At 36.7% G+C, this 71041-nt stretch overlaps 7 protein-coding genes, 1 long non-coding RNA gene and 2 pseudogenes across 11 annotated transcripts; 7 read left to right on the top strand and 3 right to left on the bottom strand.

The window, feature by feature from the left end:
* The first annotated feature begins 3538 nt into the window (after positions 1-3538).
* On the top strand, positions 3539-5965 carry LOC137720414 (uncharacterized). The gene is made up of 5 exons (XM_068459484.2): positions 3539-4173; positions 4285-4596; positions 4692-5043; positions 5169-5282; positions 5396-5965. The coding sequence occupies exons 1-5, from the start codon at positions 3829-3831 to the stop codon at positions 5509-5511; spliced, it is 1239 nt and encodes a 412-aa protein (XP_068315585.2). The 5' UTR covers positions 3539-3828; the 3' UTR covers positions 5512-5965.
* A 4773-nt stretch (positions 5966-10738) lies between these two features.
* On the bottom strand, positions 10739-12714 carry LOC137720480 (uncharacterized). Its single transcript, XM_068459554.2, has 2 exons — positions 12104-12714; positions 10739-11236 (listed from the first exon to the last, which is right to left on the bottom strand). The coding sequence occupies exons 1-2, from the start codon at positions 12441-12443 to the stop codon at positions 10956-10958; spliced, it is 621 nt and encodes a 206-aa protein (XP_068315655.2). The 5' UTR covers positions 12444-12714; the 3' UTR covers positions 10739-10955.
* Positions 12715-13468: 754 nt separating this feature from the next.
* On the bottom strand, positions 13469-28935 carry LOC137721497 (protein DETOXIFICATION 35). Of its 2 annotated transcripts, none has more exons than XM_068460593.2 (8): positions 28572-28935; positions 18918-19543; positions 18622-18678; positions 18262-18500; positions 18055-18173; positions 17851-17937; positions 17665-17766; positions 13469-13812 (listed from the first exon to the last, which is right to left on the bottom strand). In XM_068460593.2, the coding sequence occupies exons 1-7, from the start codon at positions 28872-28874 to the stop codon at positions 17689-17691; spliced, it is 1509 nt and encodes a 502-aa protein (XP_068316694.2). In that variant the 5' UTR covers positions 28875-28935; the 3' UTR covers positions 13469-13812; positions 17665-17688. The 2 variants fall into 2 exon arrangements, with proteins under 2 accessions (XP_068316694.2, XP_088550593.1); XM_088694467.1 differs by having other exon boundaries at positions 13673-13812; positions 18055-18164; positions 28572-28916.
* Positions 28936-36428: 7493 nt separating this feature from the next.
* LOC137721370 (UDP-glycosyltransferase 76F1-like) lies at positions 36429-38321 on the top strand. The gene is made up of 2 exons (XM_068460463.2): positions 36429-37029; positions 37363-38321. Exons 1-2 carry the CDS (start codon positions 36531-36533, stop codon positions 38256-38258), a joined length of 1395 nt encoding a protein of 464 aa, XP_068316564.2. The 5' UTR covers positions 36429-36530; the 3' UTR covers positions 38259-38321.
* A 1560-nt stretch (positions 38322-39881) lies between these two features.
* LOC137719624 (UDP-glycosyltransferase 76B1-like) lies at positions 39882-41686 on the top strand (annotated as a pseudogene).
* Positions 41687-43253: 1567 nt separating this feature from the next.
* LOC137720654 (UDP-glycosyltransferase 76F1-like) lies at positions 43254-45233 on the top strand. The gene is made up of 2 exons (XM_068459742.2): positions 43254-43819; positions 44274-45233. The coding sequence occupies exons 1-2, from the start codon at positions 43339-43341 to the stop codon at positions 45167-45169; spliced, it is 1377 nt and encodes a 458-aa protein (XP_068315843.2). The 5' UTR covers positions 43254-43338; the 3' UTR covers positions 45170-45233.
* A 4866-nt stretch (positions 45234-50099) lies between these two features.
* Positions 50100-52212, top strand: LOC137720655 (UDP-glycosyltransferase 76F1-like). The gene is made up of 2 exons (XM_088694437.1): positions 50100-50770; positions 51253-52212. The coding sequence occupies exons 1-2, from the start codon at positions 50290-50292 to the stop codon at positions 52146-52148; spliced, it is 1377 nt and encodes a 458-aa protein (XP_088550563.1). The 5' UTR covers positions 50100-50289; the 3' UTR covers positions 52149-52212.
* A 3020-nt stretch (positions 52213-55232) lies between these two features.
* Positions 55233-61477, bottom strand: LOC137720682 (uncharacterized). Of its 2 annotated transcripts, none has more exons than XR_011066575.2 (4): positions 60243-61474; positions 59268-60102; positions 58503-58567; positions 55233-56108 (listed from the first exon to the last, which is right to left on the bottom strand). It is a non-coding gene; the product is annotated as an uncharacterized LOC137720682 (long non-coding RNA). The 2 variants fall into 2 exon arrangements; XR_015962750.1 differs by having other exon boundaries at positions 55330-58405; positions 60243-61477.
* On the top strand, positions 55641-57438 carry LOC137720681 (UDP-glycosyltransferase 76F1). Its single transcript, XM_068459777.2, has 2 exons — positions 55641-56121; positions 56462-57438. The coding sequence occupies exons 1-2, from the start codon at positions 55641-55643 to the stop codon at positions 57352-57354; spliced, it is 1374 nt and encodes a 457-aa protein (XP_068315878.2). The 3' UTR covers positions 57355-57438.
* A 5427-nt stretch (positions 61478-66904) lies between the features above and the next one.
* Positions 66905-70724, top strand: LOC137719407 (UDP-glycosyltransferase 76F1-like; annotated as a pseudogene). The gene is made up of 3 exons (XR_015962745.1): positions 66905-67531; positions 67688-68160; positions 70304-70724. The product of XR_015962745.1 is annotated as a UDP-glycosyltransferase 76F1-like (transcript).
* Positions 70725-71041: the final 317 nt, after the last annotated feature.

The raw sequence follows: 71041 nt of genomic DNA, 5'->3' as shown, positions 1-71041 counted from the left end.
TCATTTCGTGAAGAATTGTCAAATGTAGCGGTTGAAATTAGGAGAAGACATTTGCATGACCTATTAAGTTTCTATATCAATCTCTAGGCAGTCGTGCAGAAGTGGCAAGTGACTTGCTCTGAAATTGACATTAACGGACCTCGTTACTGGATCTAATTGAGCATACATAGCGCGAATGTTTTCCGAAACAGCCTTAGTTGACTTGATTTTCATGAATTGCATTGGTTTTCAATCACCACCAAATACTAAAAGCATATAGTAGCAGTGGCGGAGCCAACATTTCATATGTGGAAATGCCTCTTGCATATAGGTAATTTAAACCAAGAATTTCAGAGATTGGAGTACTATGCAGAAAAATTGAAAGACCCTAAATTCAACAGAGAGAACTAAAAACATTGCACAAATCCAGAAATCCGAATATGAAAAATTTTAGTTAAAGCCAAAGAAATATTGTTAGAATAAGGGGGGGGGGGGAATGAAGACTACACTGCAATAAGAAGAATAGAGAGAAAAATGAGGCCTGATCTGAAACGAAAAAGAATTTTGATTAAGAACATACTTGAATTTACATGCAGTATCAACATCTGTTATAGTAGTAAAGGAGATAAAAAAGACAAGATGGGAGAAAGACGATTCTGGTGCCACTGTATACTAGTCCAACATAAGAAGACTAGAATTCATTTGGTTCGTGGATTAGAGCATGTTTTGTGAAGTCGTTGTTGGAATCCAATAGTTGACTCGTGATTCTATTAAGTACTTATGAGCGAAGGAATTTTAGATTATTGACGTCTATTCTCAAGTTCTTTTATCCAACATATTTGAAGTGCTAATTTAATGCATTTAGTGCAAGAGTACCTACTGAAAATTTAACAAATTTAATTTCTACTAGTTAGTTGGTGAGCCAAACACGAAAATATGATAAATAGTATATTGTTCTGGTCACTGTTTGTCGGCCTTTTCAAATAGTGGTGGTAGATCTCTTCTGTTTAAATTTTCAAACATGAGCACAAGAGTTTAGTTCATAATATAAGTACAAGAGTTTTGTTTTTAACATGAGTACGAGAGTTGCGTTCTTAATATAAACACGATAATGTTATTCCTATTAGGAACACGAGAGTTTCGTTTCTGATACAAACACGAGAGTTTCGTTTCTAACATGAGCATAACAGTTTTGTTCAGGACGTGAATGCGATTGTTGCGTTCGTAACATAAGCACGATAATTTTATTCCTAACTTGAGCACGAGAGTTGCGTTTCTAAGATAAGCACGAGAGTTGTTTTCCTAACATAAGCACGAGAGTGATGTTACTGACATAAACACGAGTTTCGTTCTTAAGTAGCATGAGAGTTTTGTTTCTAACATAAGCATGAGAGTTGCTTTCCTAACATAAGCACAAGAGTTGCGTTACTAACATAAACACGAGAGTTTTGTTCTTAACATAAACACAAGAGTTTCAGTTTTAACATGAGCATGGCAGTTGTTCCTAACATGAACACGAGAGTTGCGTTCCTAACATAAGCATGAAGTTTCATTCCTGACATAAACACGAGAATTTCGATCCTAACTAAGTACGAGAGTTTCATTCCTAACATAACACGTGTAACTTAGATACATGATGTTATATTAATTGTGGAGCAAGTAGGGGGGAGGAGACTTAGTTAACCTACGCAATGAAGCTAATTTTAACTTGTCCAATTAATGTAGAGATCTCACATTCGTAGTGGTTGCTAGCTAGTAGCAATCATCACAAAAATAGTAACAAATTATGTGTAATAATATGTACTAATCGAATCAATATAATTAAGTAGCAAAACGACTCCAATCATTCCACATGCTAACTTGCCACCTTTGTTGTTGTTCTGTTTTGTTTTTCTTCCTGTCAAATGCCTATGTCTTGATTAAACGTCAAAACAAAGTATAAATCCAAAGCTACGTTCGACCGAATCAAAAAATACAACAATATGCTTAGGGCTGGTTTGATATTACTGTGCTGTCAGAATAAGCTCAGTTGTACTGCTTCATATTTTCAGCTTTTTTTCACCAAAAACTGTGAAAATAAGCTGTTTTTAAGTGTTTACCAAACACCTTTTTGAGCTCACTTTTTTTTTTATACCACTTTTTATAAAAATACCTCAGTACCAAACCAGCCCTTAGTTAAGTGACTTGAAGTAGGCAAAGTGACAAAAAGGAATGAGGATCCTCTCCGGATCATTTTTGTGATGATCCCTAGGATCTTTCAATCACGTTTGTTCATCGTACATCGTGCAATCAATTTTCGTCAGGTACTGTTTATATTTAATTTTAAGTATAAAAAATTATAATAATTTTTTATTGTACAATGTACGATAAACGAACGTGATTATTTATATTCAATTTTAAATATAAAAAATTACAATAATTTTTTAAATATAAAAAATCACAATGAGGATCCTTCGACAAAGAGTGAGGCGAATTGGAACAAGACAATGCCAATTGGACAAAATTTGAAAACCCAGTCGCTTAATTGCAAAGAATAAGAATCTCGACGGTGGGAATGCTTGAGAACATAAGCAGTAAAAGACACCCACAAATCTCTGCGGACTCTCCTCCGTTCCAACAAACAACCCATTATATAAGGACAACCTTATCCACTCTCACTGGCACTTTGTATTACTATTATGTGTGAACTTGACATGCCATGAACGTAGAGCTTTGAATTAGTTATCTAATTAAACAACTAACGTTACGTAAGTGTGTGATGTTCATACGAAAATTAAGAATCATTGTTAATTATGGTACAAATAATGAATTTGAATACAATACATATATGTATTTAATATAATCATCGTCTCGACGGTTAGACGGTAATTGCATTTTTAGATTTCATTTTCAATTTACATCCCTAAATCAATCACCAAAGTTGAGTGTCTCCGAAGAGACATATAATGATTGCATTGAAGACATGTAAACTGTTAGTAGCACTGAAAAAATCTCATTATACATTCCAAACTTTTTATATTAGGAAAAAAAATACATTTATGAGGAGTGTAAAATGAGATTTTTGGAATGCCAATAACATTTCACAAAGACATATATCAAAATGAATTAAATATGACTGTTAGATGATTGTTATATTAAATACATGTAAGTGTTTTTACTGGTTCCACAATAACATCACTCAAGTCAAAATAGTTTTTGCACTCTTTTTTCTTCCTCCTGGTTTTTCTAATCACTCAATTAATTAAATTGCAAAAATTATGACAGATTCAAGAAAAAAATAGTACAAAAAAAAAAAAAAAAAAAACGAAAGTTCAAAAATCACTATACGTATAGCTCGTGAGTTATTATTATTATTTTTTTTTGAAAACTTAGTGCGCGAGTTTGCATAGAAGGACAAACGTCTCCAACCAATGGCCCAGCCTTCCTGTTGTTTGCACAATCCCAGCCTGCCCCAACCTTCCCTCTCTCAATTTTCATAATTTCAAATTTATATAATTGTTTTTAATTTTTTGAATTGTCCCAAATAGACCCTGAAACCTTAATAAAGGCAGCTTGTCTTCCACATCGCCCTCAACCCCCCATCCCATTCCCTTCCCTTTACTCTCTCTCTCTCTCTCTCTCTCTTGTTTCTCTCTCTACACTTGTGTTTTTGGGGGTCCCAGACCCTCCCAGCCTGCAAACCCCAGCAAACTCAACTGGCCTCTCATTATTAAATCTTCTCCAAGCAGCAACACTCTCTCACTCCCAACTCAATCCATCTCCTCTCTCTCTTCATCCCTCTCTCTCTCTCTCTCTCTCTCTCTTCATCCTTTTCTCTCTAGCCTCATCCATTTATACGCTCCAGTCCGTATGACTCAGTCCCAGGACGATCCCGGGTTCTATCTCCCCTCCCACTTCCTCACGGACGACGTCGTGCTCCACAACAACATGGACGACAGCAACAGCTTCCGCGGAAACTGTCTCGAACCCCGCGCCAGATTCCCCACCGAGTTCCCATACGAGTCCGACTCGTCCGACTCCAACTGGGCCCTGAGTTCCCCTGTCGAGTCCGTGGTGGGCTCCTCCGAGACCGAGGGCGGCAGCAGCAGCGACGAGGAGGACTTCCTCGCCGGCCTGACTCGCCGCCTTGGCCAGTCCTCGCTGCAGCCGGCTCACCAGACCCAGAAGCTATCCGTCCCCGAAGAGAAACCCGAGGTAACGATTTCAGCTTGCATCATCAGATTTATTTTCTGTTATACTGTTACTGTTCCTGTTTAAGATATGGGAATTTCGAAACGCTGACCGAGTTTTACTGTATTGACTCAGTGGGTCATGTCCGGGTCTCCCCAGTCAATTCTGAGCGGAGTCGGGAGCTGGTCGAGCAACGGAAGCCCGACGGGCCCGTCTTCCCAGGTGCCGTCGCCACCGACGACGCCGTTTGGAGCTCAGGACGACACCTGGGAGCTGATTTACGCTGCAGCGGGGCAGGTTGCGCGGTTGAAGATGACTAACAGCCTTGGTGGAGCAACTGAGTTCAGCGGCAACCACGGCCGCCGCGGACTTATGGGTCCACCTCGGATCCCCAGTCCTCCCCAACACTCTGCTCCCGGTCTCTGCTCCAACCGGAGCTTCCCTCAGGTAGAAGTCGTAAAGCCCATTTCATGTCGAGCAAAACAGAGCTTTTTGATATGCTTGTGTTGTGGTCTGACAAGGGTGTTTTCGGTATTTTTCAGTTTCACCATGTGAGGCAGGAGAACCAAGTAAATCATCTTCCTTGGTCAGCTCAGCCACAGCAGCAACCTCAGCAGCAGCACCAGCAGATCCAAACCAGAGGAAGAAACACTGCAGGTTACGAGAGATGCGGGCATGGTGTTAATTTGCCCCAATCAGCATGGCCGCCGCTGCAAGTCCAACACCACCACCAGCACCACCATCAAAATCAACAGGGACAGCACCACAATAACGCCGCCGTGCGTCCCGTTTTGCCTAACGGTTCCAACATCAAGAGGGAATGCGCTGGCACCGGCGTTTTCTTGCCTCGCAGATATACAAACCCTGCCCCTCCTGAACCTCGCAAGAAACCAGGTACTAATTTGTAATTTTGGATTTCGACCATTTTGGTCTTTTTTTTTTTTTTTTTTTTTTTTTTAAATTAAAATTACTTCGGGTCTTTATTTTGACATATTATGTTTGATTTTGCTATCAAATAGGCAGTCCAACTGTTCTACTGCCGGCCAAGGTTGTTCACGCACTGAACCTGAGCTTCAAGGACATGAACCGCCACGCTCCGCCGCGTTTCAACGCCGCTTTGACGCCAGACCACGGTAATTAAGTTCACAGTTCAATCCTTCTACTTCTGAAAACTTTGTGTTTCAGATCTATAACTCTGTTTATGTTGGTTCCTTAAAATAACAATTTCTGCAATTGGATTCTGCAGAGGCACTGGCGGCACGAAGATACGCACTCCTGGCTCAGCAAAGACTTGAATTAAAGGCAGCGGCCGAGGGGCCGGTAAATCTTGAACTGCGCCTCCCCCAGGAGTGGACCTACTGATTTAGTTTCAACTCCAAAGGGGCAAAAAGGGAATAAAAAAGAAGAAGATTATATAGAAATTAGGGTTTTCCGATTAGGGTTTTATGAAGGTGGTATTTTGGGTTTTTAATTATTTAATTAAGGAGATTCAAGAATGTGAGATTAGATTAGGAGCAATAAGAAAGATATCCAGGTTTTATTTGGAAGGGTGCTGCTGCGGCTTCTTTGGGGAGCTAGCTTTTAGGTCAAGGAAGATGATAAATTACTAGGAAAGATGTGTTCTTTTGTGTTGTAATAATTTGGGTTTAATTAATTTAATTTGTTCCAAATCCAAAGTTTGATTAGGGGAGAATCAGTGTTTAATTCTGCATTAGGGTAATTTAATTTCTGGTTTGTAAGTGAAATTTCACTACCCCTTTCTCTTGGGATGTAAGATTCTACTAATAAGTAATAAAAATTAGTAGTTTTCTGTCAAGTTCTGTTTATTCTTCTGGATTCTGTAATGATTTGTTTAATTGTGTTTAAGGGATTTGTTTAGTGGTGTATTAGGTTAATTAATTTAGTCAAATCTAAAAGACTGTTCTTAACCGGATTCTTTTTACCAAGTTATTCTTATCAAATAATTCGGTTATTTGAAATTTAATTTAACGATAAAAATTATTATATTTTTAAAATTAGACTCAAATTTTAGAAGTTCGGACTAATTGATGAGAAGAACTTGACGGAAGGATCCTTTCCGAAAACCACTTCACAGATTGCAGTTGTTTTCCGAAAAGCAACACTCAGCTGAACATGGTTGGGGCCCTCCTAGAGCTGTACTATATGGTTGGTTACAGTTGGTAGCACATTACAATACTAATTCTTTACAACTCTATTTCAGTAAAAAAAAACTGCTCGGCGGGAAGTGATTTTTGCACGTTCATTCTTTTTTCAACATTAAGAACTGAAATGAATTTAAGTGTTTGTTTGAAATATCCATGAGCCTGTATAAAGAGAAAAACAAACGATGAAAAAAAGTGTTCGGAAAATATCTACCATATTTTCTCTCCTCGTTTCGATGATGCAGACTCATCGATCTAATTGTTATTGTTCGATTGTTATGGTAACCGACTATTATTCAATTTAATGGCAAAATGTAAATATAAAATAGATCAAGTGTTTTTCACTAACATTATCGGTTGTCGGGCGACTAAATCTGTGCGCGTTGGAGCTAAAGGTTGCACACTTTGGCATTGCCAAAATTTTTAAATAATGGAGTCATGATTTCGAAAAAACATAAATTCAGGGACCATTTCGTCGAGCACTTGACGTTCACTTGTCGATTCCTACCGACAAAAGCTTACACCAACGTATGTCGACAATTACTATGATCAATAGAGCCTTGTTAAAGACGGTTGTAGGAAACTGCCAACTAATGTTGAAGACTAACAAGCTTGTTAACTGAAGCATTTCATCAAGCACTCGGTTCACACAATAAAGGTAGTCGCACACAAGAAGAGAGAAACGGAAAATAAAGATGTTAAAATAAAACAGAATTAGGAGGAAGAAGTTATGACTTAATTCGCCGTAACCATTTACAGGGGTCAAAATATAAATACACAGTCAATTATACATGATAATTTTGGAGTTGTTGAGATCATAGACAACCAATGACTCTATATTGACTCCATTACAGTTGCACGCACGAGTGAAGGCCTAATGCGTGCCGGCCATTGGGAAGACACAATGGACGATATGTGCCTACCATTCTGCCATAAATATCTTTGGAATTTAAATCGCTATACACCAAGTCAAATATATTCACGGAGCTGTGTTTTTAGCTTCAGCGTGAAGGTTTGAACTTTTTGCCGTACGTTGCTATCCTCATTTTTTGATTTCCTTGGACCCACACGATTTCCCTGCGTCTCTCTCACTCTCCTCCTCCATCCTCCACCATTTTCCCCTCCATGTTTGTTGGTAAATTAACACAAGCCATGCCTTCACAAAGAAGAAAAACTAACATGTATTCGGGAAGTTCAACGGCATTTCAAGCTTATCACGTATTATTTAGTGTTTTAATTAGTCTATATAGTGATCATATAATTTGTTCAGAAATCATCTTGGTGCATGTGTTGCATGCTAATTCTTTATTTTATTTTTTTTTATTTATGAAGATTTAAATGGAGTAGATATTATTTCCTTGTCATATTTATGTTTTCGGACTTAAATTAGTGCCATACATTATGTCATATTCAACCAATAATAAAACCTGATCAATGATTTAAATTTTTGGTCTAACAACATAAATGTCTTATACTGCTATAGTTCATGATAAAACTAAACATAACAAATTGTACGACGAGATAACATTTTGCAGTACCATGAATTATGGAACATTATGGTTATATGTTTTCTTTAGTGAAAAGTGAAAGGTAAAGCCTGCCTCCAGGCGGTTCAAATTTAGACCCACTAGCTTCATATCATAAAGTGAATTAGCAGCTTGATTGGTTCATAAAATTTCACCCTTGCGTTTGCACAGTTTTGAACTGAAATGTCTCTGTGAATCTTTCCGGTCTCCGGAAAGGTGGACTGTCATGGCGAAGCCACCAGTTGGTCTTTTTTTTGAAAAAACAAAAAAATTTATAAACAAACTATTGTCATGCCCATACCTTGTATGACAAGATCCAATGCTCCCTTTTTCCTCTTAAACCTAATTTTGTTGATTAAAACAGTGAAAGGGCTTGGCTGTTTTTACTTTACCTTAACCTAACCTATCATTAAACAAAAACAAAAATATATAATTAACTTAACTAACCAACTCTTTTACATGTCACGACTGTCGTTAATGTAAGCAAATCAAAGGAGTCGCCAAGCTGGCTCAACTACTCACAAATCTCTACTTTTTTTTCTCCCTTTTTTAGCCCCCTCTTACTTGGTCGAATAGTTTTGTCGGCTCAAGTTTTCGGTAGTTAGGCGAGCGTGACAACAACATTTTCCAAAATACCTGATCTTTGAGACATATCTATCCCAACTCCGTGCCTTCCCAGTAGAGGTAGAGAATCTAGAGATGAATGTGTAAAAGAAGGCAATATAATGATAATGATTTTATTTTATTTTATTTTTTTTCAAATCAAAAGAGCGATTGAATTAATAAAAAATGAAGAACTTCTAACCATCTAGTTATCCTAGAATAAACATAAACCAATTAGATGGAAAAAAAGAGGCTAGAGAGTTATTTGATGAGTCAACTATTCCCTTGTATTATGATTTCATCTAATTTTATGAGCGTCTCACTCAGTGTGAAAGTTTATCTAATTAGACAACTTTATCAAATATTTTATATGGAGTAAGACAGTTTGTATTTGCATACTCAACCTTTGTGTTTCTACACAACCAAATGAAAATTAAGAAATTGTGAAACTTAAAAGAATTTTTTAAGTGTAACTGTAACACCGACTTACTCCGGCACATATTATAATGAGTTATATAGTAGCAATTATCAAATAAATGACTTAGGTTATCATAAGTAGGGGGAGGTCATAAGTCAGAGAGCACAATTGGACCTTGGTGTGCTTTAATTTAGTAGAGTCTTTTGATGAGAAAGCCTTGTTTGCTCTCTAAGAAAAAATAAAAATAAAAAGAAATTAATTTCGTGACTTTGCCCAGCAACCAACCAAGCCTATCAAGCGTCATGCGATTAGAAGGGACTGTCATGTCAGCACATGGTCTGGCCCATATCCAGCCGTCAATCACGTTGTGATGGGTCCAACTTTGGGCCCGATCAGCGCCCTGGATTTGTTTATACTTTAATTTCCGTTGATGACAGTTATTATTAACGGTTGCTTCAAAGACACACATACCTTGCTTTATCACAATCATTATAATTTTTTAAAGGGTGTGCTATCCGCACATCCCAAATTACTTCTCATATACCCCTTGTTAATTTTTGTCCGTTGATATTCTTCAACTTATCCGATCCGACGACCGAAAATTGAAAAGGTGTGTGAGAAGTAAAATTGAGTGTATGGATATCAAACCTTTTTTTAATACATACGTTTCTCTAATTCAATGATCGTTAAATCGAGAAATTTTTTAGTATGACAGTCTCATCGTCACGACGTAGACACTAAATTATCAAACAATGGCACGAGCGATGAGTGGCGCGTTACTTGCTAATCATGTTTGTCGATATTTGCTTTATCTTGAATAATGAACGTTTGGCATAAATATCCAAGGGTTTTTTTATTTTGGGGTAATTTGGGCACATAAAGATGATAACAAAGATACTTTTGGGTTTTATTGCATAGGCCCAATGGGCTATGACTTTGGGTTTGTTTTGTTGATCATAGGGCTTTTGAAAAAAAAAAAAAAAAAAAAGGAAAAACTTGATATAAGTTCAATTTTTTTAGCCCATAGTAGGAATAGTCCAATTTATTAAAATAATTCTAATTCTTTAAATTTAATTATTTAATTATCAATAATTATCTATTCAATGATAAGATTTATTATAAAAATCAAATTTCTTCCTAATTATCTCTTTGATTATTTCTTTTTCTTTTTTATTATTTCTTGTTCTTCCCCCTGCTTTAAACCCCATTTATAGATTTTATTTTTAATTTTTATAATCAACCTATATCACAGGTTAATTATTTTTATGTATCTATATGACAAATTTTTTTTTATAATCAACGTGTCACAAATTAATGTGTCTTGCTTGTAGGTATATTATGTTTTTTTCCTACTTTTTAGTTAGGTTTCATATCTCGCTTACATGTATAATATATATTCATATATTTGTTACTTGAGTTAAGGTAGAATGTTTTGTAGATAATTTATATTAGTATATTAGTTTTTGTTGTTGTAAGATATTAATTAGATTTTTTGGAATTGAAAAATGCATAATATTAGAAGATTTTTAATATTTAAAAAAAATATAAAATGAGTATAAAAGAAATAAAAACATGGAATTAGATAATTGAACTCACTCTTAAAACCATCTATGTTTTTAGACCCAGATCTAAAAGCCCCCATAAAAAAACTAGCAAGCGTCTGTTTGAACTTGTAAAACCATCCTGCTCATAAGCACTTGCTATAAGCGTTCTACGTGATCAAACAATTATAAAATTTGGATGACCAATTTTACGTGGATGATCTTTCAATGTGAACCTAAAATGTGTGAACAAGTTCTGATCGTTGAAATGCATTATAAACAATAAGGACCCAAAATGGATAACAGAAACAAAGCCAGAATTCCTAAGACAAAGCCGAATGTGTAAAACTCAGACATAAACAATCACATTTCTACAAGAAGAAATAATAACAATGCGGGTCAAATGGCCAAGGAGGCAACATATATAGAATCAAAGTCATAAGGAAAAAACAGATGGTTCAAATTCTGCAGAATTAAACACATAACGGACTTCCATCGAACCACATATCGTAATTGACAGCTTATTTATTTATCCATAAGATCAGTATGATACGCATCACTTCCATTTCTTGAACTTGCCTCCACCGTGCTTGCCGAACTTGCCTTTCTTATGCTTCCCGAATTTCCCCTGCTTGAACTTGCCATGCTTCCCGCCATGTGATGCAAAGCCGTGACCAACATTGTGAGCACCATAACCGCCAGGAAGCATACCATGAGAACCATAAGAACCGTGAGAACCTTGGCCATGCTGACCACCTTGAGTGAGATGGTGAACACCTGCAGCAGCTGCAGCAGCGGCTGCACCACCAGCCAGCAACGTCCCTACGCCATGGTGTCCTGCAGAGATAAAATAGCACAAGCACTCAGAATCAAACTGACACATGAAGACATGTAGAGAAATAAACTACGAAACTTTGAGAGTACAGAGAACAGCTCCACAAGCTAAGAAAACTTTAAATCCAAGTACAATTACAACCCTAATCAGCTGATAATCACAAGGCCTAAGTAATCGTAAGAGGAGACTAGACATACGACTGTGAGCACTTCATATGACTAGATGGACATTTATGCACTAAGATCATTCCGACATTATAGTTCCAAGGAACTTAAGACTCGATTGTTAAAAATGCACTATAAAAACGCTGCCAATGAACTAGTTAAGCACTGTAAAGCTACCAATCCAAGACACTAAACGAATCCCTTTCAAATGACACATTTCAAATTCTCATTTCAAAGTCTCTCCAACGTACTGCATATTTTTGTAGCGCATTCAACAAATTTAGCCCGAGTTCCATCGAAATTTAAAGTCCTTCGTCCAATCACACCATACAACAACAACAACAACAACAAAACCTTTTCCTACTAAGTAGGGTCGGCTGTATGAATCCTAAAACGCTATTGTGCTTAGTTCCACCATAAAGAAGAAAATTCTTTGATAACAAAAAATAGGGTGTTGTGTTTCTACTCGTGCCTCCCGGGTTGGGGTAATTTGAAACTTGATTCTCTTTTGCAGATCATAACATATTAAATTACAAATTAATAAAACATGCATACTAGGGTAACAAAATCATGTGTTATACGTCTCGCAATATATAAAGCACATCAGATCCAAAACTGTGGTAATTAATTTCCACCAATATTTCACCGATTAATCCATCAATTCACATAAAAATTCATACGAGATCGGGAAAAAAATAGAATTACCAGATGAGCCCTGATGGCCAGGCTGAGGATACCCAGACGGTGGGTACCCCTGTTGAGGCGGGTATCCTTGGGGAGGATATCCCTGCTGCGGCGGGTACCCTTGCGGTGGATATCCACCCTGCTGGGGCGGGTAACCTTGTGGAGGGTAGCCGCCCTGCTGGGGAGGATAGCCACCCTGCTGGGGCGGGTAGCCGCCTTGCTGGGGAGGGTAGCCGCCGTGCTGGGAAGGGTACCCATGCTGAGGCGGGTAAGAACCTCCTCCGAGTCCGTGTGCAAGTTGACTAAAAAGCCCCTTGTCTGCTGCTTCGTCTTCGTGCTGCTTGTCCTTCCCACCGCCCATTTTTTTGTTCAGTAGAAAACCAAATGAAGAGGAAGAAATAAAGATCTGAGATGCTGGGGAGATGGAGTAGCGTCCCCTCCAATTTTATATGGGTTATCGTTTTTGCTATATTGATGGGACGCGGTCTCTCCGCGCCTTCCTAAACTGGTCGTGATCGGACGCGGCAAATATCTTCTCCACGCGTCGGCTCCCTTTTACTTGGGCCATGCGGTCCATTATCCATACATACCCATCATCTTTTTGTCTTTCTCTACATAAGAATTGAGCTAAAAATTCAGGTGCTTGAAATTTCTCAAACAGCTAAAGTTATTAAAACTTTTAATAGAGTCTTATATTTTTAATTGCTGGATTAAATTTCAAAGGTTTGGATTTCGTGCTCAGTTAGCTCAGGTAAAAGGGATCCGAAGAGGATGCCCTTCCCTCTACATACGCAATAATTTTGTCAAGTCACCCACTTACAAAAATCACAATGAACTTGATTTTTACTAATTTTTATAGGTACTAAAACTGAAACGCAAATCACGTGATGTATTATTTTATGTATTGATATGTTAATTTTTAAATTTATTAATAAAATATTTATTATAATTTGAATGAAATAATAACTTCACGTGAACGTATTTCAAGTACACTAACAAATTAGTTACTTTCTTACCTTAAAGATTGAATCAAGAGAGAATCAAGAGAAAAAAGAAATAAGAAAATTAAAAAACGTGCAAAAAGAGAATATCGTTATCCAAAACACATATATCTCTCCACTTTTTTCTTATATATTTACTCATCAAACCTATAATTTGTCGGAAAAATGACTTCAATGCATAAGTGAGGAGAGTTGACAAATGACTCCAATCCACTTGTTCGGGAACGTTTTTCACTATTATTAACAGTTGTCAACAAATTATAATAAAAATGTATTTATATTATTTTTCTTGTAGATTTTTAAAGGACTAATGAATTGATGCTTGAATTTGGATTAACATACTGATTTTCTTTTTAGGTTGATACCAAATTCAACCCAAACAATTAGAACACAACAAAATGAATTCATATATTTAAGAAATGATGAAACTCAGGCAGCTCTTTAGTAATGAATTACAGTAAAAAAAATTCAGCGGCATGGAATTTATACATAATTTCGTGTTTTATTCAAATTCTTAAAAACTCAGTAAATATACTTTTTTGTTGTGAAAATACGAGAGCTGGATGATCACTTCCACTTCTTGAACTTGCCACCCCCTGCCGTGGTGCTTTCCATGGTGCTGCACCCCCATGTACTGATAATGACCCCCATGACCATGAGCCACATGGTGAGCTCCGTAAGCAGCCGCCGGACTCCCACTCACCATCGCCGGCCCTACGATGTAGTGCCCTGAACGAATAGAGAAACACCACGTACAATTGAATAAACACTTATTACATATAAATCCTCTCCACTAATTAACTCAAATCTTCTGAAATGATGGACTGCTGTGGCGAAACCACTAACTGGTCCAATTTTTTAAAGAAAAGAATAATTAACTCAAATCTGTTAGTCATGCTACATTTTTCTGTAATACATGAAAATAAAAATATGACTTTAACCTCTGAAACTCTTTTCTTTTTTTTTTTACTTAAAACTCCACATAATTTAATTTTCTAACTGAACTTAGTGATTAGGCTCCACCTAAACAAATTTCTTAATTAAGTTTTTTTATATATTTTTTTAATCAAATTTCTTAATTAAGTTTGACTTTACACAATTTGTATTTCTAGATGCCTAAATACACCCCCAATTACTTATTTGTTATCTACATTAATTATATGGATATTATGTAAATTAATGTCATGAAATATTTTTCAAACTAAACAAACTGAAATGGAGAATTAATGATTCTAAAAAATAAAAAATAAATGTATATACTACTGGTGTGACATCCCACATCGTTCAGGGGAGTGATCCTTATATGTATATTCTCATCTCTACCTAGCACGAGGCCTTTTGGGAGCTCACTGGCTTCAGGTTCTATGGGAACTCCGAAGTTAAGCGAGTAGCGCGCAAGAGCATTCTTAGGATGGGTGACCCATCGGGAAGTTCTCGTGTGAGTTCCCAAAAACAAAACCGTGAGGGCGTGGTTGGGGCCCAAAGTGGACAATATTGTGCTACGGTAGAGTCGGGCTCGAAAAGTGGTCTCGCCCGGGCCGGGATGTGACAATTTGGTATCAGAGCCTAACCCTGGTCACGTGTGTGCCGACGAGGACGTCGGGCCCCTAAGGGGGGTGGATTGTGACATCCCACATCGTCCAGGGGAGTGATCCTTATATGTATATTCTCATCTCTACCTAGCATGAGGCCTTTTGGGAGTTCACTGGCTTCGGGTTCCATGGGAACTCCGAAGTTAAGCGAGTAGCGCGCGAGAGCATTCTCAGGATGGGTGACCCATCGGAAAGTTTTCGTGTGAGTTCCCAAAAACAAAACCGTGAGGGCGTGGTTGGGGCCCAAAGCGGACAATATTGTGCTACGGTGGAGTCGGGCCCGGGAAGTGGTCTCGCCCGTACCGAGATGTGACAACTGACCAGCGGATAAAACTTAAGCTGGTATTAGGAAGACTAATTTACCTGAGTTACCCACAATACTTTTGGTCTTCCACATCTATTTATATATTATGAAAATAATACATTATTATTTTCTTCGATAATCATAGGTAAATAAAAAAAAATTATAGTATTTCATTGATATTTTCCATGAAATATTGTAATAATTTTGTATTGAAAAGATATCTAAGTAACAATTCCAAATATAAGTGAATTAATTTATATTTTAGTTTACCTACTTAGAATATTGTAAAACAATTTTCACACTTACATATATAATAAGGAGTAGGTACGTTAATAGTTTACCTATTTACATATATAATAAGGAGTAGGTAAATTAATTTATATGTAAAACGATTCCATTGAACAATACTAAATGATATAGTTATTATATATGGAAATGCATTAGATATTTGAAAATTTTAAAAACAAATACTAAAAAAACGTAGGCATCGTTAGTTTGTTTTTTAATGATTTGATTAGAGCCAAAATTCAAGTGTGGGTGAGAAACAGTTTAGAAGGGATGTGGCATATGTTGTATATAAATTGTAATAGTAGGTTACTTGTATTCTTACATCGTAGTTTATTTGAATTTTTGGTTTTTGTTGGATTATATATAGGTAGGTTTTTGTCCAGAAAATATGAGTTGAATGTGTCTATCTGTAATGAACTCTACATGATATGACAAGTAATATAAAACTTCATGCCAATTATATTTCATTAAATATTAATTGAATACATTACATTACATAACGCATGTGACATTAAGATATGATACAATTATGTTGTAAGTCTAACATTACTCATATGCAGACCTAAAATGAAAAGTAAAAGATTCAATTTAATCATGATTTCCGTGAGAATAATACCTAGTACTTATTTTTTCACATTAGGGAGGCATACGTAATCATAATTTTAGAGTACCAATAAGTTCATCTTTCTTTTGGGGAGGATTTTATTTTTTAAATTGATGAAGTATCCAAACCAAATGTTTATTTGATTGTAAGGAGGCCTCTCCAAATAGTATGTGATGTTATCTTTCTGGATTAAACTTGATCGTAGTAAAATTAAATGAGCAAATTGATTCATGACATTATCTTTTTGCAAAGCAGTAAAAATATTTGCATTCAAAATGTTGGAACCAAATTTGCGGACATCCGCAGATGGAGGCGAGAACTAAATTGGAATTGTCCATGATCACCAGCTGAGGGGAGAATGAGGTTGATTGGGGGTGTGGTTGAATCCGGAAAGAATAGCATGAACCATTCTTGATGAATGACCTATGACAGGGTGAGGAGATGAGTTCTCCATGAATGTGTCTATGCCTAGACGGCAGTATGGGATCTCTATTAGGGATAAACAGAACACGTGTATTGTGGTTTTGTAGAAGGAAATATGTGAATGTATGTGGATATCTATGATAGTCTTGTAGAGAATAAAGTGATCATCCCATATAAATACCCAAGCTAGTGTATTTATAGGGGTGTGGTTGATTGGGGGTGTGGTTGATTGGGGAGAATGAGGTTGATTGGGGGTGTGGTTGAATCCGGAAAGAATAGCATGAACCATTCTTGATGAATGACCTATGATAGGGTGAGGAGATGAGTTCTCCATGAATGTGTCTATGCCTAGACGGCAGTATGGGATCTCTATTAGGGATAAACAGAACACGTGTATTGTGGTTTTGTAGAAGGAAATATGTGAATGTATGTGGATATCTATGATAGTCTTGTAGAGAATAAAGTGATCATCCCATATAAATACCCAAGCTAGTGTATTTATAGGGATCTTGAGTCCTTGTAGGAGAGTAATCTTCATCCAAGGGAGACTATCTAGGAGAAAATCTAGGATAAGATACCTAATCTTACTAGAATATTGATGCTGCCTAATCCCTAAGATATCCTAATTTGACTTTAATTAGGGTTTCCTTACTTGAAAGACAAGTAATATCTTTAATGAGCTTAAGCCTAGTTGAAAGACAAGTAATATATTTAATGAGCTTAAGCCTAGTCTGTCTGACTTCGCTTGGTATTCTGACTTTGTTTAACTAATGCTAGTCCGATATGACTAAGGCTAGTCCGATCTGACTAAGGCTAGTCCAAACTGACTAAGATGTCTATAAAAGTAACCTGTTCTGATCCACATCAGGCCTCTCAACTTGTTTGCCTAAACATCACGCACTATAACCATTCTGGTCTTTCTTGCCACCTAAGGTGCCACATGTCTTGGGTCCAGAAAATTATGGTCCTCCAAAAGCTAACTGATCTAAGAGTTACAAAATTGAATGAGGCGATGCATTGAAGGAGTAGGAGTCTCTCCCCACCTATTCCCATCCCCTTCCCTCCCTTCCTCTCATGTATTGTTTTTTGTCTTATTGTCTCTATAAAAAAAATCAATATAAGATGTTGACGTGGCTAAACTATAACTGTTCAAATAAGAGGGGAGGGAAAGGGAGAGAGATTAGGATGAGAGATAATCCTCTTCCTGCATTGAAAGAGGGGATGCGCTGGGGGTTCTTGGAAGTGATGCTCTCTTTCACCGTCGCAATTAAGTTTTGTGGGTGTTTTGGGCACCCTTTAAACGAGAAATGATGAGTTAATCTCGCCTAATCTATCATTTACTTGCAGAAAAAAAGTGGATATTTACATACCTCAACTAAACTGAATTTTTTTTTTTATATAATTTCAGCTACATTCTCAGTTTTGATGTCTTGCCCACCCCACTTCCGAACGCGATTTGTTGCTTGCTCCACCTGCAATTTGATTTCAATATGAATAAACAATGAAATGCGGAAACGAAAGTTGGAGAGATTCGCAATAAGCTATTGACTAATTACCTCTGTGTTCCAGTTGGTTTTGTAAAGTATAATTAGCAGAAGTATGGTTTGGAGAGCGGTTCCACATATCATGCCTCCCCAAAGGCCCTACAATATCAGTCAACTAACTCATCAAATACTTGGAAATTAAACTATTTACAGTCGTTGTTGGAGTTGCCAAATTAACTTGGGCATCATTGAAAGAAAAAATATATATAAATTTACCATGACTCCCAAATTTGCAACATGGCAAAGAAGGTATCCAAGAGGAAGTCCAAAAATGTAGTAACAACCCAAGTTTATATAAGCTACCATTGCCTGCCATCCACCTCCAACTGCAACACCTTCACAAAAAAGAAAGCATGACATCATAATACGCGCGCACAACACTTTTGAATATGCATAAAACATAGTGACTTTTCAAATTAATACCTGATATTACTGGTTGGACACTGTTAAGCAACATAGTTATACCAAGAAGGTAAGCTAGTTTAGTGACTGCTTGTTGCAGCTCCTTGTCACTTGTATAAAGTACGGCGAAATCGTCTCTAGTTATTAAAATAAGAACCATGAAAAGAATCCCAAGTACAAGAGATTGAAATATTGTAACATAGACAGAGTATTTGGCTGCTCTGGGACGTCCTAATCCAAGCTCATTAGAGACACGAACACTGCAGAATAAAAAAACAAATTATTATTGTCACTTCAAAATAATTTCAAAGAAGGATCACCAAAAAATGTTTTAAAGAAGCGTGTGGTAATATTCAGAGAACTATTAGTCCAATGTTTCACCTTATTGCGGCGTTTATTCCAACGAACAAGATTCCTTCCCATCCATTGATGCTCATGCTAAGGAAATCCAAAAGAGGGAAAAAAAGAGAGGAGGGAATACTGTTAGAAATAATCACAAGCTAAATTATAGTGTACCATAAAAAGGCGAAAGACTTAATCAGTAAATACGTCACTATGTCATATGTTTTAGTTCTCCAACATAACAACGCGTTATTAAACTGGAATGTAGTCACAGTAATGTACTTGGTATAGAAAAGTCTTCTCCCTAAAAGGTTGAGTTTTAAGATCCAAATTACCAGATAGAAAGAGAGCCAACGGCTATAACTGCATTAGAAAGATGTCCTGTGAGAATGATAATACTCATCATGTACCAAATTTCCAGGCAGAGCATCACAGCAGAGGCAAGGGAAAGTCTTACAAATGCCCAAATCTCCTTGAATGCCAGCCATGAAAATCCAGTCCAACCTTCCTTACACCAACCCATAACATACACAACTTGAGTAATTGCCATCCCCCATCTCGTGACGGTAAATGACACAGCTGCCCCCGTTGTGCCCCAATCGAACACATAGATGAAGAGCCCTAGCATTCCTATCTCTACGATCAAACCCAAAACAGCAATCCATGCCAGCACCTTCACCTTCCTCTGAGACTGGAGGAACTTCTGAGTTGGGAAAATTACAGCAAGTGAGAACAGATGGGGGATTATTTGGAGTGTGAATTTTCCGGCTAGATTAGCTATGTCGTCTTCTTGGCCCAACCACTTTAGAATCGGCGTGGCAAAGATGTAGGTCGGCAAGATGAAGATGCTGGTTACAAATAGGATTATACATGAGCGCTGCATGTAGATTCCAAGCATATGAACTTGTCCAGCACCAAATGCTTGTCCACATAGGGTCTCCAGAGCACTCCCCATCCCAAGCTGCAATTCATCATAATTAGGACATTGATCGTCTCACAACATAACATATATATCATATCCTAGTATAAAATTTTAAATGTATCAGAATATTTGACAACGTTTGGCCTCTAGAGCACTCTCTATTCCAAACAATATGTACAATATGTTTCAACAAAACGTACCTGATTAGTACAATAATTTTGATGGACAATTTGACAATGTAATATGTTAGATACGAAGGAAGTTGAGGTTCTACTATGATAAAATCAATTGACAATATGAAAAGTGACTATAGACGGTGCCATCATAGGCTCACAGTGGTCACCTGACCACTATGGACTTCACATGTTTTTTTTTCCATTTAGTTAGATTATATTTCATAAAAATTGTATTAATAATGTACAATATGTTGTAAAAACTATATGGTGTATGCTAACATCCCACATGCATTAGTATACCAACATGCATTTGGAAAAACGTGAAAAGAATAGTGATATATTTGTTGTTATGTAATATTGTCAAAAGTAGTCATCATATCATTTATAGATGTTCTCATGAGAGTAGCTCTATAAATAGAGTGATCCGTGTGTTATCAAAATACACACTGCGAAAGAAAGAATCAAATAAATAATATTAGTATATTTCCCTCTCTCTCTTTATCTGCCATCCTTTGTGTTATAGCTACTAAAGTTATAGTGTGATATTTTGCACCCGTTTCGCTCCTGTCTTTAGCAAAGGTTATTTCTCTAACTTTTGCCTATTTATAACATGTTATCAGCACGATTCTCTAACCCTAAACAATTATCATCTCCATCCGCCGAAAATGTTTCCTCCTAGGATTTTATTGTTTTTCTTCTTCCTTTGCCTCACCTGCTAGATATACCCTTGTGAAGAACTATTTGCACCATGCTTGCTTCTCGTTCTTGATTTAACAATTACTTATATATTTGATTTCTTGTTTGGTGTAGTTCTTGATTACTAACTCAATATTTATTTATGTTAATTTTACTGCGATCAAAGATGGTGCGGTATCATCGCCCATCTTGGACTACATATTTAATTTTACTGCAATTTTAGGTGGTGCGGTATAATCGTCCACCCTGCATATTTAAATTTGCCTGCTATTTAATTTTACTACAATTTTAGATGGTATGGTATAATCGTCCACCATTCTCTGCATATTTAAATTTGCCTGCTATTTAATTTTACAGCAATTTTAGATGGTGCGGTATAATCGTCCACCTTGCATATTTAAATTTGCCTGCTATTTAATTTTACTACAATTTTAGATGGTATGGTATAATCGTCCACCCTTCTTTGCATATTTAAATTTTCTTGCAGTTTGAGTGGTGTGAAATAATCACTCATCCTATACTTACTTCAATGAGAATGGTGCGGTACAATCGCCATTCTCATTAATCATGTAAATCTCGAGCTTGAAGTTTCAAGTGCTTATCATTTTGGATTCCTCCAGGAATACATATTATTGCAAGTTCTTAAACATATCATTTTTCTTTCAGAAAAGAAAATGACTAACTTGGAAAAACTTGATTTTGTTGCCTTGGACCATTACTAGGAAGAACTACCTTACCTAGGTAGTGTCCAAGATCCATCTGGAGGCAGGAAATCTTGGAGAAACCATTAGGGAGGAAAATAGTGCATCCTCTCAAGATTGGGCGAAGGTCATGATCTTTATTCGTCACCACCTTGATGAAGGACTAAAGAGCGAGTATCTAACGGTTGAAGATCCATTAACTCTCTGGAAGGCATTGAGAAACAGATACAATCACCATAAAACGGTGATTCTTCCAAGAGCTTGTTATGAGTGGACTCACCTAAGTATCTAGGATTTTAAGTCAGTGGCTGAGTACAATTCTGTGATATTCAGAATTAGATCCCAGATGAAGCTTTGTGGGGAAACCATTACTGATGATGATATGCTGGAAAAGATTATCAGCACCTTTGATGCCTCCAACATGCTATTGCAACACCAATATAGAGAGCAAGGCTTCACTGAATACAACAAGTTGATATCTGTGCTCTTAGTAGCTGAACAAAACAATGAGCTACTGATGAAGAGTCATCAGTCCCGACCTACTGGATCGGCACCATTCGTAGAAATGAATGCTGCTTCCCTTGAAAGGAACACCACATCATCTCGTGGCAATAATTACAAACGAGGATGTGGCCACAAGTGAAGCTGGTGGAACGGGAAGGGTAAGAATCATGGTGTCTAGTTTCACAACCAGGTTCTAAGGCATAATTCAGGTCCGAGCTTCAAGAATGCAAACTGCCACAAAGGCAAAGCTTATATGAACAACGTTCATAGAAACTCTGAAGGAGCTTTCCATAAGTGTGGTGGCAATGAGCACTGGGCGCGTACCTATCGTACCTCAAAACAGCTAGTGGATCTATATCAAGCCTCCCTCAAAGAAAAGGGTGTCGAGATTAATTTCCTCAACCAGGCTGGACCAATGGATATACCTGATCCAGTGCTCAACTTATCAGGGTAGTTGAACACAACCCACTTAGATGTTTCAGACTTCATTATGGAAAAAGGGAATGAAGTGTACCGGTCCGATTGAATCATTTATGTTTGATGTATCTTTTATTCTGAACTTGTAGTTTAAAACTTGCATTTCAATTCAATAAAAGTGGCATTTCAATTTCCCTTTTATTATGAATAAGTTGTTTTTAACTATGATCCCTTTTACTCAGAAAGCTTGGATAAAAACTGTGGTTATTCTGAAAACATGAGAAATGGCGGAGATATTTATCTTGCAGACAACGCAACCACGCATACAATACTTCATGATCGAAAGTATTTCTAAAGCTTAATGCTTACAAAAGTAAAGGTAACAACAATATCAGGCCAATCAGATGTAATTGAAGGATCAGGGAAAACCCAGATTATGTTACCAAATGGAACAATATTGTTCATACAAAATACGTTGTATACTACTCAATGTATTGGAAATTTGTTGAGTTTCAAAGACATATGTTTAAATGGATACCATTTTGAAACGAAAAATGCAGAAAATGTGGAGTATCTATGCATGATACCTAGAAGAGTATATTGGAGAAGTTGCGTGGTTTGTCGAGTGGATTATATTATACATACCTAAAAACAGTTGAATCATATATTGTCATGAACCAGAAGTTCATTAATTCAAAAATTTACATGCTTTGACATGATCGTCTGGGCCATCTAGGATCCACCATGATACGTATGATCATTACCAACTCTAATGGACATCCATTATTGAGCAGACACATTGCTATCTCAAATGATAACCCTTGCCAGGCTTGTTCTTAAGGAAAGCTGGTAATTAGGCCATCACAACTAAAGGTTGATGCTGAATCCCCATCATTTTTGCAAAGAATTGAAGGAGATATTTGTGGGCTTATTCAACCATCTTGTAGACCATTTCAATATTTTATGGTTTTGGTTGATGCATCTACTTGATGGTCACATGTTTGTCTGTTGTCTACTCGAAATGTAGCTTTTGTGAGACTTCTTACTCATATAATTAAGTTACGAGCATAGTTCTCAAATTACCCCATTAAGTCAATCCGACTTGATAACTCTGGTGAATTTACGTCCCAAACCTTTGATGATTACTGCATGACATTGGGCATTGATGTTGAAAACCATGTTCTTCATGTCTATACTCACAATGGTTTAGCAGAAGCGTTGATCAAGCAGCTTCAGTTAATAACCCACACTCTGCTCATGAAAGAAAAATTGCCAAGTTCTACATGGGGACATGCCATTTTACATGCTGCATTATTGGTTTGATTGAGACCTATAGCCAACCACCAATACTTATCAGTACAACTCATGTTTGGGCATTAGCCAAACATTTCACATTTACGAGTTTTTGGTTGTGCTGTTTATGTACCTATTGCACCGCCACAACGCACTAAAATGAGACCTCAGCATTTATCATTAGATATTTGGAACCCTTGACAGGTGATATATTTACAGATAGTTTTGCAGATTGTTATTTTGATGAGACAGTCTTTCTGTCATTAGGAGGAGAAAAGACCGTTCTAGAAGAACGGCAAGAGCTGACATGGGTTGTTCCCACCTTATTTCATTTTGATCCACGAAGCACTCAATGTGAAAAGGATCTTTCACCTTCAAAGTATTGCTAATCAAATGCCAGATGCATTTAATGATGCTTCAAAAGTGACAAAGTCATATATACCAGCTGCAAATGCCCTTGTAAGAATGGATGTCCTTGTTTGACAAGATAAAGTGGCAGTGAATGAATTATCTGGTGCACACTTGAAGTGTGGCAGACCCCCAAATTCAAGAGATTCAGCCCATCGGAAGAGAAAGACGAAGGCACAACTGAATCCAAATGAAATCACTCAAGAAAAGAAAATGAATGATAAATCCCCAGTTCATGATTCTGAAAAAGAAAATGTCCTTAATGAGACACATGTCCCTGAAGAGATAGAAGTGCATGAAAGCAAAGAAATCTTCATAAATTATGCATGTAGTAACGAATTGTGGGATTGAAATGAAATAATCATCGACGACATGTTCACATTCTTAGTAGCCAATGAAATCATATTAAGCGATGATATTGAACCCCCTATGTTGATGAATGTAAATAGAGACAAGATTGACCTAAATGGAAAGATGCAATCCAGGCATAATTAAATTCCTTGGAAAGGCGAAATATTTTTGGACTGATAGTCCAAACCCTGCCTGATGTAAATCCCGTGGGTTACAAATAGGTATTTATAAGAAAGCGCAATGAGAAAAACAAGATTGCAGGATATAAAGCATGACTCGTTGCACAAGGTTTTTCACAAAGACCTGGAATTGATTATGAGGATACATGCTCTCATATAATGGACACAATTACGTTCTGTTACTTAATAAGTTTAGTGGTTTCAGAAAAACTTGACATGCGACTTGTGGATGTTATCAATGCGTATCTATATGGAGAATTAGATACTGACATAAATATGAAAGTTCCAGAAGGACTTAAGTTACCTGAAACGATTGACAAACCACGAGGTATGCTCTCAATCAAATTGAGGCAATCATTGTATGGGCTAAAACAATCTGGACGAATGTGGTATAATCGTCTCAGTGAGTATTTGATCAAAAAAGGATATATCAACAATGTCATTTGCCTTTGTGTGTTCAATAAGAAATCCAATTTTAGATTTGCTATAATGGCAATATATGTCGATGATATAAACCTAGTTGGAACTCATGAATAACTCAATAAACCTGTTAAATATCTGAAAAGCGAATTTGAAATGAAAGACTTTGGGAAAATAAAATATTGTCTCGACCTGCAGATCGAGCATTGTGCTAGTGGAATTTTGGTCCGCCAATCAGCTTATATTGAAAAAATCCTGAAGCGATTTGGAATGGACAAAGCTTATCCACTTAGCACACCAATGATCGTTCATTCTTTGGACATTAAGAAAGATCCATTCCGTCCAAAAGATGATGATGAAATGGTCCTTGGTCCAGAAGTACCATATCCGAGTGTAATATGTGTTTTTATTGTATTTAGCACATTGTACTTGACCAGATATAGCTTTTTCAGTTAACCTGTTTGCAAGGTATAGCTCTGCTCCAACAATTCGCCATTAGAAATGAATCAAAGATGTTTTGCAATACCTTTGTGAGACAACAGACATGGGCCTCTTCTACTTAAAGAAATCCACAAATGACCAGATCCTTATGGTACTTTTGGACCAAGGACCAAAGACCATTTCATCATCTTCTTTTGGACAGAATGGATCTTTCTTAATGTCCAAATAACGAACAACCATTGGTGTGCTAAGTGGATAAGCCTTGTCCATTCCAAATCGCTTTAGAATTTTTTCAATATAAGCTGATTGGTGGACCAAAATTCCACTAGCACAATGCTCGATCTGCAGGTCGAGATAATATTTTATTTTTCCAAGGTCTTTCATTTCAAATTTACTTTTCAGATATTCAACAGTTTTATTGAGCTCTTCAGGAGTTCCAACTAGGTTCATATCATCGACATATACTGCCACTATAGCAAATCTAAAATTAGATTTCTTAATGAACACATAAGGGCAAATGACATCACTAAGATGATTATACCACATTCGTCCAGATTGTTTTAGCCCATACAATGATCGCCTCAATTTGATTGAGAGCATACCTCGTGGTTTGTTAGTCATTTCGGGCAACTTAAGTCATTCTGGAACTTTCATATTTATGTCAGTATCTAATTCTCCATATAGATACGTGGTGATGACATCCATAAGTCGTTTGTCAAGTTTTTCTGAAACCACTAAACTTATTAAGTAACGGAAAGTAATTGTGCCCATTACAAGAGAGTATGTATCCTCATAATCAATTCCAGGTCTTTGTGAAAAACCTTGTGCAATGAGTCATGCTTTATATCTTGCAATCTCGTTTTTCTCATTGCGCTTTCTTGTGAATACCCATTTGTAACCCACGGGATTTATATCAGGCAAGGTTTGGACTATCAGTCCAAAAACACTTCGCCTTTCCAAGGAATTTAATTCTGCCTGGATTGCATCTTTCCATTTAGGCCAATCTTGTCTCTATTTGCATTCATGAACATAGCGGGGCTCAATATCATCGCTTAATATGATTTCACTGGCTACTAAGAATGCGAACATGTCGTCTATGATTATTTCATTTCAATCCCACAATTCGTTAGTGCATGCATAATTTGTGGAGATTTCTTTGCTTTCATGCACTTTTGTCTCTTCAGGGACACGTGTCTCATCAAGGACATTTTCTTTTCCAGAATCGTGAATTGGGGATTTAGCATTCATTTCTTTTCTTGAATGATTTCATTTGGATTCAGCTGTGCCCTCGTCTTTCTCTTTCGAGGGACTGGATCTCTTGAAGTTGGGGGTCTACCACACTTCAGGCGTGCACCAGATGATTCATTCGCTGTCACTTTATTTTGTCAAACAGGGACATCCATTCTTACAGGTGCATTTGCAGCTGGTATATGTGACTTTGTCACTTTTGAAGCATCATTAAATGCATCTGGCATTTGATTAGCAATACTTTGAAGGTGAACGATCCCTTTCACCTCATTTTCACATTGAGTGCTTTGTGGATCAAAATGAGATAAGGTGGGAACAACCCATGTCATCTCTTGCCATTCTTCTGGAGCGGTCTTTTCTCCCCCTAATGACTGGAAGATTGTCTCATCAAAATGACAATCCGCAAAATGATTTGTAAATATATCACCTGTCAAGGGTTCCAAATATCTAATGATATCACATGTTATTTGTGGTTTAAGTTTTGTTTGATATGTTCATTGCACATTGCAATACTGCTACTATTTTGGAGGTTTTTGTGTGCAAGTCCATTGTTTGGCTTATGTGTGGTTTTATTAAACTAAAGTAGGTGCAGGTCCAATGTTCTTTCGAAAGATTTCTAATAGCTTGGTTTGACAAGTGCAAGTCTATATTAACTTAGTCTTTTCTTTATCGAAATTATAATAATAATACTATTAAATTAGTCTTGTTATTTTTATTCCAGCTGCTTGTGCTTGAAGTTGATGTAGTTGCACTTGCTTATGAAGCTGGTAATGGTGAATTTTATCTCAAGTATATCGTATAAATTATCCCTCTGTTATGTTTTCTCATGGGTTCCTAACTTGTGTTACTCTACCATTCAGCTAATGACAAGAATATATTGTATATTTTGTCCCTCTATTGTGCACAACACATTGAGCAAGGAGCTTTGCATTGGTAAGTTTGATTGTACATGGACGAATAGTTTGATTATGTCTATGCTAGACATGAGCAAGGAGCATTGTGTAAGCAATTTTGATTCCCCAATAAGTTGCAACTGTCGTCATTAATACAATTTGATCAAGTTGTGAGAAAATTTTTATGTTTGAGGATTTTCTTTGTATTCTTGAGGACAACTAATTAATCCCAGAGTTGAATATCTTTTAATTATTATTGCGTAACTTATTGTACCTTCTTTCATTCATTTTGATTTGCATTTTATTAAGGGATTAAAGAGTAGCTTTCAAATGGCAGGTGGTCTGAGATGTTGATTGCAAGGTTTGGAATATCTTTTACTATATGCTTGATTACATGAATACATGCTTTATCATCCAACATGCAAGTGAAATTCAAGTCTGACCATATGCTTGATTACGTGATTACATGCTTTCTTGTTGACAAATGGTTAAGTTTTCATTGTTTAGTGTAACTATGGTGTTAATTGCAGCCCATCCCCATTTTCTAACAGATTGTTGTGTTAAAGTATCTTCAATTGAATGTATCTTTTTCATGATGTAGTGTGAATCAGTGCAGCTCCATAATGTTATTACTTATAGAAAGATTCCTAGCTACAATTTGATTGTTTCGGTTTTAAGGATGCTTTTTCTTATGTTGTCATATATAATAATTACCATTTGTATTATTTTTGATAGATATTATTGCAAAACTATTGCTAAACTGATACTGAGGAATGGGAGTATGATATGATTATTGTATAATATAATACTTTGTATAACCATTGTACATATACATATTACTAATCAAAGCAGCATTATTAGAAATTATTTTGTGTGTTTTCAAGCATTTATTTTTTTTATAAATTAAAATTCTCTCCCGACAAAGCTAATTTTGTCGGTAAACTAAGGCAGTGCCGACAAAATATCTTTTCCGATGAACACATCTTGTTGGTAAAACGGTGCATTTTGTAGGCTTAAAAATCATTTTCTGACAGAAATTTTTGTTGGGGTTTAAGAATGCTGACGAAATATGTTTTGTCGGGAAAGAACCACTTCATAGCCGACAAAATGTTGAATTTTGTCGGCTAGAGTCTTGCAAGACATGCTTTGCGCGACAAAATGGCCGACAAATTTTTTCATCGTGAAAGAGTCTTTACCGACAAATTTTGACTTTTGCCGATAAATTTATTTTGTCTGTAAAGTCAAAATTTCTAGTAGTGATGCGTGTGCCAATGAAAGGAGTTAAGGAAAAGAATGTTAAGAAAGGAAAAGAATGCGAAGAAAGGAAAAGAGTTAAGTACCATGACTCCAAAAGAGAATATGGAGATGACGGTGAGCGAAATGGAGATGGCAGAGAGCTCAATAGTTCCGAGATGACCAGCAAAGAGCACAACAACTGCGGTATTTCCATACATACACATCATAGTGATCACAGTCGAACCGGCTATTTGCCACAGCTTCACTGTCTCTATCCAAAACATACGCCGGAATGCATCAAAGCTCCTCACCGGTGCATAATCTTCATTGGTGCCTTCATAAAGAAGTGGCTTATTGCTCAACTCAACGTCACCGTCACCGGCTGTGTGGAGCAGCGGCTTCTCCATTAAGTTAAGAGCAAGCTATAATTAAATATGAGAGTTTGGGACCTTGACCTTAATATATGTTATCGAAAAGAAATGCCCTTAATATTTTATAGACTTCCGTGTGCAGCATGGGCTTCTCCACTAAGTTTGGTAGTACAAGATTTTGTTTGAAAGGTAGTTAGGTACCAATGCCCTTAATCGTTAAATTGTTGTTAGATGGAGCTTCTCCATTAAGTTGGGTTTGAAAGTTTGGTACCTTCTTATAAACTTCTTTTCGAAATGCATTTAAAATGATTGAAATCGTTTTTAGTAAAAATGTTTTTGAAACTGATCCTTAAAAATTCAAGTGGATTCTGGAAAAACACTTGAAGTGTTTTATACAAGAAGCATAACCGGTGTTTTTTCAGAAAGCATTTGAAGTGATTTTGGAACCCAAAATCAATTTCATAAAAAACGCTCTCAATCATTTAAAAAACACTTCAAAACAAGCCATAAATATGATTTATAGTATCCCAATGGTTTTCTTTACTGGTCTCATGGTGTTCAAAGTCACACACATGCATATGCACGGATCATGATCAAATTATTAAATTATATAATGCGGCAGGAGAAAAACTAAATTTGATTTGGGATAGAGAGAGTACTATTGAGACCACATTCTGTAAATCATGTGACGTCGTTATTAATAATTGAATTATTATTAAGTGTTGATTAACGTGCTTATTTTTTATTGGTGACACGTCACATAGTTTACAAATTTAGTCTAAAAAATTAGTTTACTTAGCATTACTCATTGAAGAGATTTTTCAGTATGCAAAAAGCATTAGATGGAACACCACATGTTATTCTAAAATTGAAGATTTTTTTTTTTCAAATGTCTCTCCAATTATATTATGATATGTGGTGTCTCGTCCTGTATTCCAGGCACACTGAGAAATCTCTCTACTCATTAATTTATGAGAAATGCTAAAAAGAATCTCTCAAAAGTGAGACTCTCCATATAGGTAAGAAAAAGAAAAAGGTATATATATTATAGGATCAAAGAGGTAAGTTAAAACGGAATGATTTTCAGGTGGATGGTATAACGGTAGAGCGGGATAGTAGGTGGTTTTTTCTTTTCTTTTATTTATTTATTTTTTTTTTTTGAACATATGATATTATCTACACTAAAAGGGAAGGAATAAGCTTAGCCTTGAGTAGAATGAAATAACAGAATGATCTTCAGGTGGGTGGTATAACGGTAGAGAGGGATAGTTGGTGGTTTTTTTTTTTGTTTTTTTTTGAACATATGATATTATATACACTAAAAGGGAGGTGGTAAGTTTAGCCTCACATATGAGCGGAATGAAATAAGAAGCATAAGTGCATCTATCTACGGTGTGAGCAAGAAAATAGGTAAAATTGTACTGTACTAGCTTATGTGGCATGTTATCCACTCATTTATCTTATGGAAAAAATTTGTTACTTCAACGGATTAAGCAAACTAAGTAGACAAAACAGTGTTATATTATTTTCTTTCACATATTTGTTTGTTATTCATCAAAAAGATAAATAATATATAAACCCAGTTTGGGGACCACATAGAATAGTTTACAATAAAAGAGGTTGTGGGCCCGCTTTGCCTACTTATGTTGAAGTAGGTAATATTGCCTAATTTGGAAATAGAAATGGTAAGCGGACTTTTAAAAATATAACTCTCTAATGACTTTTCAGCATGTTATGTCTTTGACATAATTTTTGTTCTAATATTATAAAATATTATACTAAAAATGTGAGGTGGCAGAGAGTTTATGAAAAATCCACTTAATCTTCTTAACATTTCTTATTTGAAAGAGTATGAAAATTTTGCTTTATCGATTTTACTTGACTATTCACCATCTTCATTGTTGCTTTATCGATTTACAACAAACTAGATATAAAATTGGGATTGCATATCATATTTATTTATTTATTTCAACTACATTTTTAATTATTAGAATTAAATTAATCCAAATTATATGCTCAAAAATCCAACCACTGGTTACTCTACAAAAACAACTTTACATCGTGAAAAGGTGTAGAGCTTGTGACAAAACCTAGTAAGCTGCAAAGCTCGTATAAGTGAAAATATATGATTAAAAATCAAACAATCTCAGTTTAAAAACATCATTTCATAAATTATTTGTACATATACGAAAATATCACTGGAAATCTCAAATGAATCCACACTAGCATTCAACTGACTTTTCATGATTGACCCACACAAGTACTCAATCATTTCTGTCATACATGTAACAAAAGAATGGACCTAGAGTGACACAGTTTGTACGAGGCCCGCAAGTCCTCAACCCACTCAAGTAACCAAGCAGGTAGTAGTCGCCCATGGCGGCTTAACCAAGTACAAATCCTTAGAGCTTACTGATGAGGCAATGATCGCGCATATACCGGCTTAACCAAGCACAATCATCCCTTAGAACTGGTATGGCCATCCAGCACCACACTCATGCTAAAAAGTAATGAATGCCCGGTGCTGATTCTACCAAGCACAATCACTAAATAGTAATGGTCGACAATACAGATTAACAAAGCACGACCACCATATACCATATTGTTATAGGTGCAGGCTCGATGTCTTTTAACCCCGTAATACTATGACAGCAGTCCTTTATTAGCCCTTTCAGTTTGCACTTACTTCAAATATTCATAGATATATCATTTCATAAAATCTTATGATTACAAGATAACAAACACATTTATAAATTCATGTTATATCCACAAAGTATAAAATCACGCTTTATCACCTTCACTCCATGATGATTGGGTAACAAAAAATTGCAAAATCGTTAGCCATAATATTAGTTAATTTCACTCACCTACAGTCCTAAGCACTTCTAAAATAACCACAATAGATGCGTCACGGAAAAGGCAGGAGAGCTAAGAAAACGCTAACATTCTCGATACAATAATGGAGCACAGCAAAGGCAGGAGAGTGATCCTCTTCCCACTGCCGTTTCAAGGCCACATCACTTCTATCTTACACTGGCCAACGTTCTACACTCCAAAAGCTTCTCCATAACTATTATTCATTATTCACACCCGCTTCAGCCACCTCAACCCTTCAACCCTAAACCCACACTTCACTTACCATTCAATCCCTGTCGACCTATCTCAAGTACACTTTATTTAAACTTGAAAATAAAACTTAGAATAGTAAATAACAATTAAAGGAAGAGCCAACTTTCAAGGGAGGTGCAGTTGGAGCATGGGATTGAGAGAGAGAGGTGAGGTTGAAAGAACAAATAGAAGACTGATGGTTGAGAAAGAAGGGGAAGAGATCAAGGAGAGAGCCTTAAAAGTTGATGGAGAAGGCAAATCATTGCCTCAAATAAGGTGGCTCTTCGTAACAATCTAATCATTATAATTTTTTTTTTTTTGAACAAATGTTATCATCTACATTAAGAGTAAAAGGGAGAGCTTAGCCTCATAATGTGTTAGCAATAATGTGGTTCAAATCATCTTTTGCGAGAATCAAATCTAAGATCTCTCACTTATAAGTGAAAAAGAATATCACTAGACTGTAGTACTATGTGACTATTGATCATTTTAATCTCATTCCTAATTTCAGTTTTACTGGAAATCAAAACTGATGCATTATAACGTTGGTTTTATACTACATAGTCTAATATTGTTAGTCTATCGATCATGTGCACCATACCATGTCCTAATATCAGTTTTCCTTCTTAAACAAAAACTGATATTTTCCTTATATCCTAACGTTGGGGGTAATATGTTTAGAAATTTATTGTATAATAATATGCTCTTCGAGTTCTCATTCATTGGCCAATGTCTCCTTGTGATAGTTTCATATATGAGTAATGTTAGTGAGACTAAATTTTTAAATAAAATTTTGTAAACTAAATGATGTGGTTGTTGATGAGTGGATTATTACTTCAATGTTGTTTAATGTGCTTATTTCTTCTTGGTAACACATCATTTAGTTTCAAAATTTAGTTTAAAAATTTAATCTTCCTAGCATTACCCTTTATATATATATATATATATATATAGGAAATTTTTAAGGAAATGGATCCCCAATTTTTTTTTTAATAAAAATGAGGATTAGTTATGGGATCCACACTACATCGAACTTTAACAATCCAAACTGTTTATTTTTCAAGTTGCACCTCATAAATCATCCTTATAAAATATTAGCCAAATTGGAAATGTTTAAGACATTTAATTGGGTTAAATTAACGAATACTTTGTTATATAAGAAATAATGAAATTTTATCTTGATAATTAAATAGGCAAATGATTTTCGATTGAATTCAATTTTTCCAAGGATGATCTATGAATTGAGACTTACAAAATAGACGGTTCAGATCGTTGAAGTTCGATATGGGGTAAGCCCTATACCTAATACCCATTTTTTGAAAAAAATGGGGATCCCTTTGCATACACACACACACACACTGTTATTGGACTTCAAAAATTTCATTATGCACTGTTGACAAGTGTATCTTTCTTTCTAGATATAGAAAGTTTCAAGTGCAAAATGAGAATTTTGGAGTACCAAAGCAATTCCATATGCATATATATGTATATGTATATATATATATATATATATATGTTTAGAAATTTACACTAAAAGGAAAAATGAAGATGTTCACCTGACCTGAATATAGCAAGTAAACACTTATAAGGGTGCTATAATCTGCTATACCAAGACATTGTCTCCGATGGGAGAAATCAACTCTTAAAGGCAATGTCTAACACGTTGATATGATTTTTACCACCTGTATAAATAGGGATAAAAACACTTAAAAATACTTGTAAGAGACCAAGGTAGTTGTAATATAAACGACTCAAGCAACGTCGTTTTCCACATGGATTGAATGAATAATTTGTGTTTAAAACCAATTTTTAATTAATTATTTAAAACAAAGTTTGAAAAATGTTGATTTTAGAATTTAAAATAATAAAAACGAATTTAATAAATAATAATAATAAAGAGAAATCAACTAACAACCAATTTAAAGAAACATTAGGGTTCCGCTGTCACCTTAACAATCATACATAATTCTTCCAATTGCTTATGCCTGCATATTTCGAAGGTTAGGTTTTCCTAATATGTATCCTACTTGGAACCTCCAACATAGAACGTATATCTAACATACAACTCGTCCGGACGTTCGGATCAAATATGAACATGAAAGACTCATTAAGTTTTATGAAAACCCTTTGAAAAACCATGCAACCCTTAAGATGTAGTGCTCATCCTAAGTGAAATTACAATTATTAAACACAAGAAGCCAACAACAATTTTAGGGAACCTTCTGACCAAAATTGCATCGAATTACTTTTCTAAATATCCTAATGGTCGCGAATCACTAAGACACTTAGATAGTTTAAAACGGTGATTAATAATTCAAAACATGCATGCATAATATCATAAGTAAATTGAAAAGAAATTACATATTCTTGTTAAGGCTTAAGGCTTCGCCCTAGCAAAAGAAATTACTTATGAACAATCATAAAGCAAAATATTATTAAAAACAATGATAGAAAACACCTTGAAAATAAACTTGAATCGTCAAAAGCTAAGTAATGTGTCTCTTCCTCTCTCTCTCCAAAACCCTAATGGCTAAATATCTTTATTAACCTACTACAAAATAAAGCCCTAAAAGGTCTTAGAGTAAAACTAGGAAACATAATAAAATAATAAACCAGAAAATAAAAGGTTTCCTATTTGAATTAAAATTTGGATTTCTAAGAAAATCAGACTTTTGACTTACCAAGTCAACTCGATCCCAAAAGGTCTCTTTTGAAAGTTGAAGACATCCCCTATAAATCCTCAGAATAAATGTTCCTCAAAATATGCCACCTTGACCTCCAAAATACCCAAAATGTCCAGAAACGTCAATCTAGGAAAGCTGCGCGCTAAGCTTTTATTTCATTGCCACGGTCAAACAGCTAAATAGAAAAAGCTGAAACTTTGATAAATCATCTTGAAAGACTCACGAACCTCTTCCAATTTGAATCACTCCAAAATAACCAATAAATTAATAAGATTAGGGTAAAATATATAGTATAATATCTACTTATCACACGCCTAAAACTACAATGTTGTAATGAAGCATCAGCGAAGAGCGGTTTCTATACTCTAAAAGATAAGTATTTTCTATAATTTTGTAAGTTTTTTTTTTTTGGGTCTAATTATAGCAATGAAAATTATCATATACTAATACATTAATTGTTATAAGACAAGTAGCATCCGTATCTCTAAAATTTCCAACAAGTTCTTGGAGCCCCAAGTGGTCACCCTAGTTGCCCTTGGTTAGGGCCGGCAATGTCCTACACCCAACATTTGGAGAAATTATAAGGTCCAACTACCAGACCAGCCCATCCCTACGGACCCAAATCGAACATTAGAAGTCAAATCTGCAAAGCCTTGTTCTTACCATCCAGACCGCACGTTTCAATTTAATCTTCAACCCACTCCACCATTTGATCCAAGTTAGAAAACCAAAAAAAGAAAAGGAAAAAAAAAACGATGTCATTTTTTCTTTCTTTCTTTTTTTGGAATAATACATGGGAGAAAGGTGTCTTGGAGCCTCCAATAGGGCATGAAATCAATCTCCATAACAACAACAAAATGAGGGTTTCTTCGTCACATCGAATGCATCCAATCAATAAATATACACATAACAGTCATCATACTTAAATTGTCTACTTTTAATTGATTCAAAATATTGGTATATTATCATTTAGTATTACGATTTAGTTGTATTCTTTTTCACTTGTAAGTGATAGGTCTTAGGTTTAATTTTCGGTAAAGGCGAATTTAAGCCACCTTATTACTAGACTATTATGAGGCTAAGCATACCCGTTCCCCTTGGCGTATTGTTTGTTAAAAAAAAAAAATACTGGCATATTGTTCCTTTGGATACTCCTACTCGTTATGTGCTTTTCCACTAGCTTTACCCTAGCTCTCCATCAGCAAAAACTCCTCTGAATATTTTCTGATGCTTTGTCTGAGAAGTAAACTCCGATTGGTTTTCAAGTGTTCCAATGTAAAGATCCATATTTGCAGTAAAGGAAAAAGGAATTCTTAATCAAAACTTAGTAATAGAGTTTTCCCATTTACCATAACAAGAAAATGGTCACTCAATGTGAGAAAGTAAGTTTGTACCATTTTTCACGCAATTTTATTTTATGAATTAGCAAACTCAAAAGAGAAGTATAGGAATGACAATATCTTGATAGGTTGCCTTGTAAAAATATGGTCAATAGACCTAAACTGATAAGAAAAACACATTGGAAAAATCTTAACAATCGATGAGAAAAACACATTGGATTAATCTAATTAAAACTTAATTCGGATTTTTTTTGTGTGTGTTCAAATTGTTCCCAGTAGAAAAATAAGCCCAAAACCCAATTGGTAAATAGAGACAATGATATTCCTTGTGTATCTTTGTAAGCAATAACACAAAAGAGGTAACGACAAAAGGAGCAGGTGGTGGGCACGCGGGATTTAGGGAAAAAACAGCATCAACAGAGCGATCAATAAGATAAGATTCCAGCCTGCAGTTTCCAGGGTTGCGTCATGCGTGAGCAAAATTCCCATATTTTATATTTTCCCAATCTCACGCTCAGCCGCCTCAGCATTCACCAATAAGTTCACAAGTCACAAGCTAAATGATTGTCGATTCAAAAATGGAGCAAAGCAAAGGCAGGAGAGTCATCCTCTTCCCACTGCCCTTCCAAGGGCACATAAACCCTATGCTAGAACTGGCCAACATTCTGCATTCCAAAGGCTTCTCCATAGCCATCCTCCACACCAGCTTCAACTCCCTCAGTCCTTCAACCCGAAACCCATACTTCACCTACCATTCAATCCCTGTTGACTTGACAGAAACCGAGGTCTCATCCAAGGATTTCACCGTTCTTCTTTCTATTCTAAATGCTAAATGTGTTGAGCCTTTCAGAGAATGCTTGTCCGGGTTGTTATCCGACGACGTTAATTCGGAGGACCCCATTGCATGCTTGATCTCGGATCCTCTCTTCAACTTCACTCGATCGGTTGCAGAAAGCTTTAAGCTGCCGAGGATCGTGTTAAGAACAGGGGGTGCAGCTTCCTTCGCTGTTTATGCTGCATTTCCACTTCTCAAGGAAAAGGGTTACCTACCAATATCAGGTACAATCTCAAGCCAACAAATGAGTAGATTGAAAACACCACAGCGAAACTAATGACTCGTTTTAAATTCTTTCTATACGTAGCACTTTTTTTCTTTGTCCGTAAGAGATTATGCAATATGTACTTTTATTATAAACATGTCAAAACATTATTAAAAACTCAGGTGCTTCTTAGGAAAAAAAAACTTCAAAGTGATTCTTCTTCATAGCCAGGTTAGCATTTTTATTCCTTGCTCCACCTCCTCATAAATTAGCATTTTAGGATATGCATTAAAAGGAAAAATATATATACTTACTAGGAACCTTATATTTGGCTTTTTATTTTGACAATTAGATTCTCGACTAGAAGAGCCAGTGACGGAGTTTTCACCTATCAAAGTTAAGGATCTACCAATGATGCCCAATTGCGACCCTGAAGATTTCTATCAACTGATAACCAACATGACAAATGAACCCAAGTCTTCTCATGGACTCATCTTCAATACGTTTGAAGAGCTTGAGGGACAAGCACTTGCCACAATTCGCCAAGAATATTACCCCAATATTCCAATTTTCTCACTAGGTCCATTTCACAAGTGCGGCCCTACAACCTCTTCTTCTTCAACTAGCTTACAATCACAAGACCAAAGTAGCATTTCATGGCTAAACACTCAAGCGCCAAAATCTGTTGCTTATGTTAGCTTTGGGAGCGCTGCAAGGATTGATCACGCTCAATTTTTGGAGATTGCTTGGGGGTTAGCCAACAGTGGCCAACCCTTTTTGTGGGTGGTTCGACCCGGATTAGTTCAACAGTCAGAGTTGCATGATCAAGCCTTGCCGAATGGATTTTTAGAAGCGTTGAACGAAAGAGCTCATGTCGTGAAATGGGCTCCACAAAAAGAAGTGTTGGCCCACCCAGCAGTCGGAGCCTTTTGGACTCATTGTGGTTGGAATTCTACATTGGAGAGCATTTGTGAAGGCATACCTATGATTTGTACGCCATATTTCAGTGATCAAATGGTGGATGCAAGATTTGTGAGCGATGTTTGGAAGGTAGGGTTGCAGTTGGAGCATGGGATTGAGAGAGGTGAGGTTGAAAGAACAATTAGAAGACTGATGGTTGAGAAAGAAGGGGAAGAGATCAAAGAGAGAGCCTTAAAGTTGATGGAAAAGGCAAATCTTTCCCTCAAAGAAGGTGGCTCTTCATACCAATCTTTAGATGACTTGGTTAATCATATTTTATCCTTATAAATCGTTTGTTTTTGAAAATGGTAATCCATCATCTTTATCATGTTCTTCAGAATTCTTCCATTTTTTTTTCCTCTTGCCCGCTTACAAATGGTTGATTATCTTTTTCTCTATACAAAACACGATTCATGATCAAATACATAACCTCGAGTAAAAAATTTATGCATACTAATAAACATGCTCACGAGTAATGTACATACTGGTAAACTACTGGGCTTAGCAATCGAATCCGCCACCTTTGCAAACAAACTGTTGGAAATTTTTGAGTAGAAATCTTCATTCTACTTTGCTCCACATTGGTCATCAAAGGTTTTCTTACTTTATAAGACTTTGTTCCTATTAGAAAGTGATTGAAGTGATGAACCTTAGAGAGTAATATTGGGCTCAAACCTTGGGTTCAATGGTAGAGACAGAATTTTTCACAAAATTGAAAGATCCATTAAATTTAATAAAGAGAATAAAAAGAATTGTTTGACAGAAAAAGTACAGAGAGGAGGGCCGCAAATAATAGTTGATTAGGTTGCTTTAGAAATAAAGTCGATTTTAAAACCTCATCTTCAACTCAACTTCTTCATGAGGACAATTCATTTTCTTCCTTATGTCTCATGTTTCTACAACTGCAAGCTTAAGATCGTTAGAAATTTCTTACACAATGGTCAAGATGGGCCCGGGACTAGATGGTTCTGGCCATGCTTGAGTTTTGAGCTTTGGCGTATGCTAATTAATTGATAAATTAATATATAATTAATTATCAAAAGATGAAGTCTGAAGTGATGAAAAAACGCCAGAGAGTAAAGCACCCATCTGAGAAGATGTCTCCCAACAAACGCATCTCATTCTCTTATCTCTTGCGAACTGTCATAAACCTATTATATATACATCCATCTTTCATAGTTGAATTTAGATCACGATCTCTTATTATTTTTAATTATATAAATGTTTAAATCTATGATCTAAGTCTCCAATTGTCATAAAATAATGAATGTCTATTATTTTTAAGTAAGCTGACATTAGCAATATAAATCATAATCGTGTGACGTGGTTGTCAGTATTAATATTGGATAATCAAACGTGCTAACAACATAATGGTTTTTTAATCAAATTGGTACCATATATTGGCATAACTCCTTTATTTTGGTCTCTGATATTTAAAATTGATAGAACTAGTTATTGAGTTTGTTTATCGTCAATCATTTTGGTCATTCTGTGAAAAATCTTCTTTCAATAAGGTAAAATGACAAAAGTGTCCTCAAATTTTGTCAAATCACTTTGGTCAATTATTTATTTAATTGAGAGTATTTTTGTCATTTTAATCTTTCTTTGATTGAGATTTTTTTATAGAATGACCAGAATGATCGACTGTGTATAAACTCAAAAACATGTTATATCAATTTTAAATTTCAAGGTACAAAATGAAAAGTAATGTCAATCACAAAACTACTTAATCTAAAATGCCTAACTTAATTAAATTGCACTCCTTATTACAAAGTCAACAGTCGTGGAACGGGAGTCTTTTTTTCTTTTTCTTACTTTTCGTGAAACATGTGGCCTGAGCGTAAAAAACAGAGCTTCCACTGACCCTATAATAATAGTGCATATATGAAATTCATAAGCTGACAAGTCAAACATTCTCGATCAAAAATGGAGCAAAGCAAAGGCAGGAGAGTGATCCTCTTCCCGCTGCAGTTTCAAAGCATCATAAATTCTATGCTAGAATTGGCCGACGTTCTACACTCCAAAGGCTTCTCAAGAACCATTATTTACACCCGCTTCAACTCCCTCAACCCTTCAACCCGAAACCCAAACTTTACTCACAATTCAATCCCTGTTGACTCGTCCGAAACCGAGGTGACCACGAAGGATGTCAACGTTATTCTTTCTTGTCTCAATGCTAAATGTGTCGAGCCTTTCAAAGTATGCCTGGCTGGATTGTTATCGGATGATGTTAATTCAGAGGACCCGGTTGCTTGCTTGATCTCCGATACCTAACTTTCACTTCACTCGATCCCTTGCGGAAAGCTTTAAGCTTCCGAGGATCATGTTAGAGACCGTGTGCGCCACTACCTTGGTTTTTTATGCTGCGTTTACTCTTCTCAAAGAAAAAGGATACTTTCCAATACAAGGTACATCGGATATATGCTTCTTTCTTTCTATGTTGGTTACAAGAAAATAGCTCTATACTTATATCAGTGGCATATAATGAGGTTGGTAAAAGTTTACGGCATTGATACTTGTTCCTACTGATTATTCCACACAGATAGTGCATTTAGTTTTACCGGAATAATTAATCCGACAAAGCCTAATATTTCAAAGTGCCTTTTTACTCACCATTGTTACATAGTATTACTTATTCACGTGTTATAAACACGAGTGAATGTACAAATACTTGAACAACTTACATTTGGCTTTCTATTATCTTGGCAATGATTAGATTCTCGACTAGAAGATCTAGTGACAGAATTGTCACCTATCAAAGTTAAAGACCTGCCAACGAGTCCCAATTGCATGCGATTCTGAGAAACTTTATCAACTGGTCGTCGACGTGGCAAATGAACCAAAGTCTTCTTATGGACTCATCTTAAATACACTTGAAGATCTTGAAGGACATGCTCTAGACACGATCCGCCAAGCACACCTGCCCATTGTTTCCATTTTCCCAATAGGTCCATTTCACAAGTGTTGCCGTAAAGTATCCTCTTCAAGTAGTTCATTGACACATGACCAGAGTTGCATTTCATGGCTGAACACTCAAGCGCCAAAATCTGTTGCTTATGTTAGCTTTGGCAGCGTTGCCCAGATAGATCAAGCTCAATTTTTGGAGATTGCTTGGGGGTTGGCCAACAGTGGCCAATCCTTTTTGTCGGTGGTTCGACCCGAATTAATTCAAGAGTTGGATTGGCTTAGAGTGTTGCCTAACGAGTTTTTAGAATCGTTGAACGGAAGAGCTTACATTGTGAAATGGGCTTTACAAAAACAAGTGCTGGCCCACCCGGTAGTCGGAGCCTTTTGGACTCACAATGGTTGGAATTCTACAATAGAGAGCATTAGTGAGAGGATCCCTATGATCTGCACGCCATTTTTTAGTCAACAAATGGTGAATGCAAGAAATGTGAGTGATGTTTAGAAGGTAGGGCTGCAGTTAGAGCATGGGATTGAGAGGGGTGAGGCTGAAAGAACAATTAGAAAACTGATGGTTGAGAAAGAAGGGGAAGAGATCAAAGAGAGAGCCCTAAAGTTAATGGAAAAGGCAAATCTTTGCCTCAAAGAAGGTGGCTCTTCGTACCAATTTTTGGATGGCTTGGTTAATCACATTTTATCATTATAAATCGTTTGTTTTTTAAACTAAAACCCATATGTTGTTTTTAAACTCCTTTCATGGATCATGTATTATGTCATGAACTATCATGATGCATCTGTCTCGTTGTGTTTAAAGAAAGTGGTGGTCCATCATCTGTGATGTAGGACATATATGATGAATTGACTTCTATGTCCTATATGTTCCTAGGAATTAATTTGGCTCGTTAATGAACGAGGAGTCTCTTTTCAATTTATTACGGGGACTGGTTTACGGAAATTCATGCTTATAATTAAAATGATTCATATTATAATGTATTTTGTAAAATTATTTTTGCAAAAAATCATCAAAATATGAGTTTGTTGAGTCATCGAACTGTGTGAAAATAAGTGGACGAATTTGGTAGAAATATTAAAAACTATCTATCTATTTAACAGAATTAATTGACTAAACAATTTTAATTTAATTGATTTTTTTATAAATAGCATTTATAGAGAGATTTATAGTATAACAATTTTGACTATAAACATAAATTTAATTTATAAATCGGCTATTAAGTGAATTTGAGGATGAGTTCCTCCTCAACCTTGAAAGAACCAAGCATTCCTCATATTTCTAGAGGAGCGTTTATCATATAAGTTGCTGAGTTGTACTTTTGCAATGAAATGTTCTCAGAAGTTCGGCTCCTTCCGTCATCCATTTTCAGCTTGCCATTAGGTGTACATCTGCCCACCATTATCAAGTGCGGGTAATACTCAATTGTTTCATTTATTTTTATTAAATAAGTTTAAATTTTGAGCTTTGTGTCTATTTATAACACAAAAATTAAAATTTTGAACGTTTCTAAAAATGATAAATAAGGTGATGAATATCATCAATACTTGAGGGCTTTGAGCAAAATATTTCATCACAGGCATAATTGGTAATTGAAAATGACAAGCATTCATACAAAAATAGGTTGACTTATCAACCAGAAATGGAAATAAGCTGAGCTGGAAATATGATCAATAGACCTAAACTGATAAGAAAAATACCTTGGATAATCCTAATAACCGATAAGAAAAACACCTTGGATTAATCTTATTATTTCTTAACTAAATTCGGATTTTGTGAGTGTTCAAATTGTTGGTAATTGCTTACCATGGCTGCTAATTGATTCTGATTTTGGTGCGCTGGGTATATTGAGAATACGGTGGCAGTTCTGTCATTGTCGTGGTGTTTTGTGGTTCCGGATATTATATGAGGAGGACGGAGGAGAAGGAAGTGTTCAAATAATTATATTATGACACTTAGTAATCTCGGTAATATCTGGTTCGATGACAGGATTTTCAAAAAGAAGAAGAGTAGAGACCATTGTGGAATATGACACGTGGCAGAAGATCAACAGGGGAGCATATATCATGCTGGTTGTGGTTGTACGTTTGGGGTAGTTGAATCATTTTAGTTATTGGACCGCGAATGAATACCAGGAGGGTATGCCCATAGACAAAGTGAAGGGCTCAATAGAAAATAAGCCTAAAACCCAATTTGTAAATATGGACAATAATATTCCTGGCGTATCTCTGTAAGCAACCACACAAAGGACGTAACGACAGAAGGAGCCGGTGGTGGAAAAAACGAACTTCAACAAAGCCAGCAATATTGACCGAAAAAAACAGCCATCAATAAGATAAGATTGCAGGGTTGCGTCATGCGTGAGCGAATTTTCCAAGCTCAGCTGCCTCAGTATTCACCAATAAGTTCACAAGTCACACAAAGCTAAGCAAACGTAAACATTGTCAATTGAAAATGGAGCAAAGCAAAGGCAGGAGAGTGATCCTCTTCCCGATGCCCTTCCAAGGGCACATAAACCCTATGCTGGAACTGGCCAACGTTCTGCATTCCAAAGGCTTCTCCATAGCCATCATCTACACCAACTTCAACTCCCTCAATCCTCCAACCCTAAACCCAAACTTCACCTACCATTCAATCCCTGTTGACTTGACAGAAAACGAGGCCTCCATCAAGGATCCCACCCTTCGTCTTTCTATTCTAAATGCTAAATGTGTTGAGCCTTTCAGAGAATGCTTGTCCGGGTTGTTATCCGACGACGTTAATTTGAAGGATCCCGTTGCATGCTTGATCTCGGATCCTCTCTTCGATTTCAGTCGATCGGTTGCGGAGAGCTTTAAGCTGCCGAGGATCGTGTTAAGAACAGGGGGTGCCGCTTCCTTGGCTGTTTTTGCTGCATTTCCACTTCTCAAGGAAAAAGGTTACCTACCAATAACAGGTACAATCTCAAGCCAACAAAACCCTATCATCATTGTTAGTGACCCACGTAGACTGAAAACACCACATCAAGACTAATGACTCTTTTGGAATTCGTTTTTATAAGTAGCACTTTTGTTCTTCGTTCGTAAGAGATTATGCAATATGTGCTTTTATTACAAACATGTAAACTTTCTTATTAAAAACTCGAGCACATGGAAAAAAAATTCAAAGTGATTCTTCTTCTGAAATCACTTCATTGATCCAAAAATGTTTTTGGTTACAAAAAACACTTCAGCACTTCTAGAAGCGATCCCAAATTAGCATTTTGACAATTTGTGCGGATTTGAGTTAAGTTAGCATTTTTATTTCTTGCTCTGCCTCCTCATAAATTAGCATTTTAGAATATGCATTAACTAAAAGGAAAAATATAATTAGGAACCTTAAATTTGGTTTTCTATTTTGACAATAATTAGATTCTCGACTAGAAGAGCTGGTGACGGAGCTTTCACCTATCAAAGTTAAAGACCTACCTGCAGCGATGCCCAATTGCGACCCTGAAGATTTCTATCGAGTGATAACCAACATGGTAAATGAAACCAAGGCTTCTCATGGACTCATCTTCAATACTTTTGAAGATCTTGAAGGACAAGCACTTGCCACAATTCGCCAAGAATATTACCCCAATATTCCAATTTTCTCACTAGGACCATTTCACAAGTGCGGCCCAACAACCTCTTCTTCTTCAACTAGCTTACTATCACCAGACCAAAGTTGCATTTCATGGCTAAACACTCAAGCGCAAAAATCTGTTGCTTATGTTAGCTTTGGGAGCGTTGCCAAGATAGATCACGCTCAATTTTTGGAGATTGCTTGGGGGTTGGCCAATAGTGGCCAACCTTTTTTGTGGGTGGTTCGACCCGGATTAGTTAAAGAGTCGGACTGGCATAAAATATTGCCTAACGGATTTCTAGAAGCATTGTATGAAAGAGCCCATATCGTGAAATGGGCTCCGCAAAAAGAAGTGTTGGCCCACCCTGCAGTTGGAGCCTTTTGGACTCACTGTGGTTGGAATTCTACATTGGAGAGCATTTGTGAAGGGATCCCCATGATTTGCACGCCATGTTTCGGTGATCAAATGGTGAATGCAAGATTTGTGAGTGATGTTTGGAAGGTAGGGCTGCAATTGGAGCATGGGATTGAGAGAGGTGAGGTTGAAAGAACAATTAGAAGACTAATGGTTGAGAAAGAAGGGGTAGAGATCAAAGAGAGAGCCTTAAATTTGATGGAAAAGGCAAATCATTGCCTGAAAGAAGGTGGCTCTTCGTACCTATCTTTGGATGGCTTGGTTAAGCACATTTTATCGTTATAAATCGTTTGTTTAAGAGAGTCAGTATTAGCTATTCAATAAAATAAAAAATAAAGGCTTTTAGTAATGTATTAACTACATATTTTAGAGAGTTTTAATAACAAGGGTCGTATAAAATAAAATCTTAACTAAAACACTCTTTATTGGTTACTTTAATATAATTCCTAATATCAGTTTTTGTTGGAAATCATAACTGATGCATTATTGTTATAAAAGGGTTAAAGTTTGAGAGATAACCTTGTGCAACGAGTCGTGCTTTGTATCTTGCGATCTTGTTTTTCTCATTGCGTTTCCTTGTGAATACCCATTTGTAACCCCACGGGGTTTACACTAGGCGGGGTTTGGACTACTGGTCCAAAAACATTCCGCTTTTCCAAGGAATTTAATTCTGCCTGGATTGCATCTTTCCACTTAGGCCAATCCTGTCTCTGTTTGCATTCATCAACAGAACGGGGCTCAATATCATCACTTAAGATGATTTCAGTGGCTACTGCAAATGCAAACATATCATCGATGATTATTTCATTCCGATCCCACAATTCATTTGTACATGCATAATTTATGGAGATTTCTTTGCTTTCATGTACTTCTGTCTCTTCAGGGACAGATGTCTCATCAAGGACATTTTCTTTTTCTGGAAGTCCAGAATTATGAATTGTGGATGTATCATTCATTTTCTCTTCCTGAATGATTTCATTTGGATTTAGTTGTGCGTGTTATAAAAGGGTTAAAGTTTGAGAGATAACCTTTTAATGGTAGGTGCAAGGTAGATGTAAAATGCCACACTAAAATTATAGCACAGGCAGATAACAAATAAAAGGCAGAGGAATAGATGATGTTACTGATATTTTTCTCTAGTTTTCTTTCTTCTTATCTTTTCTGTTACATGAAAACATATGGAGTGCTCTATTTATAGAGCAACTCCAAACTGATGCAGTTAATGCATCTTGAAATTTATGAAACTTCGTCTGACTATACAATCTCTTTCACTTTGCATGGGCATTGAAAACTTTGCCCATGCAGAAGACTTTCACAAATGAAACTGTGGGCATTCATTGCCCATGAGACTTTTCAACACTCCCTCTTGGATGCCCACATATCAACATGAGTTGCCTCGTTAAAACCTTGCTTGGAAAAACCCAGTGGGAAAAAACCATAGTGAAGGAAAAAGAGTACAACTCTTCCTGGATCGTTGATATAGTGTCAAGTATGCTTATGTTGCCTCATTAAAACCTTGATAGGAAAAACCCAGTGGGAAAAATCCTAATCGAAGGAAAAAGAGTACAACAAGCATGTATCAGGGATGCTCCCCCTGATATGTATCTCCCCCTGATTCTACATTCTCCAAATTTAGCTGTTTGGTAAGTCGACGTAATCCGATGCCTTGCACTAACTTCTGAAATGTGCATTTTGGTAAAGATTTGGTGAACAAGTCTGCCAGATTTTCATTTGAACGGATTTGTCTGACTTCAATAACTTTAGCCTTCTGAAGCTCATGAGCACTGAAAAACTTTGGAGATATGTGTTTAGTCTTATCGCCCTTGATGAATCCTTCCTTCATTTGGGCAACACAGGCTGCATTATCTTCATGGATGACAGTTGGATTGTCTGTCTTCGAAGTTAGACCACATGAATTCCGGATATGATGGATCATTGATCTTAACCAAGAACATTCACGACTTGCTTAATGTAAAGCAACGATTTCTGAATGATTTGAAGATGTAGCAACTAATGTTTGCTTGGTTGAGCGCCATGAGATTGCTGTATCTCCATTCTTAAACACATATCCAGTTTGTGAGCGGGCTTTATGCGGATCAGAGAGGAAGCCAGCATCTGCATATCCAACAAGGACCTGGTCATCTGTGGAGTTCTTTGAGTAGAAGAGACCCATGTCAGTTGTCCCACGAAGGTATCGCAATACATCTTTGATACCCTTCCAATGACAAATTGTTGGAGCAGAGCTATACCTTGCTAACAAATTAACTGAAAAAGCTATATCGGGTCTAGTATATTGTGCTAAATACAACAAAGCACCTATTGCACTCAGATATGGTACTTCTGGACCAAGGACCAGCTCATCATCTTCTTTTGGACGAAATGGATCTTTCTCACTGGGTTTTTCCTATCAAGGTTTTAACGAGGCAACATAAGCATACTTGACACTATATCAACGGTCCAGGAAAAGTTGTACTCTTTTTCCTTCACTATGGTTTTTTCCCACTGGGTTTTTCCAATCAAGGTTTTAACGAGGCAACTCATGTTGATATGTGGGCATCCAAGGGGGAGTGTTGAAAAGTTTCATGGGCAATGAATGCCCACAGTTTCATTTGTGAAAGTCTTCTGCATGGGCAAAGTTTTCAATGCCCATGCAAAGTGAAAGAGATTGTATAGTCAGACGAAGTTTCATAAATTTCAAGATGCATTAACTGCATCAGTTTGGAGTTGCTCTATAAATAGAGCACTCCATATGTTTTCATGTAACAGAAAAGATAAGAAGAAAGAAAACTAGAGAAAAATATCAGTAACATCATCTATTCCTCTGCCTTTTATTTGTTATCTGCCTGTGCTATAATTTTAGTGTGGCATTTTACATCTACCTTGCACCTACCATTAAAAGGTTATCTCTCAAACTTTAACCCTTTTATAACAATTATAAGTTTATAACGTTGATTTTGTACTAAGTCTAATATTATTAGTTAGCCAATTGATCATGTGCAGCACACCATGTCCTAATATCAGTTTTCCTTCTTAAACAAAAACTGATATATTTTCTTTGTATCCTAACGTTGGGGGTAATAATGCTTCTGCTACCCGATTTGCAAAGCTTTGTTCTTGCTACCTGATTCGCACATTTCAACTTAATCTCCAATCCATTCGACCATTTGATATACTTTAGAAAACCAACAAAACAAAACAATAATGGTTTTAATAAGATGGGAGTAAGTTGTCTTGGAGCCTCATATACCGCATCCAATCAATCTACATAACAACCAAAAAATTAGTTGTCTTGGAGCCTCATATACCGGATCCATTCAATCAATATACATACTTACATTGTCTACTTTTAATTGATCCAAAATACTGGCATATTGTTCCTTGGATGCTTCTACTTGCTATCAAATGCTTTTCCAATAGCTTTACCCCAGCTCTCCATCAGCAGATACTCCTCTGTTTCTGATGCCCTATGATGCGTGAACATGATGGTATCCCCTCGTATCTTCGTATCGTGTTGTGTTGTATTTCTGTGTTGTGTCCTGTCGTATCCTTGTGTCTATGTCCATATATCCTTATAGGCTGCCTTGCAAAAAGATATGACATAAACAAAAAGACATTTGTAGTTAATGAACACGATTTAAATTTTGGGTTAGAAGAATTTGTTAGAATAACTGGGTTTTCAGTAGTTGGCTAACCATCCATAGATGATTTGTGTCCTAATCTTTTAGGGAAACGCCCTGAGGGGAACAAGAGTTTCATCATCGTGAATGGCTGGAGCCAGATTTTATTTGACATGTTAATCTCTGGTTAGACGAGGGGATTTTCAGGGGGAAGAAGAGACCATTGTGGAATATGGCACGTGCCGGAAGATCAACGGGGAGCATATATCGTACTGTGTGAAAATAAATAGACGAATTCGGTAGAAATATTAAAAACTATCTATTTAATACAATTAATTGACTAAACAATTTTAATTGGGAAGTGTTATTGGCACTCCAAAAATCTCATTCTACACTCCTCTGTATTTTTATTTCTAAATATAGAAAGTTTGGAGTGTAGAATGAGATTTTTAGAGTGCCAATAACAATTCCCTTTTAATTTTAATTGACTTTTTTTATAAATAGCATTTATAAAGAGATTAATAGTATAACAATTTTGACTATAAACATAAATTTAATTTATAAATCAGCTATTAAGTGAATTTGAGGATGAGTTCCTCCTCAACCTTGAAAGAACCAAGCATTCCTCATATTTCTAGAGGAGTGTTTATCATATAAGTTGCTGAGTTGTACTTTTGCAATTCAATGTTCTCAGAAGTTCGGCCCCTTTAGTCATCTATTTTCAGCTTGCCATTAGGTGACCATTATCAAGTGCGGGTAATACTCAATTGTTTCATTTATTTTTATTAAATAAATTCAAATTTTGAGCATTGTGTCTATTTATAATACAAAAATTAAAATTTTGAATGCTTCTAAAAATGATAAATAAAGTGATGAACATCATCAGTAGTTAAGGCTTTGAGCAAAATATTTCATCACAGGCATAATTGGTAATTGAAAATGACAAACATTCATACAAAAATAGGTTGACTTATCAACCAGAAATGGAAATAAGCTGAGCTGGAAATATGATCAATAGACCTAAACTGATAAGAAAAATACCTTGGATAATCCTAATAACTGATAAGAAAAACACCGTGGATTAATCTTATTGTCTCTTAACTAAATTCGGATTTTGTGAGTGTTCAAATTGTTGGTAATTGCTTGCCATGGCTGCTAATTGATTCTGATTTTGGTGCGGTGGGTATATTGAGAATACGGTGGCAGTTCTGTAATTGTGGTGGTGTTTTGTGGTTCCGGATGTTATAGGAGGAGGACGGAGAAGAAGGAAGTGTTCAACTAATTATATTATGACACTTAGTAATTTCGGTAATCTCTGGTTCGATGAGAGGATTTTCAAAGAGAAAAAAAGTAGAGACCATTGTGGAATATGACACGTGGCGGAAGATCAACGGGGGAGTATATATCATGCTGGTTGTGGTTGTACGTTTGGGGTAGTTGGAATCATTTTAGACTTTTAGTTATTGGACAGCGAAGGAATACCAGGAGGGTATGCCCATAGACAAAGTGAAGGGCTCAATAGAAAATAAGCCTAAAACCCAAGTTGTAAATATTGACAATGATATTCCTGGCGTATCTCTGTAAGCAACCACGTAAAGGACGTAACGACAGAAGGAGCCGGCGGTGGAAAAAACGAACTTCAACAAAGCCAGCAATATTGATTAATAAGATAAGATTCCAGGGTTGCGTCATGCGTGAGCGAATTTTCCAAGCTCAGCCGCCTCAGTATTCACCAATAAGTTCACAAGTCACACAAAGCTAAGCAAACGTAAACATTGTCAATTGAAAATGGAGCAAAGCAAAGGCAGGAGAGTGATCCTCTTCCCGATGCCCTTCCAAGGGCACATAAACCCTATGCTGGAACTGGCCAACGTTCTGCATTCCAAAGGCTTCTCCATAGCCATCATCTACACCAACTTCAACTCCCTCAATCCTTCAACCCTAAACCCAAACTTCACCTACCATTCAATCCCTGTTGACTTGACAGAAACCGAGGTCTCATTCAAGGATTTCACCGTTCTTCTTTCTATTCTAAATGCTAAATGTGTTGAGCCTTTCAGAGAATGCTTGTCCGGGTTGTTATCCGACGACGTTAATTCGGAGGACCCGGTTGCATGCTTGATCTCGGATCCTCTCTTCGATTTCACTCGATCGGTTGCGGAGAGCTTTAAGCTGCCGAGGATCGTGTTAAGAACAGGGGGTGCCGCTTCCTTGGCTGTTTTTGCTGCATTTCCACTTCTCAAGGAAAAAGGTTACCTACCAATACCAGGTACAATCTCAAGCCAACAAAACCCTATTATCAGATGTCTTTTTATCTCATCATTGTTAGTGACCCACGTAGACTGAAAACACCATATCAAGACTAATGACTCTTTTGGAATTCTTTTTTATAAGTAGCACTTTTGTTCTTCGTTCCTAAGAGATTATGCAATATGTGCTTTTATTACAAACATGTAAACTTTCTTATTAAAAACTCAAGCACATGGAAAAAAACTTCAAAGTGATTCTTCTTCTGAAATCACTTCATTGATCCAAAAATGTTTTTGGTTACAAAAAAACACTTCAGCACTTCTAGAAGTGATCCCAAATTAGCATTTTGACAATTTGTGCGGATTTGAGTTAGGTTAGCATTTTTATTTCTTGCTTTGCCTCCTCATAAATTAGCATTTTAGAATATGCATTAACTAAAAGGAAAAATATAAATACTTATTAGGAACCTTAAATTTGGTTTTCTATTTTGACAATAATTAGATTCTCGACTAGAAGAGCTGGTGACGGAGCTTTCACCTATCAAAGTTAAAGACCTACCTGCAGCGATGCCCAATTGCGACCCTGAAGATTTCTATCGAGTGATAACCAACGTGGTAAATGAAACCAAGGCTTCTCATGGACTCATCCTCAATACTTTTGAAGATCTTGAAGGACAAGCACTTGCTACAATTCGCCAAGAATATTACCCCAATATTCCAATTTTCTCACTAGGTCCATTTCACAAGTGCGGCCCAACAACCTCTTCTTCTTCAACTAGCTTACTATCACCAGACCAAAGTTGCATTTCATGGCTAAACACTCAAGCACAAAAATCTGTTGCTTATGTTAGCTTTGGGAGCGCTGCCAAGATAGATCACGCTCAATTTTTGGAGATTGCTTGGGGGTTGGCCAATAGTGGCCAACCCTTTTTGTGGGTGGTTCGACCCGGATTAGTTCAAGAGTCGGATTGGCATGAAGCATTGCCTAACGGATTTCTAGAAGCGTTGTACGAAAGAGCCCATATCGTGAAATGGGCTCCGCAAAAAGAAGTGTTGGCCCACCCTGCAGTTGGAGCCTTTTGGACTCACTGTGGTTGGAATTCTACATTGGAGAGCATTTGTGAAGGGGTCCCCATGATTTGCACGCCATGTTTCGGTGATCAAATGGTGAACGCAAGATTTGTGAGCGATGTTTGGAAGGTAGGGCTGCAATTGGAGCATGAGATTGAGAGAGGTGAGGTTGAAAGAACAATTAGAAGACTAATGGTTGAGAAAGAAGGGGTAGAGATCAAAGAGAGAGCCTTAAATTTGATGGAAAAGGCAAATCATTGCCTGAAAGAAGGTGGCTCTTCGTACCTATCTTGGGATGGCTTGGTTAAGCACATTTTATCGTTATAAATCGTTTGTTTAAGAGAGTCAGTATTAGCTATTCAATAAAATAAAAAATACAGGCTTTTAGTAATGTATTAACTACATATTTTAGAGAGTTTTAATAACAAGGGTCGTATAAAATAAAATCTTAACTAAAACACTCTTTATTGGTTACTTTAATATAATTCCTAATATCAGTTTTTGTTGGTCTAATATTATTAGTTAGCCAATTGATCATGTGCAGCACACCATGTCCTAATATCAGTTTTCCTTCTTAAACAAAAACTGATATATTTTCTTTGTATCCTAACGTTGGGGGTAATAATGCTTCTGCTACCCGATTTGCAAAGCTTTGTCGTTCTTGCTACCCGATTCGCACATTTCAACTTAATCTCCAATCCATTCGACCATTTGATATACTTTAGAAAACCAACAAAACAAAACAATAATGGTTTTAATAAGATGGGAGTAAGTTGTCTTGGAGCCTCATATACCGCATCCATTCAATCAATAGACATACATACCAGTCATCATACTTACATTGTCTGCTTTTAATTGATCCAAAATACTGGCATATTGTTCATTGGATGCTTCTACTTGCTATCAAATGCTTTTCCAATAGCTTTACCCCAGCTCTTCATCAGCAGATACTCCTCTGTCTCTGATGCCTTGTGATGCATGAACATGGTGGTATCCCCTCGTATCTCCGTATCGTGTTGTGTTGTATTTGTATGTCGTGTCGTGTTGTATCCTCGTGTCTATGTCCATATACCCTTATAAGCTGCCTTGCAGAAAGATGCGACATAAACAAAAAGACATTTGTAGTTAATGAACACGATTTAAATTTTGGGTTAGAAGAATTTGTTAGAATAACTGGGTTTTCAGTAGTTGGCTAACCATCCATAGATGATTTGTGTCTTAATCTTTTAGGGAAACGCCCTGAGGGGAACAAGAGTTTCATCATCGTGAATGGCTGGAGCCAGAATTTATTTGACATGTTAATCTCTGGTTAGACGAGGGGATTTTCAGGGGGAAGAAGAGACCATTGTGAAATATGGCACGTGCCGGAAGATTAACGGGGAGCATATATCGTGCTGGTTGTGGTTGTACGTTTTGGGCTAGTTGAAAATTTTTACTTATTGGACTACGAAGGAGTACGAGGGTATATTCCCATATACAAAATGAATGGCTCAATAAAAAATAAGCTCAAAACCCAATTGGGTGCAGTACCTGACTAGCTAGGACTAATTTTTTTTTTTTTTTTTTTAATTACAAAAACTCCCAATTTTTGTTGTCTGACTCTCTCTTCCATCTGTTGCTGCCGTTCCTTTCCTCTGCTTTCTTGCAGATTCAAAATTTCCAGGATTTCCAGTTAGCAACCCAGAAACCAAAACAGCCACGTCCCTCATAAATTTCAAAAAAGCCATGTCCCTGATTAATTTCGGATTATCAAAAAAGCCATAGCCTTTGGATCGGACGGTGTTCTTATCGGTGATGACCACGACTAGCGCCGGTCCAAACATTCTGGAGGCCCTGGGCACAAATAAAAAAGGGGCCCACAAAACTACAACTGTGAAAAAAAAGAAAATTACGTTTTTCATGTGATTTTTCCCTCCTTTTCGACTAGGTATTTAAAGGATTATAAAATATTTGAAAGTATTTTTCTTTGTCAGACAACGAGTTCGTCATACACCAAAACAAAGTTACATCGTAATACTTGGTCAATTGGTCATAAAGAAAAGAAGATTGTCATATGGTAAAAAAATACTAGTCTATCTGTTAGTTTGTGTGAGTGGCAATTTTCTTATATCGTCGTCATGCGCTTCTAAAATTAAGGTATAAATAAAATTACATTCTTCATCCAAAAATCATTTTATGTGACTGCAATATCGATGAGTAACTTTTTCTTTCTCTTCCTTCACACAAAAAGGAAAAGCAAACCAGCAACTCAAGCAGGCAAAACACACTGCAGCGAAACATAAACAAGCTATCTAATAGACGAGCATCGGCATTGTTCTCTTATTTTTCTACTTCTTATTTTTCCATTGCATCTTCGTCTTCTTCCCCTGCCTCTGTTAATTGTGGTATTTTAGGTTTTGAATCACTTAGGAGTAATCCATCTGGATAAATCCTAACCTCAATCGAGCAATACTTGATGCCTAAAGTGTAAGTGCGGGACTTTGGCAATGCAATTTTATGACTAAATTCCTTATAGATTTGGTGTAAGAGAAAGCTCCAAATCGAAAATTAGAAGTCAAATCTGCAAAGCCTTGTTCTTGCTACCCAGACCGCACATTTCAATTTAATCTTCAAACCACTACACCATTTGATCTACATCAGAAAACCAAAAGAAAAAAAAAAAAAAACAATGATGGCTTTAATAACATGGGAGAAAGTTGTCTTGGAGCCTCGTATAGGGCATCCAATCAATCTCCATAACAACAACAAAATCACATCCAATGCATCCAATCAATATATATACATAACAGTCATCATACTTACATTGTCTACTTTTAATTGATCCAAAATACTAGCATATTATCACTTAGTGCTACGGTCTAGTGGTATTCATTTTCACTTGTAAGTGAGAGGTCTTAGGTTTGATTTTCGCCAAAGGCGAATTTGAACCACCATATTGCTATCCCATTATGAGGCTAAACTCATCCCCTCCCCTTTAGTGTAGATAATATCGTTTGTTAAAAAGAAAAACATATTGTTCCCTTGGATGCTTCTATTCACTATCAAGTGCTTTTCCAAGCTTTACCCTAGCTCTCCATAAGCAGAAACTCCTCTGAATATTTTTTGATGCCTTGTTCGAGAAGTAAATTGCGAAGGGTTTTCAAGTTTTCCAATGTAAAGATCCATTTTTGCAGCAAAAGAAAACGAAATTCTTAATCATAACTTAGTAATAATAGAGTTTTCCCATTTACCATAACAAAAAATAGTGACTCAACGTGAGAAAGAAAGTTTGTGCAATTTTTCACGCAATTTTATTTTTGAATTAGCAAACTCAAAAGAGTATAGGAATGACAGTATCTTGATAGGTTGCCTTGTAAAAATATGATCAATAGACCTAAATAAGAAAAACACATTGGAAAAATCTTAACAATCGATGAGAAAAACACCTTGGATTAATCTAATTAAAACTTAATTCGGATTTTTTGTTTGTTCAAATTGTTCCCAGTAGAAAAATAAGCCCAAAACCCAATTGGTAAATATAGACAATGATATTCCTTGTGTATCTTTGTAGGCAATAACATAAATAAGGTAACGACAAAAGGAGCTGGCGGTCGACATGCCGGATTAGGGAAAAAAACAGAATCAACAGAGTCATCAATAAGATAAGATTCCAGCCTGGAATTTCCAGGGTTGCGTCATGCGTGACCAAAATTCCCATATGGTATACTTTTCCAAGCTCAAGCTCAGCCGCCCCATTGACCCAAAAAAAAAAAAACCTCGGCCGCCTCAGCATTCACCATAAGTTCACAAGTCACAAGCTAAACGATTGTGGATCCAAAAATGGAGCAAAAAAAAGGCAGGAGAGTCATCCTCTTCCCACTGCCCTTCCAAGGGCACATAAACCCTACGCTAGAACTGGCCAACATTCTGCATTCCAAGGGCTTCTCCATAGCCATCATCTACACCAACTTCAACTCCCTCAATCCTTCAACCCTAAACCCACACTTCACCTACCATTCAATCCCTGTTGACTTCACAGAAAACGAAGCCTCCATCAAGGATCCCACCCTTCAACTTTCCGTTCTAAATGCTAAATGTGTTGAGCCTTTCAGAGAATGCTTGGCCGGGTTGTTATCCGACGAAGTTAATTCGGAGGACCCCATTGCATGCTTGATCTCGGATCCTATCTTCGACTTCACTCGATCGGTTGCAGAGAGCTTTAAGCTGCCGAGGATCGTGTTAAGGACCGGGGGTGCCGCTTCCTTCGCTGTTTATGCTGCATTTCCACTTCTCAAGGATAAGGGTTACCTACCAATACCAGGTACAATCTCAAGCCAACAAAACCCTATTATCAAATGTCTTTTTATCTCATCGTTATTACTAATAAATGCAATATAAGTAGATTGAAAACACCACACCGAGACTAATAACTCGTTTCAAATGTTTTTGTTACTAGAAAACACTTTTTAACACTTCTAGAAGCGATACTAGATTGGCACTTAGACAACTTATGCATATTTGAGTTAGGCTAATTAGTCAGGTTAGCATTTTTATTCCTTGCTCTACCTCCTCGTAAATTAGCATTTTAGGACATGCATTAAAGGGCAAAATATATATACTAACTAGGAACCTTATATTTGGCTTTTTATTTTGACTATTAGATTCTCGACTAGAAGAACCAGTGACGGAGCTTTCACCTATCAAAGTTAAAGATCTACCAATGATGCCCGATTGCGACCCTGAAGATTTCTATCGACTGATAACCAACATGGCAAATGAACCCAAGGCTTCTCATGGACTCATCTTCAATACTTTTGAAGATCTTGAAGGACAAGCACTTGCCACACTTCGCCAAGAATATTACCCCAATATTCCAATTTTCTCACTAGGTCCATTTCACAAGTGCGGCCCTACAACCTCTTCTTCTTCAACTAGCTTACAATCACAAGACCAAAGTTCCATTTCATGGCTAAACACTCAAGCGCCAAAATCTGTTGCTTATGTCAGCTTTGGGAGCCTTGCCGAGATAAATCAAGCTCAATTTTTGGAGGTTGCTTGGGGGTTGGCCAACAGTGGCCAACCTTTTTTGTGGGTGATTCGACCCGGATTAGTTCAAGAGTCCAACTGGCTTAAAATGTTGCCTAATGGGTTTCTAGAAGCGTTGAAAGAGAGGGCCCATGTCGTGAAATGGGCTCCACAAAAAGAAGTGTTGGCCCACCCAGCAGTCGGAGCCTTTTGGACTCACTGTGGTTGGAATTCTACATTGGAGAGCATTTGTGAAGGCGTACCTATGATTTGTACGCCATGTTTCAGTGATCAAATGGTGGATGCAAGATTTGTGAGTGATGTTTGGAAGGTAGGGTTGCAGTTGGAGCATGGGATTGAGAGAGGTGAGGTTGAACGAACAATTAGAAGACTGATGGTTGAGAAAGAAGGGGAAGAGATCAAAGAGAGAGCCTTAAAGTTGATGGAAAAGGCAAATCTTTCCCTCAAAGAAGGTGGCTCTTCGTACCAATCTTTAGATGGCTTGGTTAATCATATTTTATCCTTATAAATCGCTTAAAAATGGCTGATTATCTTTTTCTTTATACAAGCACTATTGATGAAATAAGAATCAAATACATAACCTCGGGTAAAAGATTTATGCATACTAATAAACATGCTCAAGATTTATACATACTAATAAACAGTAAACCACTGGGCTTGGCAATCCAATCCGCCACCTTACTAAACAAACCAAATCATATTGACATATGGCATCTTCTATTTGAGATATAGATGGAAATACTTGGTATCCCAGTAGGACTCTTTGTAATCCAATGTATTTATACATCGTCAATGAATGAATATGAACTACGCATGCATGAATCATAGCAATATCTTTCCTAGTTGGATTGGATCTCGATCTCTTATTATTTTTAATTATAAAAATGTTCAAATCTACGATCTAAATCTCCAATTATGTCATAAAATAATGAATGTCTATTATTTTTAAGTAAGCTGACATATAGCAATATAAATCATAATCGTGAGACGTAGTTGTCAGTATTAATATTGGATAATCAAACGTGCTAACAACATAATCAGGGGCGGAGCGACATGCTAGCTAGCCTAGGCCTAGGCCTAGGCCTATCCTGGAATTGATAAATACTAGGAAATGCTGCGGGACTTTAATGCACGAGTCTTAACTACATGAATAAGACACATTTAATCTGAAAAACATTCAACATAATCATGAACGAACAAAACTGATAGATCTAGGAAATTATAAAAAGCATTGTAACTGTAGATCTAGGAAATTATAAAAATCCATCCAATCGAGAGACAATATAATAGTTGTTGGAAGGTGAGTATGCAACCAAGAATCCAAGATACTAAAAAAAAAAAAAAAAAAAAAAAAAGAGATCAAATTTTGATTGAAACATCAAACAAAACAATCTCATCTGTTACAGATTGGACCAACTAAATAAAGAATATATCGATATGATTTTCAACCTAACTATAAAAAAGAGCTTTATAATAGCGCAATCAACATTATTTGAACTCAACTAAAAAGAAACTGATTGCATGTTATAGATTCCATTAATTGAATGGCAGTGCAGCCCCTACGGAATGTTTTTCAATTGATTTAGTAGTTAACACTGGCCAAATGCACAATACAAATCTTAGAAACCATTCCAAAGAAGTTAGAGCAAAAATTACCTCTAATCTTTGTTTCTCTTGTACTTTGGTATTGCGGGGTTGACTTGTAAATGGTAAATGAAGTCCTGAAAACCAAAGAATAAAAAGCCTTTTTTTTTAGTTAACTAAAAAAAGCATACCATAAATGAAGTGAGATATCTGGTAACCAAAAAATGAATCTTGGAAAGCAGACATAAACAAACTTCAATCAAAATTACTTTAATACATTTGGATATCAAGGAAAATTAAATTTATTCAATTTCAATATAAAGAAAATTAATTAATGCAGGAACAGAGTACTCAAAACAAACATTGTTTTCTTTAAGTCTTTAGTCTATCTCTGCAAATCGCAATAACTCATATCCATTGAGAATCAAATTAACTAATTAACTTACCAACCCGCCCTGTAAATTTCACATCTATGCTCTAAACAGATTTTGTAACTAATATCCCAAAAAAGGGGCAAAAGGGAAGAAAAAAAACTTTTGCATGTTATACTGCAGTATTTTTTTCCCAAGTGAATACACATGCAAAGTATCAAGGAGAGAAAGGAGAAAAAATTATCAAAATAAGAATTACACCTGTCCTATAATATAAACAAAAGGTAATTACAGAAAAATAGTTGGAAAACACAAAATAAGTAGAAGAGAAAACAGACAATCAGCATAATCTAAAATTATTTAAACAATTAATCCACATTGAAAACCATACTTTACAAATCCAAACCAAATTACATCATCCAGTAGATTTTTTTTTTTTTTTTTATTTATTTATTTTATATTATACCTTTGTTATTGTGCCTTTAAATTGATTTCAGCAAAACTTGTTTCTTTTTCCACAGTTTGTGAAGCTCAAAATTTTCAAAAACCTACAATCATTACACAACGTTGTCACATCATAAGTGCAGAAGAAATCACCGCTACCAAAATTTATACCAAAACAGTTAGCACCCAAAAATAACATTGATTGGCAAAGACCAATTTGCCAACAAAAGTTGAACAGGACACACCCAGAAAAAATTTCCTTAGTTCTTACCATTCTTAAAAATATGACCTAACTTCAACTAAGACCCAAATTTTATTCAAGGATCGTGTTAAGCTAAGCAGAAAATTAAAAATTCACTAATCTTGTTCTTAATTATAGTAATTTAGAAATCAACCGATACAAAAAAAAAAAAATCACAAAGCTTAATAAAAAGTTAAAAACTCATGAAAAAACGAAGTTTTAAACACAACACCTGCACATGACCCTATAATTTGGCTAATTTACAAACGCTCAACTTTCTCAGCAGATGTTAAACTTTTCAGTAGCATATAATTTGAAACTAATAAAACCATCTCTAACTTTTCAGAAATATTTGAACTGAAATGAATTGATATTCTTTTCTATAAACAGATAAATCAAGGTTTGCTACAGAAAAGGAATCTATAATTTAAGCTTCAAAATGCATTATAACAGCAATTAATCCAAAGAGAGCAAGCTGACGATAACAATTTGATTAGCTTTGGAAATCTCTTTGCTTTATCACTTCAAGATACTAAATTAGGTAAGCTGCTGTGAGGGTAAAGAGGCTCAAGAAGCTCATATGAATGAAGGGATTTTGCTTGCTGCACCCATAGACCTGTAAACTCAAGCAAACCCAACGTCAATCAGACCATAGGCTGAAAATCTCAACAAACAAAAAACCGAGCACAAATTCAAAAATCAGAAGTCAGAGAAATTTGTGACCCTAATTTGTGAAACTGATTTAAACCAACCTACCATGAAATTATAGCCGCTTGAGAAATCTTCAAATCAGAACGGAACAGGCAGCAAGGGGAAGAGTTTGCAAATCCCTAAAATCTCTCCCTCTCTCGCTCTGTCTCCGTCTCTCTCTATCTCAATCTCAGAGGCGGCATGGCCTCCTGTCTGCCCTACAATCCCCTCACCATCAATCCCAATTTTTGGCAGACCTCCCTCTCCCTTCCTCTCCCTGACATTCCACACCCTCATCCCCTTCTCTGTCTGTAACTAATTAGACAAATAAGACCCAATTCGATTACGCAAAAACTGACAGAAAACCCAGTTTCCCAACACCCATTGAGCAATCTAACCATCAACTTTCAAAAACTTTCCCCAAAATCCAATCTAAAACTTGAATTTGTTTATTCGTGCCAAATGTTAATGGGGAAGCAAGATGATGACTTTATTATTCAAAACCAAAAGAAAATAAGAGAGAAAACAAAATAACAAGATATAGTGTAAAAGCTGAGAATGTAAATAAACACGCAGGGAAAAAAATTGAAGATTCAAAGTAGGTGCATCGTGAAACACTTATTCCAATTAGGCACAAAAAGTGATGGTGATGAGAAGAGAGAGAGAAAAGGCCGTCGCTTTGACTTTTCTGGCTTTTAAGAGCACTTCCACCAGAAGCAAAAGAGGCTGGCACCTAGTGGAAAAAACAAGCTGAGACTCAGCCAATCCACTCCAGCCGGTGGAATAGACTGGCACCCAGCCCAAGCCAGTCCACAGGTCGGCCTAAAATCGACAGAGGAAGGAGACGGCTCATTTGACGCCTTGCTAACGTGCTCTCTCATCTGGAACCCCATCTGGCTCCTGGAACCCCACCCCGATCCCTGGAACCCATCCCAATCCCAGGAACCCCGTCAACCCCCTTCCCCTAACAAATCCATATATTCAACACCATGTCCCCCTTCCAAATCATGATCCTCCTGCAACTCGGATCGTCGTCGATTGGTTGATTAACTCGGATCTTGCTGCAACTGGAATTTTTTTTCCGTTTTGTATATTTTCGATGAATTTTTGAATATGAAGGTGTTGATTTTTGGGGGTTTATGGTGTGCGCATGTCAGGGTAGATTCGATGATGTGGTGTACAGAGAGGAGAAAAAAAAGGAAGAACAAGAAGAAGAAGAAGATGGTGTACAGAGAGAAGAAAAAACTGGGAAAAGTGGGAAGAATAAGAAGAAGAGGAAGAAGAAGACGGGAGGGGGTGTCAGATGAAGACAAAAATTAAAACACCAAATTATTATTTTATAATAAAAATTAATAATATTTTAATAAAATTGACTAGGCTATTTTTTGTTAGGGGTGGAGATGTTTTGGCCTATTACTGTTCATTAGGGTCTATTACTGTTTACTTGAGTGGATAAATGAGCTGGGTGCTGGTGCAAAGTCTTTAGGGGTGGAATTGCTCTTTAGGGGTAGCTTTCTTCGACCATCAAAAAGAGGAAGCTGCTTTTCGCTTGGCTGTGATTTTCCGAGGGAGATGGATTGTTTGCCTCCTGCTCTTATGTTTTTCTATTTTGTGTGATCACGGTTAAGTTACGTCAATATTTAATTTTTATCTTATTATTTTTATAAAAAAATTAATATAAAATATTGATGTAATTTAACCATGATCGCACAAAACAGAAGGACATGAGAAGGAGAGGGCAGACAATCCATCTCCTTTCCCGAGCGTATGTGACTTGGTATATGACACTTGCAATTTTTGTGTCGATTATGGTAAGCGAGCGAGATGGACATGACGACGTGGGACTGAATTCGAAAACCTGAGAGAAATTAAAAACACAAAAAGAAGGTGTTCATTTTGTCACATTCTTATTACTAAAAAATTCAATACATTCATTAGTATGGCAACTTAACTATTTAATTCCATCTCATTAAACTAAAAAAAAACAATTACCAAAAATAAGGGAAAACTATTTGGAAACCTTGTCTAGAGAGACCTGAGAGAAAGTGACGACTTCTCTTCTCATTCCACTCCGTACTTGATCTCTAAAGTTCATTTAGCACGTAATTGATGTTCAATTTCAAATTTAGTGGTAGCAATTAGCAAAGCTAATGTAAGAATCAAAATGAAAGAAAAAGCATCATGAAAGAAATCAAGATGAAGAATGAAATTTTGGCAACTCACCATTTCTTCTTTTATATAAAAGATACATCCTATTTGTAGTGAAAACAGGTCTCGGCAACCCCAGATATCCTCAAGAAGTATTTTGCATGACCTTAAAAACATAATCCATGAAATTATGGGCTGGTTTGGTATTGATGTGCTTTGAAAGAAAACTGTTTATGCTGCGCTGTGAGAATAAGCTCATTTTTGCTAATTCACGTTTTCAGCTTTTTTCACCCAAAACTGTGAAAATAAGCTGTTTTTAAGTGTTTACCAAACACCTTTTTGAGTTCAGCTTTTTTTGATACCCACTTTTTATAAAAGCACCTTAGTATCAAACCAGTATTATATCTATATATTAGTTGAGAACAACAACAAATCTTCATGCATAGCTTGTAGAGAAAGACATCATGCATACAAAAGAACACGCAAGCATAAAATAAACGAAGCAGGGAAAACCAAAAATACAATTGAATACACTGTCAAAAGAACATGAATAAATGAAAATTACAAAACAAAGAAATGATGAGAAACCAAGGTACCCATTTCATAATCTAATTGCTTTTTAGTTTGCTTGCCATTTTTAGTTCTTCAATTTAGAGAGAAACCATAATTCAGCACATGAATAAAGTGAAAACATAAAAGATACGTGGGATAAGCTGACAGCCATCCCTCCCTGCGTAATGCATTCACTTCTGAACCCCAAACACAACGAAACAAAAATTCACACACATGAACTACTGCTCCCCTATGTAATAAGAATTAAAAGCATCTCAAAACAAAATGGCAAACGATAAGAGCACTGTAAAAGTAAAATTGCAAGAAATCTAATACTTGGAGGGCAAGTACTCATCAGACGAAAATGAAAGATTGAACTACCTTGCGTGGAACTGTGCCTTGGTTTTTTCCCATGCTTACAGGAAGCTTTGCACTAAGCTCTTATAGCCCAAATTTTCTCTGAGGGGAAAAAACACAATTTTGAAATAAGATTTTCATATTATACCTTAAAGAGAAGAATTAGAAAATGAATAAGAGAACAATGAGTACTTTTCATCATATATTGTTAGAGTATGTGGTCCTCTGGTCCAATGGTCCTGCAGCCATATTTACTTTATAACTCTTTCTTTTAGTCTAAAAAACATCTTGGATCTCAAATTAACATGAATATGGATTCATACTTTATAACTAAAGATTTTACTGCTCCTGATAAGATGAACAATATGCCATTTATCGCATGCATTGCATTACAATCACAATGAAACATCTCATTAGACATCCCCCCTCAAAAAGTTTTTATTGCTACTTTGATTTTTGCTTATCCTTTTCCTGAAGCATGAGGGATCTAATTTTTTTTTTTATATTCCAATAACGTTGTAGGGTTGCAAGGATATTATCAATTTAATTGCTTGTATTGATTGGTGGAACTTCTACCTCTATATTTCAGGTTTTCAATTTTAGCGCTGGGAGAGTCATTCATAAAATGTTCGACAGTGAGATTACCTCCATGGATTATGCTCACAATGGACAGCTCATTTTCCGCAGTGATGGGACAGTATTTTTCAGTCATTCACCATTCAATCAATTCAAACCAAGGAACAGGCAACATCAAGAAGAGGATCTGCCATGTCAGGATCACAGTCGTCCAATTAATACAAAAAATCAAGATAAAAACGATCAATTTACATAACAGCCTTTAATTTTCTCAACAACCAAGCAAAAGAAAATACCCATCCGTTAAACACTTGATTTGGGAGTAAATGTTGCGAAACTGGGCTTCAGAGCCTAACCCTGGTCGTGGTGTGCCGACGAGGACGTCGGGCCCCTAAGGGGGGTGGATTGTGACATCCCACATCACCCAGGGGAGTGATCCTTAAATGTATATTCCAATTCCTACCTAGCACGAGGCCTTTTAGGAGCTCACTGGCTTCGGGTTCCGTAGGAACTCCGAAGTTAAGCGAGAAGGGGGCTAGAGCAATCCCATGATGGGTGACCCACTGGGAAGTTGCTCGTGAGTTCCCAAAAACAAAACCGTGAGGGAATGGTAAGCCCAAAGCGGACAATATCGTGCTACGGTGGTGGAGCGGGCCCGGGAAGTGATCCGCCCCGGGCCGGGATGTGACAATTTGGTATCAGAGCCAATCCCTGGCCGGAAGTGTGCCGACGAGGACGTCGGGCCCCTGAGGGGGGTGGATTGTAACATCCCACATCGTCCAGGGGAGCGATCCTTAAATGTATATTCACATCCTTACCTAGCACGAGGCTTTTTGGGAACTCACTGGCTTCGGGTTCCGTAGGAACTCCGAAGTTAAGCGAGAAGGAGGCTAGAGCAATCCCATGATGGGTGACCCATTGGGAAGTTGCTCGTGAGTTCCCAAAAACAAAACCGTGAGGAAATAGTAAGCCCAAAGCGGACAATATCGTGCTACGGTGGTGGAGCGGGCCCAGGAAGTGATCCGTCCCGGGCCGGGATGTGACAAATCCCCTCAACCGCAACAACTGAATCGAGGTGTGCAAGTCATTGAAAAACTCACCCAAGATTTCAAAGCTGCATAAAGAAATAAATAAGCACATAAATTGGCCAACCCAGAAATCAAAGAAATCAAAATCCACCCATAATCAAAGAAATCAAAACCCATCCAGAACCATCCATGATTTTGATCATTCCATTAAAAACAATTTTGGACAATTTTCAAAGCTTTGTAACTCAATCGTTTCTTAATCAAATTCGACCCATAATATATCAAAATGAAGATAGGAAAGTATCGAATAAGATTATATCTATTTGGAAGCCCAATGGTTGCCGGAGATGGCTGGAAAATAGCCTGAAAGGTGACTGGTCCGTGGGAAAATTCGAAAACTCGCTGGAAACTAAGTAAACTTTAAACGTTCATAACTTCTTCAATACTCAACGAAATCGAGTGATTCAGAAATGAAAATAATACTTCTTGACGAAACGAAGAGAATGATACCTTTTTTGAAGGCTAACTTGCCGTGGTTCGGTCGGACAACGGCTCGAAAGTGGCTAACCATTTTCTAGTTAGCCACTTTCGAGCAGTTTTCGGGCCAAACCATGTCGAGTTATCTTTAAAGAGAGATACCATTCTCTTCCTCTCATCGAGAAGTATGATTTTCATTTTTAAATCACTCGATTTCGTTGAGTATTGAAGAAGTTATGAACGTTTAAAGTTTACCCAATTTCCGACGAGTTTTCCAGTTTTCCCTCGGACCAGTCACTTTTCAAGCTATTTTCCGGCCATCTCCGGCAATCATTGGGCTTCCAAATATGTATAATCTTGTTCTACACTTTCTTATCTTCATTTTGATATATTATGGGTCGAATTTAGTTAAGAATCGATTGAGTTACGAAGCTTTGAAATTGTTCAAAGAGTTTTTAGCGGAATGACCAAAATCATGGATGGTGGACAATCTCAGAGACCATTTATATTGATTTTCAATCTCATGGACCATTTCTATTAATCATGCAAATCTCAGGAACCATTTTGTATAATAACCCTTTGTTTTATCCTTGGTTTTGGGCTCTTGGTTGGGCTCGGTTTGGTTAGCTTAGGAGGGTCCAACTTTGCTTTTTTTACATTTGCATGTGGGCCTTTGATGTGTAAATTACATAATGGAATAACAAATGTTTTCCTTTGTGCGGAAAGGATTTATCACAAAAGTTACCCCAGGTCTCATCAGCAGAAACTCCTTTGAATATTTTCTGATGCCTTGTCCAAGAAGTAAACTGTGAAGGGTTTTCAAGTGTTCCAATGCAAAGATACATAACTTAGTAATTTTAGTTTTTCCGTTTACCATAATAACAAAATGGTCACGTGTAGAAATATGGTCAATAGACCTAAACTGATAAGAAAAACACATTGGATTGATTCTGATTTTGGTGCGTTGGGGGAGAGGGGTTTGTATAGTGAGAATACGGGGGCACTTTTGTAATTGTGTGGCGGTGTTTTATGGTTCCCGTTGTTTCAAGAGGAGGACGGAGGAGGAGGGAAGTGTTCGGTAGTCTCTGGTTCCACAAGGGGATTTTGAGAGAGAAGAAGAGAAGAGACCATCGTGGAATATGGCATGTTGCAGAAGATCAACGGGGGTATATTATTACTAATGGGACTATGAAGGAATACAAGGGTACCGCCCATAGGCAAAATGGGATTTGGATCCTCTCTTGAGCTAATGGAGATGATCCTCCTGACCAACCATCATGAGCCGTTCGATTTTTATCGAATGACTACAAATAGAAGAGTCCCTTTAAATAAGCGCAAAACCCAATTGGTAAATATAGACAAAGATTTTTCTTGTATATCTTTGTCAGCAACCACAGAAAAATAGGAACGACAGAAGGAGTTGGTGGTGGACATGTGGGGTGAGGAAAAAATCAACTTCAACAGAGCCATCAATAAGATAAGGTTCCAGGGTTGCGTCATGCGTGAGCAAATTTCCCATATTATATATTTTCCTAAGGTAGGTTATATGTTACTATATAAGTGAGAGTAGAATACTTTCATTTGTTTCTTCACTTGTATAATAAAATATCTGTGTATAATCATGTTTCGAACACATTAAAAAATATTTTTTCTCGAGCTCCGCCGCCTCATCAGTCAGCATTCACAATAAGTTCACAGTCACAAGCTAAACAAACGTAAACACTGTCGATTGGAAAATGGAACAAAGCAAAGGCAGGAGACTGGTCCTCTTCCCATTTCCCTTCCAAGGGCACATAAACCCTATGCTGGAACTGGCCAATATTCTGCATTCCAAAGGCTTCTCCATAGCCATCATCTACACCAACTTCAACTCCCTCAATCCTTCAACCCTAAATCCACACTTCACCTACCATTCAATCCCTGTTGACTTGACAGAAAACGAGGTATCCATTAAGGATTTAATCGTTTTTGTTTCTATTCTAAATGCTAAATGTGTTGAGCCTTTCAGAGAATGCTTGGCCGGGCTGTTATCCGATGACGTTAATTTGGAGGGCACCATTGCATGCTTGATCACCGACCTTCTCTTCGACTTCACTCGATCTGTTGCGGAGAGCTTTAAGCTGCCGAGGATGATGTTAAGGACCGGGGGTGCCGCTTCCTTTGTTGTTTATTCTGCAATTCCACTTCTCAAGGAAAAGGGTTACCTACCAATATCAAGTACAATCTCAAGCCAACAAAACTCTATTATCGATTGTCTTTTTTTTTTTTTTTTTTTTTTTTTTTTTTTATCTCATATTTGGCTTCCTATTTTGACAATAATTAGACTCTCGACTAGAAAACTTACAATTGACCTTCTATTTTGACAATAATTAGATTCTCGACTAGAAGAGCCAGTAACGGAGCTTTCACCTATCAAAGTTAAAGACCTACCCACGATGCCCAATTGCGACCCTGAGGATTTCTATCAACTGATAACCAACACGACAAATGAATCCAAGGCTTCTTATGGACTCATTTTCAATACTTTTGAAGATCTTGAAGGACATGGACTTGCCACAATTCGCCAAGAATATTACCCCAATATTCCAATTTTCCCAATAGGTCCATTTCACAAGTGTAGCCTTGCAACCTCTTCTTCTTCAAGTAGTTTGTTAGCACAAGACCAAAGTTGCATTTCATGGCTAAACACTCAAGCGCCAAAATCTGTTGCTTATGTTAGCTTTGGGAGCCTTGCCAAGATAGATCAAGCTCAATTTTTGGAGATTGCTTGGGGGTTGGCCAATAGTGGCCAATCCTTTTTGTGGGTGGTTTGACCCGGATTAGTTCAAGAGTCAGATTGGCTTGAAGTGTTGCCCAATGGATTTCGCTGAAACATTGAACATTGAACAAGAGGGCTTGAAGTGTTGCCCAATGGATTTGTATGCCATGTTTCAGCGATCAAATGGTGGATGCAAGATTTGTGAGTGATGTTTGGAAGATAGGGCTGCAATTGGAGCACGGGATTGAGAGAGGTGAGGTTGAAAGAATAATTAGAAGACTAATGGTTGAGAAAGAAGGGGAAGAGTTCAAAGAGAGAGCCCTAAAATTGAAGGAAAAGGCAAATCTTTGCCTCAAAGAAGGTGGCTCTTCGTACAAATCTTTGGATGGCTTGGTTAAACACATTTTATCGTTATAAATCGTTTGTTTTTTAAACTAACATCTAGATATTGTTTTTAAAATTCCTTTTATGTATGATGTATTATATCAATAATTATCATGATTCGTCTGTCTCATTATGTTTAAAGAAAATGGTTGTCCATCATCTTTATCATATCTTTCATAATTGTCGTATCTTTTTCCCTTGTGCCATTACAAGTGTTCAACTACCTTTTTCTTTATACAAAAGATTAATTGAAAAAATGAGAATTGAATACATAATCTCAAGTGTTCAACTACCTTTGGCCTCGTTTGACACGTCAGATAACATACTGGATATGATTCATAATACAGAAGCAGTTGTTTGGTGCACTCTTGTACTAAATAAGCACCCGCTTAATTATCCGGTCCATCAAATTTTAGGAGGATGTAGTCAATTTGGATTTCATAGGATTTTAAAAGACTTTTTTGAGTGATAGATTTCAAAGAATTGTAGAATCCTTACAACTTTCAAATGGATTTTCAAGGATTCTTATGGATTTTGATTAAAGATTTGAATGGATTTGGAGAGATTTCTTGTCATTTAAAATGCCTTGCCATCCAATGTAAAATGCCTAGTTCTCCCAATCCTCCATGTTTTTCGGATGCCCAATTCTCCTAAACCTTAATTTAAAATGCCCAGTTCTCCCAACACTGTAAATAGGTTCACTCCTATTAAATAGGAAAACAATCTCAGTATTAGCAATGAATGCGTAGATTACCTCGTCAGGGAGGGATGCAGTGGATAATTAGCTTGATTTGCCTTTGCGTGTTATACACCTCCAAAAAGAGAGAAAGAATCTCGGTTGCAAAGTGGAGAAAGAAAGAAAGCTCGGTTGCAGAGTGGAAATTATTTGATTTACCTTTGTCCATTTCATTGAAAAAGAGAGAAAGAATCTCGGTTGAAGAGTGGATAATTAGCAGGTAAGATAAAATATTTTCAATGAAATGGGAAGAGAGAAGGAAAGAAAGTTCGGTTGCAGAGTGGAGAGAGAGAGAGAGAGAGAGAGAGAGAGAGAGAGAGAGAGAGAGAGAGAGAGAAAGAAAGAATTCGAAGGGGGTTAGAAAGAAACCCTAAGGGTGGAGGTAGGATTCTTTATAGTCTTTTTGAGCTTCTCTTCTCAAATCCTACAAAATCACTCATTCAATGGAATCCATCAAAATTTATAAATTTTTGAATACATATAGATTTGTATAGACTCAATAAAAATCCGTTAAAATCCTAGCTGACTACATCAGGATTCTAAAATTATGTCCGTTGATCTTCTTCAATTCATCCGATCTGACGGTTGAAAATTAAAAAGGTATGTGAGAAGTAAAATGAGGTGTGTGGATTTCACATCCCTAGTTAGATAAGGGTATTGTTGTACAAAAGCCAATGGCTATATATGCTCTTAAGTGTAATAACATTACCAAGTAATAAGAATCAGTTCATTACAATCATTTCTCTCTCTACATTTTCTCCTCTTCTCTCTAACTTCTTTTGTGCTCTAGTAGTTCTGGGCTTCTACATGAAGATCTTGAATGACGTGAAAACTTGCCAATTCGCCAAGCATATTACCACATTATTCTAATTTTTCCAATAGGTCCATTTCACAAGTGGGGCCCAACAACCTCTTCTTCTTCAAATAGTTTATTAGCACAAGACCAAAGTTGCATTTCATGGCTAAACACTCAAGCGCCAAAATATGTTGCTTATGTAGCTTTGGGAGCAATGCCAAGATAGATCAAGCTCACTTTTTGGAGATTCCTTGGGGCTTGGCCAACAGTGGCCAACCTTTTTTGTGGGACACTCGACCCAGATTAGGTCAAGAGATAGAAGTGTTGCCTAACGGATTTCTAGAAGCGTTGAATGAGAGGGATCATGTTGTAAATGGGCTTCACAAAAAGAAGTGTTAGCCCACCAAGCAGTCGGAGATTTTTGAACTCATTGAGGTTGGAATTCTACATTAGAGAGCATTTGTGAAGAGGTCCCTATGATTTGTACGTCATTTTTAAGTGGTCAAATGGTGGATACAAGATTTATAAGTAATGTTTGGAAGGTAGGGCTATTGGTGCATGGGATTGAGAGAGGCGAGGTTGAAAGAACAATTAGAAGATTGATGGTTGAGAAAGAAGGGGAAGAGATCAAAGAGAGAGCCTTAAAGTTGACGGAACAGGCAAATCTTTGCCTCAAAGAAGGTGGCTCTTCGTCCAATCTTTGAATGGCTTTGTTAATCATATTTTATCATTATAAATTGTTTTTGAAACTAAAATCCAGTTGTTTTTTAAACTCCGTTCACGTATCATGTATTATATCATGAATTATCATGATGCTTATGTGTCGTCGTGTTTTAAAAAAAATATGGTCCATTATCTTTATCTTATTCTTCAGAATTATTCTGTTTTTTTCTCTTGCTCCATCACAATTATCCAATTATCTTTTTCTTTATGTAAAGCACTATTAAAGAAATATGATTTGAATACAGAACTTCGAGTTAAAGATATATGCATAAACATGAGCAAGGGTATGTGCATGAATAGTAAACCATTGGGCTTAGTCAATAATTTCAA

This window comes from Pyrus communis, chromosome 1, assembly GCF_041283825.1.
Source record: "Pyrus communis isolate YQ-2024b chromosome 1, ASM4128382v1, whole genome shotgun sequence".
Classification (NCBI taxonomy): Eukaryota; Viridiplantae; Streptophyta; class Magnoliopsida; order Rosales; family Rosaceae; genus Pyrus; species Pyrus communis.
The sequence above is the reverse complement of the archived record's forward strand: the minus strand, read 5'-3'. Positions and strand labels throughout refer to the sequence as shown.

Coding starts and splice junctions, on each gene's coding strand:
- LOC137720654 (XM_068459742.2), top strand. CDS start 43,339: ATGGAGCAAAGCAAAGGCAGGAGAGTGATCCTCTTCCCGATGCCCTTC. Junction 43,820..44,273: donor AGGTTACCTACCAATAACAG/GTACAATCTCAA, acceptor GACAATAATTAG/ATTCTCGACTAGAAGAGCTG.
- LOC137720414 (XM_068459484.2), top strand. CDS start 3,829: ATGACTCAGTCCCAGGACGATCCCGGGTTCTATCTCCCCTCCCACTTC. Junction 4,174..4,284: donor TCCCCGAAGAGAAACCCGAG/GTAACGATTTCA, acceptor GTATTGACTCAG/TGGGTCATGTCCGGGTCTCC. Junction 5,044..5,168: donor TGAACCTCGCAAGAAACCAG/GTACTAATTTGT, acceptor GCTATCAAATAG/GCAGTCCAACTGTTCTACTG.
- LOC137720655 (XM_088694437.1), top strand. CDS start 50,290: ATGGAGCAAAGCAAAGGCAGGAGAGTGATCCTCTTCCCGATGCCCTTC. Junction 50,771..51,252: donor AGGTTACCTACCAATACCAG/GTACAATCTCAA, acceptor GACAATAATTAG/ATTCTCGACTAGAAGAGCTG.
- LOC137720681 (XM_068459777.2), top strand. CDS start 55,641: ATGGAGCAAAAAAAAGGCAGGAGAGTCATCCTCTTCCCACTGCCCTTC. Junction 56,122..56,461: donor GGGTTACCTACCAATACCAG/GTACAATCTCAA, acceptor TTTGACTATTAG/ATTCTCGACTAGAAGAACCA.
- LOC137720480 (XM_068459554.2), bottom strand. CDS start 12,443: ATGGGCGGTGGGAAGGACAAGCAGCACGAAGACGAAGCAGCAGACAAG. Junction 11,237..12,103: donor TGGCCATCAGGGCTCATCTG/GTAATTCTATTT, acceptor TTATCTCTGCAG/GACACCATGGCGTAGGGACG.
- LOC137721497 (XM_068460593.2), bottom strand. CDS start 28,874: ATGGAGAAGCCGCTGCTCCACACAGCCGGTGACGGTGACGTTGAGTTG. Junction 19,544..28,571: donor TATTCTCTTTTGGAGTCATG/GTACTTAACTCT, acceptor GATGAATTGCAG/CTTGGGATGGGGAGTGCTCT. Junction 17,767..17,850: donor AAACCAACTGGAACACAGAG/GTAATTAGTCAA, acceptor ATCAAATTGCAG/GTGGAGCAAGCAACAAATCG.
- LOC137721370 (XM_068460463.2), top strand. CDS start 36,531: ATGATTGTCGATTCAAAAATGGAGCAAAGCAAAGGCAGGAGAGTCATC. Junction 37,030..37,362: donor GGGTTACCTACCAATATCAG/GTACAATCTCAA, acceptor TTTGACAATTAG/ATTCTCGACTAGAAGAGCCA.